Below are 72,089 nucleotides of genomic sequence, written 5' to 3' on the forward strand. Positions count from 1 at the left end.
TCCTACTGATGTGAAATCTTAGCTTTGTGACACTCACTGGGTGAAACTGGTTGGTTCAAGCTTATGTTGGTGCATGTGACATTTAGTTTTATAGGAAAACATGACTGGATTTCGCATAAAAACATGAGGGTTAAAAATCAATCAATCAATCAATCAATCAATCAATCAATCAATCTATCTATCTATCTATCTATCTATCTATCTATCTATCTATCTATCTATCTATCTATCTATCTATCTATCTATCTATCTATCATTACTCATCAAATCATCCCTGTGTCATGGCAGGTTTACAGTGCGGGAGTGTTGAGCGGTTTTGTAATCGCTGCGTCATTTACAACATTATTAATCTGATTGAATCACCGGCTCACATGTTCCTCTGACTTCTCCGCATTGTGCCGCGTCCAAAACTGCCTGATTTATCATGACACTGTCACTCAGGTATGTTGATAGATGGCATCAGTGACTATTTGTGTCAGAGGAGTTTTAATGGATGTTTTAAAGAGTAATTTATGGACACTTGTCATGACCAGTTTACACTTTCAAATGCCAAAGTTTCCCTCCCTCCTTCAAAACAGAAAAAAAAGAAAAGGTCTTCGGCTCCAATCATCGACTCATCCTGCTGCTAAAATACCTGTTATTATCCTCGACAGGTATGAAGACCTACAACCCAGTTTCCCTCCACTCACATGTTAGGCAACATACCACCGAGGGGTACCGCCTGTCTCTCTCCATCTGTCTGTACATTTACAACCCAGCTTCTTCTGTCTGCTGCTTAAATATATAATTATTTTCACATTTCCTTCCTGAAATGTTCTGAGCCACACTCTGAAGAATAAAGGTCCAACTGCTGCATGCCAACACATACAGTCTTGTTGTATAAGCTAATCATAGGCTATAAATGCATGTCGTGGAAATTGAGGTAAAAGACAAACAGTGGTCTGATGATAGTGGAAATGTTTCACCAGGAGAGTTTGGTTCAGGTTTGTGGTCTGGTAGAGTACAGATATGTGCAAATATTGAAGTTTCACAATACATTCAGTTATCTTGGCACAATAAACATCAATGATTATGACATCAACAGATCTCAGGAGGAAAGAAGAAGAAATCATCCACGCAAGAAGGACGAGCCAAACACTCAGACACTGCCAGAATTGATCGCTCGACTAACTGTAATACAAAACAAATGTGACAAGTGTTGATGTGATTGAATCCAGTTTGTACCTGCTGTTAAAAATCATCCGGACGTTACTGTCACTGCCTACATGTACATGTTTTCGCTCCTAAATGTCACATTTCAACGACACAGTTCATACAGAGAGTCTAAGTCAATTTCAGGTTCAGGTTTCCCTCATGGGACCTTATGCAGAAAAACTGGTAGTGTCTGGTAGTGACTGAAGAGAGACAAATTACTTATTGATCCTGTCTGAACTGTGTCATGAATCTAACACATGATGTTTGTCAGTTTGTTGTAATTAAAGTCAAACCTCATGTAGTTTTGTGTTAGAGCTCGTCGACTCACCAACACGTCACCAACACCAACATGGAGCCAACCGGGCTCAGAACAGGTCGTAAACAAGATGAACATCACAATAAATCTGCCCATATTGACACTTAATTGACTTCAAACATCATGTGACACAATTCATACAGGATCAATAAATTATTTGTCATTCACTACCAGACAAAGTTTACATTTAATATTCATTTTGTTTGGATTTTTTAACACAGAACACAAATATATAGACTTTAATTCATGCTATTGGTCTCGTTCAACACATGTACATCAGTCCTGACCTGTGTTTGTTTATCTTCTGTTCTCCTTGTTGCTGTAAGTCTATTACTGTGAGTTAATTAGCAATTAACAATGAGAAACTGGAGTCAAAGTCCTGGTATGTGTCCACATATTTGTCCATTAAAGACAATCCTTCAGGGATTCATCACATAAAGTTACAGGAAAAACACACTGTCTTCATAAAGGAGTTGGTCATGGATGCAGTCTAAACAGCGACAGTGACTCATGTCGTATCTCATGTCATCTCGTCCTGAACGTTCCTTCTGGCTGACCTCTGACCTTCAGTTGTAAGGCCTCGTCCACATCCATCAGTTGCCACTACCGACACTGAGATGGATCGTTTTTACAAGTTTCATCGTATTCTGATCAGTGATGTCAGCAAAGGAACAAATTAGAGGACAGATCACCTGAAGGTTCCTGAAGCTCTCTGACTGTTTCAGTGTATTGTGGAGGCGATGGGGGTCTGGAGAGTGGGAGGCGTGAAAAGGGGAGGAGGGTCGCTTCTTATCTGATCCAGACCACTTTAGGAAGACACCTGTGGTATCCGGGACGATATATTACCACCTAAGTAGCCGTAAACCCCCCTCAGGTTGAGTGTTGGAGGTGGGCAGAGCTGTCAGACAGCTGCAGGCAGGAAGTGAAGACGACAGGCGGGAACGCCTTTTATTTATGGAGCTGATTTAACGAGGAGGAGCATCAGACGGTGACGAAGATCAGGTTCAAAATCAAGAGAGAGAAGAAGAAAAGACGACAGGAAGCAAAAACAACTGACCAGATTTACTCAATTTAATTAAGTAGAATTGATCTGTTATAACGTCTTCCTGCTGATTCATCAATCACTTTATCAGTAATGGAAAGAAAAGGATGTTAAAGTAATGTTTTCCAGCTTTCTGCTCTGATGCTCAGCTGAATTCATCCACAACATATTCTCCCTGTTATGGATTAAATAAACATTTGGCTGCCTTCTCGTCACCTATAATGTCAAAGCTTCTTTAGTAATTAAAAAACATTTTAATCACCAGCAACAGTAGCAGTGTAGGAACAATCAAATAAAACAGCAAATACAGTCAGACTTGAGGTTGTAGGTAAGTCTAGTCAATTTCGATGCATCATGAGATTTTAAAGAGAACTACAACCTTGAATTACTTCAGGATGAGGTGAAGTCTAAAGACCAACACCATCCACACAGAGAGGAGGACAGGGTGGATGTGCTGTGAAACCAAAATTCAGTGGTGATCATTTTTATTAAACTCGTGACGTAGTTAAAGTGAAACTCTCGCCAAAAAGCAATTGAGGCTCGTAGTATCACCAGGGTCTCTACACATGAACACGAGCATTGAGAACATTGTCTGTGTACACAGAGTTTACAAAAAAGAAGGTTTTTGGACAACTCATGTTAGCTATAGTATCTCAAGCGCGCTGCAGTCATGTCAGCCAAAAAGTGTCGATCCCCGAGTGCGACCTGACAGGCAGGAGAGTAATGGACCGCTCCTCAAGCCTGCCTGTTAGGTCGCACTCGGGGTTCGACACTTTTTGTCTGCCATGATAGCGGCGCGCCAGAGATACAGCTACTAACGTGAGTTGTTCAAAAACCTTCTTTTTAGTAACTCTGTGTACACAAACAATGTTCTCATTGCTCATGTTCATGTTGTGTCGAGCCTTCTTAGTGTTTTAAAAATAGCGATTTTGATGCTAGCGTACGAGTGCCACCGCACTTCATTGAAAATTAGCTTGCCCGAAAGCAAAACTACGGTAAAACACTTTAATTTACTCACTGTTATTCCTGTTAACATGCAGGCATGTTTACTCTGATTAACACAATGCCGCTCGTCTTATTTAAGAGCTATGGAGGAACTGACTTCCTTTTTAAACTGCAGTCATGTGGCTCTCGTGGTGTCTCCTCATTGTCACCCTTCTGCATGTTCTGCAAAACTGTTCATGAAGAGGTGCAAACTGTCATAAATCCCCAATTAAGAGTGGTACCCATGTCCAGAGAATGCTCCTAAAACAATAATACTGACAACATATCCCACATGTCCTAATTATAAAGTGCTGCATGAGGAATAAGGTCTCATTATGAATATCCAATAAGATCTATCTGATCTATAAGTCAGTGTAAGCTCAGCTTTGGTCTCGTCCACTAGTTTCAGACATGGTCTATGATCTGTCAAGCACTGACCTTGTCCATTGTTTCAGTATCAGTGGACCTATTGATCGCTGTCATCATTTGTTCTGATCTTGTGGATCGTTTGCTCTGGTCTGGGAGCTGATCTGAGCTCCGTTCTGTCAGAGTGTCTCTTTGATCTGCAGATCTTACCTGCTGGACGAGCTCAGAGGATGTTTGTTCCACACCTAGAGTGTTGACAGGTGTCATGAAGAGGGGGGCTGCTCAGATGTGAGTGTGTATGTGTGTGTGTGTGCGTGTGTGTGTCTGTGTGTTGGTGATAGACACTCCCTTTGTCTCCAGGTGTGTGTGTCGCTGAGGGACACTCATGCATTTCTTCTCATTTATACGTGTGTGTGTTTGTGTTCTCAGTCAGGTTTGTGTGTCCAGGTCAAGGTGTGTGTGTGTGTGTTAGGGGTATGGATCCTCCTGTGTGCCCCTGGGCTCTTCCTGTAGCAGTGTATGTTTCCTCCCCCCAGGCCTGGGGACTTTACAGGATTTAACTGAGGCCATAACAGCTCCCCAGTGAAGACAATTAGCTGCTAAACGCCTCCCTGCTCGTCACTGTTTGTTTACCCGCCTGCTGGCCTGCCATGTTTTCTTTTTGTCCTCGTCTGTGTTTAACTGTGTAGTGCCGAGCTGTCAGGAAAGTCCAGAGAGTCAGTAAAGAAGTGAAGACCAACAAAAAAGAAAAACAAGTTTGTGGATGTGATGAGACACCAAACACTCACAGCAGGTTTATCTCATGAATCTGTGTCCACTGAACATCACTCTTGTTCCAGTAGTCACTATTTCTATGCTTTTCCTGTTCTAGTGAATTTCTAGGTTTAGTTTTCATATATTCATACATTTTAAAAATCACAGACCATCTTTTCATTTTAATTTAATTTTATAAGTCATCTATCATTTATGTTTATTAAAACTATTAAAAGTATTTTCTAATAAACCAATTCCCCAGACAGCTGATGTTTTAAATATCTGTGCATTTAATTTATACTATCTATATTTCTAGTTGTATAAAGTGTGGCACTTATGTAGGATACTAGTGTAAATCATTTACATTTAGTGCATTTAGCAGACGCTTTTTGCAACTTACAGTAATTCCAGTGTTTCCCACACATTCATATATTTGTGGCGGTCCACCACAGTATCAACATTGGCCGCCACATATTGCCTCTCTTTTTTTGGAGCTGCACGTCCAGTTCTCACTCACTCAAGACAGCGCACCTGTCAGTGAATATCATATGTGCCATTGTGTGGTGGTGTGGTTTTTAGTCTGCCGGTAAAACCGAGGAGGAGGACTATTTAAAGCAGATGACTTGACTGTAACTTCCTTTTCAAAGAAAACGGCTGGCCTTATCGTTGAGATCAAGCCCCCACAAAGAGCTCCAGGCTTTGAAGCATATTTGTCATGGCCAAGCTGTGTGATTACATCATCATGTGAGGCACTTTTTTCCCAAAAGCTAACAATGTGAAAAATGCACCGTCAGAATTTTAGCAATTCAGTCCAATAACATTTGGAGAGTCTAAAAGAGCTCTTTTATCCCCATCCAAGTTAGCCTGGTGTTAAACCGGAAGTTGGTCATGGAGGTCTCGAGTGCGCATGCTCTGTGGCACCCCAGCTTGATAGCCACCGCCACAACTGAAGTCTGATTCTGTGGGAAACACTGAATTCAAACATACATACATACAGGTGGCTGCCATGCAAGGTGCCGACCAGCACATCAGGAGCAGTTTGGGGTTCAGTATCTTGCCCAAGAATACTGCGACATGCAGACCAGGGGAATCAAGACACGTTTTCAATCAAATGACAAAACTTGATCCCCAGGATTATTCTCCAGGCATCAGTTAAAAAATGCAGATGACAGATTCCGACAAACGTGCTCAGATAAACACGAGTGTTTGTCATCCATCAGAAAACATTTGTGCAGGTTTACTTTGCTATTTACATCCCAGCCTGTCCTCATCAGAAAGACACCATCTGAAAGACCTGATATGTGAAGACGTTTAGGAGATCTGGATTCAGTTTGCTAGACAGGAGAGAACAAAAGAAAGTGCTTCAGTCCAGAAACCTCCTCTCAGACCATTTCACTGCATCTCATTTGGGACTTTGACTCTGTGACGTTCAGATGTCTGTGGACTTGTCTGTGACGATACCAACTACATATAGAAATGTTCACTTTTTGCACCGAGACGTGGAGGCCATTTACACGGAGAGGCGGGTGATGGTCGAGGTCGTGCTGAGACACATCGTCCATCAGTGTCCCCATAAAACACCCTGCTGAGCCTCCTTCACCGTGTCTCCGGCTGCTGGACATGTTTCACATGAATATACGAGGTGTTGTTTTTATAATCGAGTCATAGTTTTGATTTGAGTCCTGAGGAGGAGATGAAACCTGAAACAACTTTACACTCTGAGGAGGCAGCAGAGGAAAAACTTTACTGCAGTGCAACACAAGAAAAGTCCTCCAGTCGACGTTCATGACAGGAAAGAAGAGTCAAAGTCCTGAATGAGATCCAAAAATAATGTCTTAATTCTTCTTAATTTTGGATCGTTTTTAGAAAGAGAAAAGAGAGAAGTTCAGTTGGGAGGAGGAGGAAGAAGTAGAAAACAAAATATATCGATTTTTCATAAATTGCATTTACTGACACAGAGTGAAAGGTGGTTGGACGACATTCCCTCACACACTAGAAGACATGATGGACGGCGGTGCTCATTTAATCTAAGACGTCCTGACTCCAACTGTCAGGAGCTTTAAACAAATGTCATTGTGCTTCCTGTCACTGTCTGATGGAACACTGAGTTCGTCTCTGTGACACTGACACACAGTTTGTGATTCTTCACTGGACAGAAATGAAAGAAACATAAGTGAAGTGATGACAGCAACACAAAGTTCTGTCAGTGAGATAATAAGAAGAAGACGTATGTGTCAGAAGGAAATACTCACATTTTTACTTAAGTTAAAGTCATAATACCACAGTGAAGAAACACGTTTACAGTCAAAGGACTAAGTACCTTAAAGTAAAAATACAAGCTATGCTGATCGGCCCCTTTCAGAATAGTATTCATTATTGATCTGTGAACAGTAAAAAGTAAGTAAAGATGTGGTGTTCAATTATTTGTGACAGTCACACATGTGAGAGTTCTTCCCCTCTGCTCGTGAAATATTCCAACTTTATCCCTCCGATTCTTTTAGATTAAAAATGAATAACTCAGTTATCAGAATATTTACCTTTAAAGATAAAATTACGTTGTCTTCTAGTTTATTTATCACATTTTGAATGCAAAAACAAAACTTTTCTCATCAAAGTACTTTATTACCCAAATTTGACTTATATTTTTGTAAATGTATGACTTGTTGTTTAGTTTTTCTATTTTACCAGCCTCACAGTGGCTCCAACAATGTGAAGTACTAAAGTAATGTTTGTGTAAAGTAAGAATACTTTTTATATGCGCTGCTACTGATAAATGAAGTTTCCTGAATTCAGTCGTAAACACTTTACTGTGAAATGTCCTGTGAATCTTTCTGCTGATCCTCAGTGAAACTCTATAAACTAACAGACATGATGAGACGACTGTTTGACAGATTTGTGAGTGAAATCTAAAGACCATCTTCAGTCTGTAATTTTATGAATTCTTGTAAATCAAAGTTGAAATTTAAACGGGGACTCCCTTGAATCCCCTCGAGGACCCCGGGGAGTCTCCAGACCTCCGTTTTAGAACCGCCGCCGTACTCGCCCCAAACTGTCACTCAGCATTTGGGAGCGCTGGAGGCCCAGAGTCATCTCCTAAACGGTAATTTATGTGTTGTTGTGGAGGACAAATTGCTGCAGGAGGTGCACCATTAGCTAAACTGCATTTCACAGCGACGTGTTTTCACCTGCAGCCCAGCTATGCAAAAAATGTTATAACTCAGCGCCGGGCCGCCGCCGGGCCGAGACACAGGCTTTATAAGAGGGAGGAGAGGGAGAGGGGGTTTAATGATACACTGTCAGAGATTAAATATACACTGAGGAGGTTCTCACACTCATAAACACACAGTAATGCAAGTAAACACACTGAGGACACACACAAACACACACATGTGTGATAGGACAACTAATTATCATAGGTCCAGATATTAAACCGTCTTGGTGCACTCATGATGAATGTTGCTGGATATTCTGGATATTTTTTACAAACTCATTAAACGAGTGTTTTAGATAGTTTCTCTCTCTACAGTCATTAACACCTCCATCACCTGTCGACATTCACGTCGCAGAGGAACATCAGCTTCTCTGAAGGATAATTAACTGACGCAGGAGGTCTTTTAAAGACGCTCACCGTTGTTGTGAAGGTATTTACAGAATCTCCAGAGACTCTTCCAACCATCTGGAGGAAAAAGAAATATCAACTTCAACATTTGTAAGCATGAAACCACTGGATACTTCTAACAAGAGGTTGGGACATTTTCCAGCCATGTTTGTGTGAACAGAAGCAGGTATTTTAAGACAAAACATAATGTTTTCCAAACCCTAACAAAGTGTTTGCCTAGACCGAACCAGAGAACAGTGCCGAGCCAGAGTCCGCGGCGGAGCTTGTTAGCATGAAACCACTGGATATTTTTTTAAAAGACCTGCGGTCTGTTTTCAGCCAAGTTAGTGGTGACAGAAGCAGGTGTTTTGGCTTTTGTACCTCAGCCTAACAAGGCCATAAGCACAGCATCTTCATAACATAAAATTGAGAACTGAACCTAAAGAAACATCAGGTTAAGTTTATATTTGTGCTTTGCAAATGTGAATATTTTACATAGGCATACTTTTAATTACTTAGTCTTTAATTTTCTCTTTTTATTTTGTCGTTTTGCTGCTTTAGCTACAGAATTTTCCCTCCAGTGATCGCTGAAGGATTATCTGATCTTATTGTTCCTCAAAAGCTGAATATTAACTTCTGGATCACTGATTCCTTTATGTTCAGAAAATCCTCTGGAAATCAACAAGTGCTTGTAACCATCTCTTCTATTTGTTGGCTCTGACAAACTAAATACATGAGTACAGTATGTATATACCAAGTGTACAGTCTCAAGCTCTGTAATTACAAACAGTAATATTTTCCACGAAAAGTTTAATAAATATAAAGAAATTACAGGATGAATGACTTTATCTTTCATTTCAGTGACTAATTGTTCTTGATCGTTTTTCCTGTTGATGATAAATGAGTCTGAGTCAGTTCCAGTCTGTTAGTCAGGGGAACAGAGAACATGTGAAACCGTGTGAACTGTCTTCTGTTTAAATACACAGGAAACACTGATGGGACTCATCACAAACAGCACAGCGCCCTCCAGTGGTTGGACACTGAATCACACTCAGTCTGTATCAATAAAAGTGAGCTGTTGTGGTTTAACGTGCTGCAGAAGGAATGTCTTTTTACTTGTTTAATGACCTTATCTATTCTGCTTCTTATTGTTGTATTAATTGTTTCGTTGTTAAGTGATCAGTGGAGTCAAGAGTAATTTCAATATGTTTCATTGTGTTTTTTTGTTAAAATGTGTGTCAAGATGGACGCCTCGTCTTCTACTGCAAACCAAATCTACAAATGAAGTGACCTGAACCTGAAGTACTCAGACCCTTTACTGAAGTAAAAGCTAATATACTATTACTAACTCCTGTGTTTAAACATGTTTATTTACATGCTGTCAGGTAGTTTTTAACAATGATTAGGTTTTGAATTTAATTCTTAAATATCTAGAGTTACAAGAAACTGTCAGCTAAATGTAGTGAAGTAAAAAATACTCCAGTGGTCTACAAAGTGTTATGGAGCCAAAAATAAGGTATCCCAACTTAAATCACTTTTAAATCTAACTTCTGTGAGTTTGAACAAAGTTTTATGATGCTCATTTGAACTATGAGTGTTTGTGTAATACAAGGCGGTCACTTATAACTGAGTGGATTTTAAGAGGTGGGAAGTAATGAAGTACAAATACTCAGTTATTGTACTAGCATTTCTATTTTCTGACAGCTTTTGACTTTCCCTCTCTACATCTGAACACAAACCTCTGAACTTTCTCCTCCTCACATTTTCAAAACTGGCGCGTTACTGTAGTTTGATGCATTTGAGGTGAATTCTACCTTGTGATATTTCGTCTTGAGGTACGTTAGCGATACACTGGTGCCAAACATCGATATTTAAAAATGTAAAAAAATGTTGTTGTTTTTTGGCCCACCACCACCACCCCCTCTTCGGAGGACAGCTTTATCTTTATTCAAACATAGGTATACAACTAAATAAAATTAAAAAAATGGTTTAAGTAGCTCTGAAACCCACACATATAGATATTTAATGATAGTTGTAGTCAGTGTGTGTGTTAAGAAGAGTCACTGTGCAATATACTCTTTGTTTACTTGGCTGTCATTCATGCGACATTGATTGACAATGTTTTGTAATTCCTGTGAAATGGATTCAGTACAGTCAATAAATTCTGAATTTCTTCAGTGACACAGATATCGTGATGTATCATGGATGAAATTTCTTGCAATATATCGATTATCGCAGAATTGCTGTATCGTGATATTATCGTTATCGTGAGCAAAATATCGTGATAGTATCGTATCGCGAGGTACCTGGTGATACCCAGCCCTACTCATAACTGTCCTGACTGTTTACATTATTTCAGATTTGCACTTTATCATTATTATTATTATTATTATTATTGTTGTTGTTGTTGTTTTTACTGCTTTTTCTTATTTATCACATGTGCCGTGTAAAAGTGCTTTACTTTGTACATTGTATATTTCAGTTGTATATACTTCTTTATTACATTGTTGGCATTCTGTGGACAGCAAAGAAAGAATTTCACTGTACAGAGGAACATGTTTCTTTACTGTGCGTATGACAATTAACACTTTGAATGTTAAATCTTGAATTGAATTATTGAATTATTTTTATTTGGCGTCATTGCATGCCGCCTTCCCAACATCTCAAGACTGATGTCAACCTATCAGTGCCCATCACACATTTAATGCAAAGTGTTTCTGTCATGTTTAATCAATGTGTATAAATTATTACAGGTATTTGAAAATGCATTACCTTTATGTATAATCCTTAAATAATAAACATGTGAAAAACAAATTAAATCTAAAAATTAAAAATTATTAATTACCATAATTAAACAGTTATTTCATGTGTATCTGTGTGTTTACAATGACGAACAGATCTCCTGCGTTTATGTTATGTGTTTTATTATTGCTTTACTGTCTTTCCACTATATGCCATATAGTCTGTGTGTGTGTGTGTGTCTGTGTGTGTGTGTGTGTGTGTGTGTATTAGTGCATGTGTTGTCCTGTGAAGTGTCTGTCAGGTTTGGTTCAGAAGCTTCCAGCAGCAACAGTGAAGCAGCCAATCAGAGTGTGACAGACAAGTGAGAGTCCGACCATCTGTAGGTGGACTGATGCCGACACGATGGCAACACACACACACACACACACACACACACACACACACACACACACACACACACACACTGCAACACCACTCTCATCCATAAGATAGATAATTCAAATGTGGGAGTAACTGATTACATTTGGTTCTGTAACTGTAACTGTAGTCTCTACATTGTCTGCATACTTTTGGCCACACAGTGTTCTTTAAAGGTTTCTAGTTCAGTGTTTTCATCAACATGTTAACATTCAGTATGCATCGTTGAGGATTATTTTGAATCAACACATCAGTAAATAATAATTTATTGTTAAACCTTCTTTGTTAACATCAGCTCAGAACATCGCTGTCTTGGCACATTACTGCCACCTACTGTCAGACAGCTGACCAGAACCAAGCTGATCATCTGTGTGTGTTCGTGTCTGTGACTTGGACTCGAGTCGATTCGAGTTACTTTTTTGATGATGTGACAGAAAATAAACAACCAAACGATCAATAATTTTACTGCCTTTTGTTTTGTCTTTATTGAAGGATGATTACTGCAGGTAAAGCTTTAGTATCTGGAGGGATAACAGTGACTTAAATTAGACTCGCCTGAGACTTGGATTAAATGACTTGAGTCTGCAGTACTGACTAACGGCAATTTTAGGTTTTATGTAATTATTTCACTAGACTACATTTAATTCAAGTAGATGTATTTGATGTGTATACAAGGATCACGCTTTTATTCTCTTACATTTTAAAACATCTGTAAGTTATTCGAGATCTGGAGAAAAACATTTTGAACGTGAAGCTGAAGTATTTAGATCCTTCAGTAAAAGTACTAATACCTCATTTTGAAAATACTCATCTACAAGTAAAAATCCTACATTTACACTTCTATTTATTTAAATAAATGTATGTGAATATTCTCAGCACAAAGTCTTTTACGTATGCAAAGTAAAAGCAGTCATTGTGCTGTAAAATATTCCATGTCAGTGTTTTACTATTACATCCAGTGCTGGGGGTAAAAGTACTGCAGTACTGGTAAGTGTAATATAATCCAACAGGATGTCAGTGATGATATTAAAGTTATGTTGTACAGAAATCATTAACACCTGAAAGTAATGAAACTTAACTTTAACTTAATTCCTACCAGACGGCACCAGAAAGAATATCCCCAGAGGATGATGGTGTTGGTGAAATATCTGCACAGTCAGACTCTGAGAATACTCTGATTACTTTGAATCTATCAGAGAAAAGGAAGGTAACAGTCGAGTGCCGCGGGAACTCCCTACAGTGACAGATAAAAGTTTTCAAGTACTGATAATCGATCAGACTTTGAGTCTTTGTCTGCTGCTCATCCCTGCGTCAAAGAACAATACCGCCCCCCGCTGGATTCATGATGAACTGCAGTAATCTTGAGCTTTGATTTAAGATTAAACAATATTTCCTGCTCCTGTAATCAGTGACACAATACTCTTCACAGACAGAAATATTGTAACTTTTCATGTTACTTTTAAATAAAAGTAACTAGATATATATGTATATTTTTTTACGTTTGTGGATTAATATTCCTGAAGCATTACTGTGTTTGGGTCGTTTTGCTGCTGTAGATGCAAGTTGAGCTCATTATAACTCCTTTATATTCAGTTGGCTTGTTTAATCTACAGCAGAGCATCATTTTCTGTACCATCAGCATGTTTATTGTTTTTTTTTTATTTATTTTTTTTTATCTACGATGGTTGTACCTACAATTAAACTGAATTTAAGTTTTATTTTAACAACCAAGTCTCCAGAATATATATTAGGTGCACGTTTCTTCAAAACCACAGATAAGTTCAAACTGAACGTTTCTTTATGTTGCAGCTGAACGTTTGTTACAACGCTGTGCTTATGTTCTGTTAAGGTTTAGGCACTAAAAACATCCAGTGGTCTGACCAAACTGCGGTTGACGATTTTGTAGCCTCAACGGCTGGAATAACTCCACCACCGTCCCCTCCACCTCCTGATGAGAACGTCAGCTGACATAGTAACATCTGAGATACTCCTGAGAACAAAACACAGACTCAAACACTCACTAAATCTTTGAAATGTGACAATTTTCAGTGGATGAAAACTGTTTTCTAATTATCTTTTTGAGGATTGTTGACGAAACGTTGATGATTAATAAGTCTGCAGTCATTTACATGAGTTGAAGTGCTTAATAATTTGAAACACAGTTAATTTTAGATTCAAACGTACTGCAAAGGAAACAAAAAATCTGTTTAAATCAACAGAACCGTCCTGATGCTGCAGCTGTGTATAAAATCTGTTTCTTCCAACATTAAACCCACCAGATGAGACATTTGCTTGTGTTCTCGCTCCGTCTGCTCTTCAGTGTTTTATTATCTGTGCAGTGAATATGATTACATCCTCTCATCGCTCCAGTTTCTTTTATTTTTTGCTAATTGCTGCATAATGGAAGCATAATCCCCCACATTCATTAACAAAGGCTGAAAATGAAGTGTTGGCACCACATCTGCTCCTGAAACCCTCTGCGTCTGTAAATACGTGTGAACCGAGCCGTGTCGCTCGACTCTCTGACTTATTACTTCACTATTTCCATTATCTTATATTACTGCTGAGAAAAACCTTTATAATCACTGAGCTGGGAATTAAAGAATTAGCACAACGCGGCGGCTCAGGAGTGCTGCTCGGGTCTATTTGTGGCAGCAGAGAGGTGTTTTTTTCCCGTCGCAGTCACCTCCAAGGAAAGGTGAAAATTGAACCTGTAAGGGGGGTGGAGGGGATGAAGGGGGGGGTGAACATCCACCCCGTCCTCTTTGTCTCTGTCGCCGTCGTTGGCTCGTCCCCAAAAATCCACATCAGAGCTGGTTTGTGTCTGCAGGAAACGACAGAGCAGCGAGGCCTCGAGGGAAACGCTGATTGAAGTTGCTGATTTAAAATCTACTTGTTCAACACATGTTCAGATGGCGAGCAAAGGCAGAACACTGACAGTAAACAGGAAGAAGTACCTGTCACCACCACGTGAGAAAAGAGCAAATGTGTCGGTGAAAAACACTCAGGACGGAAATGTTGGTCAGACTGAAGCTTCCAGCAGAACGTCTGCGCGACTACAGGACAGATTATCAGGAAATTCAGCTCAATGATATTCTTCTTCATATTGGTAACCGTCTGAAGTTTCCTTCTACTCTGTTATTCAATGTATCTGTAGCTTTCACACGATGATGGAATGTAACCGAGTACATTAATCAACTACTGTACATGTTGCACTACTAACTCTGACCTTTTACCTGAGTATTTCCATTTCTGCTTCTTTATACTTCCGTTCCACTTGTCTGGAGAAGGATTTTCAGATTTATTTGTGAACTCACTGGTTTGTAGAAGATCAGCATTAAGTAAAGATTCTGATGACATTTTTTTGACACGAAGAGGATTAAACCCTTCTGATTTTAAAACCTTGAGAGGAGAGGTCAGGAGCCAACTTCTCCTTTACTTCTGTTTGACTCAACAGACATTTGTGTTTTACTCAACACTTGTCACGTTCACATTCTGCACTGATAGTCGAGGCTGCTGTGGTTCAGTATCTTGCTCAAGGGTACTCTGACAAGCAGCCGCTAGAGCCAGGAAATCAAACAGGGCGACCCGCTCTACCTCCTGACACAAACACTTCACACCCTTAGTATTGGTGGACGATCACTGGATCGTCTTGCGTATCCGGTTGTCATGACCTGTGCCAAGACAGATGGCTGCTGAGTTTTTAAAATGAACATTTTGGCACCAATGAGAGCTCTTCACCTCACATCATAGATTTGATTTAGCAGCAAGTGTCACCTCTAATAAACGACGAGTTTTTCTGTTACCACTGCAAACATGAAAATCATCAGAATCATCAGAGGCCTAAACTCTCCTGCGGCCCTAAAATCACTAAATCAGCAGGTCAGGCTTTTGTAACCAAACTCTGGTCACAGATGATGTTGCAACACCGGCAGGAGGCTGATTACACGACAACAAAATACACAAACTGAGATTTGATGAAGGATTCTGATTTGAAAAGTAGATTCAGATCAAGGCTGAGTATAAAGTCCTGTTGACTGTGTGTGTCCTGTCTCAGTGACTGTGAATATTAAAGTCTGAGAGCTTTCATCAGCAGATCCACAGCAGCTCATTAGAAGGAGCAGGATGACAGGCTGTCGGTAAACGCCTGCTATCTGGAACCTGCTAATGGCTCCGTTAACCTCTGATCCTTCACTCAGGTACCTGCACAAATTCAATTATCTACATGCACCTGCATTTACCTGCATTCCTCCTGCTGAAGTCTCCTGTGGCTGTGTTAAAAGTCACACCGGCGACAGAGAGACATGCAAACGAGGAGAGAAAAGGAGGTGAAATGTAATGATTACACACACACACACACACACACAAAAGAAAAAAAACATCCAGATATTTTTCTTAGACTCAGATTTATATAAATACTGAATATCATACAAATACATTAGGGTACCGTCGTCTCTGTAAAATAAAAATCAGTTTGACATCAGAGCCTGCAAATTAACAGACGGCGTCAGAGCGCCCCCTGGAGGCTGACCAGCTGATAACAACAGCAGATATCAGGACAGTGTGAGCCGGCCTGTGAATGTCAAATCAAATCTTTTAAGGACTTTTCAATGACTCAAGGAGCCAAACTTTGCATTTTAGAGGTAAAATACTGCCTATTTATATAAAACCTGCTCCAGCTTTTCCTCAGGACGTCCACGTGTCTGCTCAGAGAGCTGAAACATCACAAATCTGAGTGTGACAAGAACGAGATCCCTCTGCAGTTTTTCCATCAGCAAACACAAGTAACTATTACCCCTGAACTATTTGAACATCACATTTTTAAAAACTTTTAAAAAGTCCTTTTGGTTAAAATGTAAGGACCTAACATGGGAAGTCTGAGCCCTGAGTTCTGGCTGCAGAAGAAAGGGGCCCCTTTCTTTTGTAAATGAAAATGTTAAATGACCTTTTCAATAAAATGTTCAAATACAGGACTGATGTTTTTATACAGATATAATCCAAAGCAGAACAAAAAGATGAAATGTTCTTTGTTTGTCAGGAGTTTGAATTCTCTGCACAGCTTTGTGCATTTTTCTGACATGATTGGATAATAATGTGTTTTCTATTTTGGATGATTATTTGATTTAGAGTCAAAAATGTGAAACCCATAGTAACTTTGAAATTTTAAAATGTGGGATAAAAACCAATGACTGAAAAGGAACCAACAACCCTACTAGAGGTTATAAAAGAACACTTTAACACTTTAAAACAAACTCATCCCCAGAGTCCATTCATTAGGAGCTGTGCTGGAACTTTTTCCATGTTGGCTTTAAAAGCTTAGCCTGCAAAGTCAATTAATTAATGTCTGTTAAGTTGGATATTATCAACTATTTTCATTTAGAGGTGAAACCATTCACCAGTCTGTCCAGGAAGTTGTGACACTGTGATTACAAGAATTATTTACCTTTCTGCAAATTTGACCAATAACTGTAGTTTCTTGTGAGTTCTACCAATTTGCTAAATGTGCAGAATGTTGAGTCACACATGGACGCCAACAAACTCACTCCCTTGTTTCTGGTTGTCAAGATGCAGACGTGACTCAAACCTTTACCAGCCAAAAAACTATTAAAAGATACTAAAGATTGTGAAAGGCAACTCTGTTTGTTGTGTATGTTCTGCAAAAGAATGAAGAGTGAACGTTTGTGTTGTGGAGAAACAAAAAATGAAAGTCATCAACTGACCGCAAAACAAAGGCAGAGAATTGTGTGTGTGTGATAAAGAAAAAAGTGGGGGAACAGAAATAAAATGTGCAAACATGATATGACAGAATTATTCAAAATGTCAAGTATGGTGTGTGATGAACTCAGAGATGTAGGTATGTCTGCAGTTATACTACAAAGATTAGATTATTTGATAACAATAGATAATCTTTAGTTTCAGTGTGTAATCCTGCAGACTGTTGATCTACTCATCACTTTGGTCCCTTCTCAGTCAAAACGGAACATTATCAAAGTTGAAACCAATCCATTACAGAGATATTAGATTCAAATGTTAATGTATTATCTGGTCATTGAAATGCTTCTCCAAAAATGAAATGTTTAGTTTCTTTCTAATGGTGCAGGTGAAGGAGAAGTTCCTGTCACAAACAAACCGTCTCTTCGTTGTTATAATCTGCTACAGTTCAGCTCTGCCTGGTTTGGCTCAGTTTACTTTATACAGAACAGAAACGCATCACGTTCACCAAAGAAAACTCATCTGGAGTCGTAATGTTGAGGAAAAGGATGTTGTCATAATTATAAATAGAAAATAGAGTCCTGATTTGTTTTTCTTTGGTGAATTTAAAGTGTCTGTTCCAGAGGGACACACTAAAAAAATAAAAGGTAAAATAAATGTAATTCCAGCTCGACCTCATTCAGCAGGAAAATAAAAATATCATGACTTTCCAAGCTACTCTCGTTTGTGAGGAATTTTGAAACGGATCACTTTCTCCAACATGAACAAAAAGCTGCAGTCAGCTGTCTGACGTCACAGTATGATGCATGTTTGGATTTCAGATCAGGAGCTGTGTCGTTCTAACACCTCTGCTCCGTTTGCACAATCCCAGAATAAAAAAAATAGACTTTAACTTTGTTTTCACACCAGCAGGAACCAGAAACAACAAAACAAGAGCCAATGAAAACAGCTCCGGTTCAGTTTGGTGTAACAGATCGACTCCATCTGCTGCTCTGAGGTTTGAGGTCAGACACCAAAAAGGTCCGTTTTCCGGGTGAATTTCACTTGTAAAAAAAACATCATCAGGAGGTTTTAATCCACTCGTAAATCAGCAGTACGACTGTTGAGCTGTACGTAATCATATCAAATGTCTGTCTGATCCTCAGGGATAATAAGCTCCTGGTTGGGAATCACTAAGTCACTGTTCAATATGTCTGTTTGTACTGTTATTACTGCAATCACATGTGCCACTGCAGCAGCTCCAATCGGTTAAAACAACCCCTTAAACATTTCAGCGACAGAAGAGTCAACGGGAAAAAACTCGGACCACGTCCACCGTCTCCGTTAAGGATCCGTGCAGCTTTGCCACATAGTAAAACATTAAAGCCTCCAGGAGGACGAATCGAACCGAACCGACTGCTGTCCTGCATTTGTCCTCTATCCCAGCAGACACCAGGGTGTCTCGTTCTGGTCACACTCCAGTTTGGTGTTGATGACGGTGCACGGGGCGCCGCTGATGGTCAGCTCCTGTCTGGACTCCACCTGGTAACGGAGGTTAGTCAGTCCCCCGTCCGGATCCACCTTAAACTGCTCCTTCAGGGAGAGGACAGGGGGTTTGAAGAGGTTGATGCATTAACATTCAGTTTAATATCATTTTCAATGGGCTTTTTATTGCTTCTTGGACTTTCTTCAAATGCTTCATATCCCTAAAATATGTACAACAAAAACTAAAAGGTTATTTATGTCATTGAACAATAGCAAATGATAAAAGTGATGAAATTGTTTCAATCCAATGTTGTTTTTGATCTCATTTTAGTCAATGAAAATACACAGAACACACTGATCCAAAAGATTCCTTCATGTGGAAACATGAACAGAATATGTCTCGACAACTTATTGGAAATCATGAACATATTCAAGATTTTGAGATGTTCTTATGTTTCTGAGCCGAGTGAAGACGTGATGATAGTTTCATCAGCAGGAGAAATAGTTCCCCAGTGGCTTCTTTGGTACTTTCTCTTATCATGATGTTATTTTCCTGTCTGGTAAATGTGCAATGATTCATTTCTTCTGAATTGCTCTAGGAGTTTGCAAACATTAGTCCTACGTAGCGTTGCTTTAATTCTCCACCTTAATTCAGGCACACTGGCTGCCTGTCCTTTCTGTTTCCATCTATCAGCAATGTTATCTGTTCTCTTTTTCAGCAGTAAGTTTTATAAAGTGGACCACAAAAACCTCACGTTTAGGATTTTTTTCTTCTGTTAACAGCATGTGAGTCATGTGTGGAGGAAGCTTGTTGTTAATTATGTAGCCAATCGAATCCAAACAGGCAATGAACGACATCGCAACAACTTATGGGTCTGCTCACAGGTTTGTACAAAATAACCGCATAAGTAGGCCTCCATTAAAAGCAGAGGATGCATCTCAGTGAGTTTATTGGAGGGATGTTAACACCAGAGCGCTCTCTCTGCAGAGCATGTGTGATTGATGGCAGACCAGAAAGCGAGGGCAGAATGTCAGTTAATCATTTCTGGATGGCTTCACTCTAGTGGACAGATCATTCTCTCCTCCTTGTGTAAATATTTTGTATTTGTGAATTTAGAGTGTATGATGTGGTACCTGTTTCTGAGATGCGACTCTCTTCTGGTCTCTCTTCCTCCAGGCTGGGTCATGGATGTGCATAAAGGTTTTATATCCCGTTGTGATTCCACTCGGTCTGAACAGCTGCACAGAAGACAACGACAGACATACATCAAACTGATCGAGTCATGAACATTAAAACATTTTCTGTAGAAAAACTCCTAACATGAGCTGTAGATGGTCCTGGTTAGTTTTGTGGCTGCCGATGAAACTATCTTTTGTCATGAAGTCCAAAATAAAAAACAAGGTCAGACTACCTTGTTCCTTCTTTTCTTGAGACTTTTACCTGTAACTCAGCTTTCCTCAGTCGTCTGTAGAACTCATCGTCCTCTCGGCCCCAACCCCAGAACCGGTTTGACATCCCGTTACACTGAAGGTAAAAATTATAAAAACAAACCATTTTATTTTCCGTTTCAGATCCAGAAAGTCACTTCTGTCAAAAAATACAAATACTCTGATGTTTTGAGAGAATATCTATCCAGGTTAAAACAGCACCGTCTGGTGGACAATTCAGATCATTACAGTTGGAGAAAACTTAAGGAATGTCACTTCACAGATTGAACTATGTATTAGTTCTAGGCTGGTGTGGGCTCTGGTTTGCTGTTCCACGGGCATGAGAGCCATCATAGAGTCACATCATTCAGTCACAGTGTGCGTCTCCTATTCTCCAGCATTGTTAGGAACAGTTGTGGCAGACTACGCCAGCTCCAGGCATTGCATGCTAACATGACTGGTCCACGAACGACTTTTGTTTCAAATTTGGCTTCCATAGTTACAGTGTTTTGTTTATTCCTCCACGGATGAGTCAGAACACGCTGCACCAGCTCAGGTTTTTAAATATTGTGCTGATAGGCGTTTTAAATTGGTCCTTGGCCATGATAATCCCACTCCCAGGCCTGATTAAAGTGGTTCTTTGTTCTAGACCAGCAAACCCAGTTTTCCTGGCCAGGAGCACAGTCCTTTGGATGTCAAAGGAACTGGTTCACGAGTAGGCACAGGCACCAAATCAGCACCTGAACCCCATTGGACAAAAGGGGCAACTGAGACTTTTTTATGGAACTTAATGAGACGATATCTGTGAATTCAATTTTAATAATCCAGCTTTGCCCTATTTTTACTTCAATAAATTTAAGGTTTATGTTATCACCCTGTATTTATCCTGTGTGTTGTCAACCAGCTTGTTCCAGCACTCAGTGAAGCTTCAGGATGTTTCCACTGAGAGAAACATTTAAACTGGACTCTATAAGTGTTCACTGACTGACAAAGTGGAAGTTCAGTGGAACACATTTTAACCAACAGCTGTTGGGAGATGAGAAGTCATCCAAACTGTTGATGAACAACATTAACAACCCTGACAGACCCTTTACAGACACAATGTGGTGCAGCTCAGTACCATGTTGTAATGCTTCTTGGTGAGCAGCAGGATTCCTCCCACGTATGTCTTGTAGTGGTACAGCGGGTGCAGCTCAGGCGAGGCCACGTGGAACGGCCCGCCCTCAGGGAAACCATAGTCCAGAGCGTCGTTCAGAGGCAGCAGGTCCACGTCGTGCATCGCCAGGTAGTCTGTGTCGTTCCCGCTCTCCAGGTGACCCACATTGATCAGAGACGCCCGGTTAAATCTAAGAAACATAAGAAATAGTGTCTGGTGTCTGCTGCTTTTCGTTGTAATTTCTGACAGTAAATGAGGAGTCTTGGGGTTTTGGAGTGTTGGCTGGACAAAAGAAGTCATTTGAAGACGTCACTTTGGGCTCTGGGAACTTTTTAAGACACACAGGGCGGTAGTTTTAAGATGACACGCAGAGGACTTTTTAGGTACAGGGACGATGGTGGCTGTCTTGAGGTCTCATGGAATGACATTTTGGCACAAACGTGTCGTCTTTCCCATCAGGATGTGGAGGAAATGGAGGTGGAGTTATCAAAGCCAATAAACCTGCCTAATGACCGACTGCTGTTTGAGTCACATCACTGGATATCTTTAAGGACACCTGGAGACAGTCATTTTTTTTGCCGACTAAAACAGGCTATTTTTCCCGGGAAGACTGGACTGATCATGGTGACCAATACAAGTATTTTTGGCCAAACCATGATGTTTTTCTAACCCTAACAAAGTGGTTTTAGTGCCTAAACCCAATCAGAGCATAAACACAGCATTCTGATGAGAGGCAAAAAAGAACAACAAAAACAAACACTAAAAGTTGTCAGTGGCCTGTGCGTCCTGTAGACTGGATGTGGGTTTGTTAAAACAATAAAAGTATAAATGTAATAAAGTGAACATAGTCACAAATGTCTCCGTGGGCCTTCCTCACCTGTAGTGATCCACCTGGTTGATGACGATGATCTTGTGGCGGATCTTCTTCTTGTTGAGAAATGTGTGCATGAAGGGAACGAACACCAGCAGCTCCTCGAAGCGTTCTCTGAACGGGATGATGAGGGCCAGTTTGTGAGGACCCCAGGAGGGGTCGTCCGCTGCAGACGCCTGAGTGTCAGCGGGACAGGGCGGAGGTGGCGGCGGCTGCTTCTGCTGGAGGCGTCTGTCTTCGTGAAGAGTGGCCGACATGTCGCCTGAACAGCTAAGCTGCAGCCAGAGCAGAGAGACGAGCAGCAGCACCATGCAGAGGCCAAACAGCTTGTAGATGGTACATTTACCAGACAGGAACCTAAAAACACACAGGACAGAGACAGAATTAGTGACGTCTCAATCTTCAGCAGAAACAAACAGGCAACAAGACTCTGACCAAGACTGTTAGTTTAGACACTAACAAACAGGAACCCTTCAATTTGTTTAATAATTATGATGACAGATATGTACCAGTGTTCAACAGATACAGTTGGATAGAATCTTTTTTTTTTAAAAGAATGTTTACTGGTTAAATTGAATGTATTAAATAATCAGATATATCAGAATGCAGCTTGATAAGCAGATGTTTGATGAACTGTGCTGAACTATAATAAACATTAAAGGCAGTCATGTGTTCACAGCTGTATTAGAAACATTCAATATTTAAAATCAGCGAGAAATTATGATTACCTCTTTTATTTATTCTACTATTATTCATGTCAACTGATTAAACTAAAACTCAAAATGCATTTTTAAAACATCTGTAAAATGTAATTCAGAGAAAAATAGATAAACATCTGTAATAAATTCAAAACTGGCTTTGAATTTAGAGTATACTTGAATACTACACGTGAAAATACTTATAATTTTAGTTTTAAAAGTTTTAATCATTGGTTTTTATATAATTTTATCTATTTATTTTTTAACTTTTATTTATTGATTATCTTTTCAAACATTTTATCATCGTAATGTTTAGTCCTGTAGATTCTTATCTGAGCTGGCAGTTGTAGGCGAATGGGCAAAAAGGCACGTTTCTGATGCGTAACTGACAAAATGTTATAATGTAAGATCTCCTGAAGGTTTCATTTCTCTGATTTATTCAACATGGATGATTCTTTGGAAGCAAGACGTGCAGAAGAAAACTTGCATAGTGTTTTAAAGTCACACACACACACACACACACACACACACACACACACACACACACACACACACACACAGAGGGACATAGACTAAACTAGATAAATTGAACTCTGTTTTAGAATTTTATATTCTAATGTCACATCTACAGTTTTGTATTTTAGTGATCATACATTATCATTTAAGTTTAAGTGAAATACCATCTATTAAGATTGTTTGCTTTGTCTTAAAATCAAACTACAATGAATATTTTTTTGGATTATTGGTCGGACAAATCAACACATTTAAAGACATCATTTTAAAATGAAACGTGTGAAATCTGTGTCACTATTTTCTGTCTTTTTTAAACTTAACAGCTGATAAAAAGAGAAGGTCTAAGGATTCACTGATAATGAAAATAAACATCAGATTACAATCCTCATAAAACAGTGATTCACATATTTTCATTGTATAGATTATATATATTATATATTAATTTTTTTATTTTTTTCTTTCTTCACATTCACACAAAGAGCGGCCGTCTCCAAAGAGATAAATAAAGTTTGATCAGTCTGTTGTGATCGTGTTAGTTCACAGATGCAGAGGAGTCAGTACCAGCTCCAGTTAGTGTCTCATGTGATCAATGTTTATACACACTGTACATATTAAAGACTTCTACTTCAAATTCTGCTTCACTGTTCAGCTGCCGGCATTTGTTAAGCATCTATGCGCTCATAGTTCTGGTTCATAGAGCGTGCAACATTTCTATTAGAAAACAACCCAAAGTAAACAACCTGCTGAGCAGCAAGCAGACAGAGTTAGAGACCAGCTGGTGAACAAAGTGGAGCATTCAGCAGCTAAAGAGACCGATATTAAATCTGATGGTAAATCAGGAATTTATCTAAACTTTAATTAAAGCTCTAAGTTTATTTGATTTATTGTAATGTTCAAGACAGAAATGTCCAATAACACTTCAGTGATGACATGAGAGACACAAACAGAGAACACTCCTGCATTCATGCCAAAAAAGGCAGGATGGAAGAACAGAAAAACCTCCTGCTGTTGTGACTTTATTCCAAAAACACTGCTGTACTCACACCAGAAAAATCGATAAATTAGCTTTTTATTCATGTTAGCAATTCATTAACATATGAAAAACTGATCACATTAATCACACCTGCAGCAGTCAAATTCTGTTTCAGTCAGTGTTCGATGAAACAAACCAGCCAACAAGGTGACCAAACAAGCAGTCAATAAAAGAGGTTCCCAAACTGAGTTTCATAAAAACCGATTTGTAAAAAAAAAAAAGCAACATACACCAGTTCGGTCTAGTTTTTGGTACCAGCTGTCTGCAGCACCGGGGAATCTTTTCTTATATCTTAAGACAAAGTTTTTGTGCGAGTCTTGTGTTCAGAAAACATTCAAAATCTTTGGCTGTTTTTGTTGAGGTTTATAGAAAAGACACATTTTTATGTTCTCAAAGTAATTTCATAAGTTTTAGTTCATGAGACAACCCCGTAACTCAAATATTTAGACAACAACCAGTTCCACTAGCTTTCACTTCTAGACCTGGAGGACTGACAGTAAAACCTGATCTTTCCTATATTATTTACACACTTTTCTTTAAGCTGAATTATCCCCTGTAGCTGCTGGGAGAAATGTATTAACATGCACAGGCTCAACTGCACATCGAGGACGTAAATAATGACTTTTTAAATCAGCTATCCACACGAAGAACCAAACTGAAATGTTAATATAAGGTGTCTCAGACAGATCTTTAACTTGTTGCTTTCTAAATATAAATAAATATCTATCATGACTTTTGCATCATTTCAGACTCCTGAAGTTCATCTGGGCAGATTAGATTTTTGATAACTTTGTAGTTCTCACTAGATTTTAAATAAAGTCTAAATAAACCCATCGGCACTAGAAACTATAACAGAATGTTCTCTACTATTATAGCTTAAGATGCAGCATCCACATCACTTTGGGCCCCACAGCACCAAAATGAAATGACTTTTCTCAGACCTGATGGTTGTAATAGGTCCTCAGGTCCTCAATACTGCTGTAACAAAATAATTTCCCTGTCTGGGATCATTAAGGTAATTCTATCTATCTATCTATCTATCTATCTATCTATCTATCTATCTATCTATCTATCAGTGGACTTATTTAGTATTTAGTATACTTATTTATACTCTTGGGTGTTGATCATCTATTATATGCTCTAGCTTTTTTAACTTTTAGTACAGACAAACATGAGGAAAACAATGTTTTAATTAATAACCCGCGAATGTCTCTTGACCACAGCTTGGGAACCACTGTAGAAACATGAAGTCACATCAGTCTTTACTCACTTCTGTTCTTGATGAGGAACTTTAGAGAGCTCATTTCTTAAAAGGCCAAGAAACAGTGTTACTTCAACAGTCTGAGACAATACTTTACTTTTTTGTATTTACCATTACTGTGAATGAACATGAACAAAGTGAACATCAACAGCTGGATGTAACTAGCTTTCATATCGACAGAAAAAACAATGAATCATCCATCTTACTTTCGCTCTTCTTTGAAGTAGAGGACTGGCTTTCTCCTCGATGAATACATCATATTTACGATCTTTGATTTCAGTCCTGTTCAGTTAAAATTGACAACAGATGCTCCGGCTTCTCACAGAAACAGAAAACGACAGAATGAGTCGTGTTGTCTCAGGGACACGTTGATGTTCACTCCTCCATCCTCTCTCACTTGTAAGTGTTGACTGAGAGCAAACTGTCCTCCATGCTAATTATTTGCCAACTCCTTCTGCACTCAAAAAACCCTTCGCCGCTTTAACAGCTTATCAATACTTGTTTAGTAAAGTATAAAATTAAAATTCATGTTTTTAACCGGTTTGTTCTGGCTCCATGTCTACCTGTCCTCCTGTCTGTCCGTCTGGTAGCTAACTGTTACTGTACACGTAGCATGTAGCGGTTCAAACACACCGCCGCTCCGGGTTCAACATTTTCAGCTTTTACTTTAATTTAATTTTCGTCACCGACCGACAGCGACCATCTCCGAACATCTGTTAACGTTTGGATTTGGAGAAGAAGAAAAAATAACATAACAAGAATCGACAGGCGAAATATTTCAGGATAATTTCATATCGAAAAACATCAGACAGAACCCGATTGTAAAGCTGTCCGACCGCTGTACGAGTCCGACAGGAAATGGCAGCAAGTAGTCGGAAAGGTTCCTACGCTCACTTGAAATACGCACTACACCAGCAGGGTAAACAACAAATATCACCAACAAATATCACCATGATACTTTCCCGGTTAATTACTTACACTTTAGGATAAATCTGAACACTGGATGAAGCTATATCAAAAATGATTGTTTCACGTTGTTGATACATCAAAGTCAAAGGTTTTTAGGAAGAAATCACCATGTTGTCAGGTATAAAATGTTTCATGAGACTGTGAATGAAATATAAACAAATCCCTCAAACCTGTTTTAGTGTAAGATACTGCAGTGGAGAAATGAGAACCGTCCATTTTAAAGATATGCATTGTAAAAACTATAACTGATAATAACTACTAAACTTCCCCAGTTTTTGATAGTTCTAAATTTAAATCTGCAAAAAGGGCTATATTAAATATGCGCTCAATGTCCAGAGCAGAAACCTGAACTTATAAACACATTTTCTCTCCACTAGTCTGAAAGAAGATAAATGTTATTTGATTGGTCAAATTTGGCTAAAACCTGAAAAAAATGAATGAATCCTGTTTCAACCATGTAAAGCACTTTATAACTTTCTTTTGTACCAGCAGTGTATTATTAAACTTTATAATTAATGTTATTATCTGTCTGTTTGCTATTTTCAAGTCTTCTCCACACTGCAAGAATTTAATTTCAGAGGGAGAAATATACTTATACCATTACTTAACAATTTGTTTGGCTTAAATGTGGTCAGATTCAAATATGTAAGTTCAATAGGCTACTTATAATAAATACATAAAAGAGACATGGAGACATGACCTCAGTGGTAGCTATCACCCTAAAATTAAAATATTAAAATGTTGCATTTACTGTTAAGTCAGAAAATAAAATCTAAACAAAATAAAAATGTTGAAAGTTCTCCTGCTTACGTTTACTCTTGTCATCATCATCAGCTGTATGTGCTTTTTAAAATGTATGTAATCAACTTTAACTTGTAATAACTGAGTAATTTTACATTGTAGCTAAATATTGTTAAAAGTAGTTTCACTACTGAAGAAATGCTTCAGAGAACAATAATGCAGAATGTGTACAAATAGCACAGATCATTTATTTTGAACTAATGTTGTGGTCACTTTTCTTAATTTAAATGTTTTCTCGTCACAATTGAATTCAGTTCCTGACTTTAAAAAGCTCATAAAATTGATTTTGTACTCTGGGTTTTGGGGGAGGAAATTCCAAAATGAAAGAAACAGTCACTTGCTCCGTCCTTTAAACCAAATGTGACAAAACTTTATTGTGAATGCAATTTTAGACAGATTTCACATTGACAGAATCTCTCTAAAAATAAAATAAATTCAAGCCCCTCGTCCAGCTGAAACCAAGTGATTTAGTTCTAACTCAGGAAAATGTTTCTGAAATCTACCAGCAACAGAAGACAGCCCAACACAAACCACCAGAAAGAAAGGAAGGAATAGAAATAATAAAAAGGAACAAAATCTTAATATCCAAAGCTCAACATCTGCATCTGCCATCTTTCTCTAAAATCTGACAGTTGATTTAACTCCTCAGATTGAGATTTATTCCACAGGTTTCTCTTAATGGAGGACTTAAGCCATCTAACTGCTCATGTCTCATTCAACAAACTCATGTGGAAGATGAATGTTTAGAGATTCAGGACTGTTCTGGTTCTGTCCGAGTCTGAAGACAAAACTGAGCTCACACTGGTGAAAATAGAAAGAAACAGAAACCTTAAGGTAAAGATCATCCAGCCAGGAGCTGAAGGTGACACAGTGCTCAGACATTTTTACATTTAAATGTTTTTCTTCACCAGATCACTCAGTGCGGCTTTTAAACTTTTTGACATGTCATCGGTTTTTGAGTTTAGTTAGAATTTTCAGGACAGAGATCCAAACAGGGAGGCGTCTCTGGCAGTGTCGAAGCAAAAAAGATGCAATTAATTAAAAACTATCATCTATTAAGATTAATGGATGCCTCAAAAGTGAAGCTCCTGTTTGATCAAAATGTTCCAGGAACTAAAAGTCTCCTCCTGAACGTTTTCGTTTCCACCAAATCTGAAGATCTGTGAAGATCAGGCGGATTGGTGGTTTAAAAATACAATGAGCCAAACGACCAGACTATGTTTTCTATGCCTCCGCCAAGAAAACAGCACTGAGCCCGAATCAGACCAACAGAAACATACATTCAGTTTGGACAAAGTCTAGATTCACTCACGCAGTAACAAACAGAAAACATTTGGTTGATTCCACAACTTCGGTCTCACAAATACCAAAATTCTCAGCCTTGATAGGTCAATATTTCACCTCACAATGATGAATATTTTTACCCAGCTATATTCGTGTGGCTGCAAGTGTTCATATCACTTGAATTTCATTATGTGAGCACATTTGCAAGAGCTCAAAGTTTATGGTGTGTGCTGTAAAACAAACATTTCCATGTGCGCAGACACCCAACACAGACTAACAGAGCTTCTTTTTCTGGCCCTACAGGTCTGAACGCGTTTCTTATTGTTTAAATCGTGGCAGCTTCCAATTCTTCAGGTGATTAAATCATTGTTGGTATCGAAGCCAAAATATTGAGGTGAAAAAAACAAAACGATTCAAAAGCTTCACAGGTCAGAAATCGGTTGGATGCTACAGCTCTGCTTCAGTATTTCATGGCTACAAGGACAAATAGCGATCCGATATACTTTTAACTACAAGTTCTGTAGTTAATATACACATGATGGATGCCAGATAAATCCTCTGATCCTTGTAGCATCACATTCTGCATCCTCAGACATGTAGTTAACCCCATTAACACTGGGGGCAGAATATCAGAAAATAGTTTTTCTGCCACCATCACAACATTAAAGGTTTAGTATCGTCCTCAAGTGTCAGAATTTACAGATTAAATTTTTCCTTCAAGAGGCACAAAATGGATCACAACACAGTCATTTTACAGAAGAATCCAGATTATAATTTCAGAAATGAACTTGTTTACTTCAAATCAAATTGTTTTTCTTCATGCACAACTTTGACGAACATCTCTAAAGGCCAGTAACACATCATGTTCTCATCACAGTGAGCAACAGGGAAGAAAAGGGGCTGAAAAAATCCAATACGAAGAATTTAGTTCTGTGGTTACACCAGAGAAGAAAACCTGTGTAATAAATAAAGATGTCACATTCTCCCTGATAGTCTGCTGCACACATGAGGGTTTCGTGACAAACAGGGCTGGTCAAACAATGACAACATTCAAAAAAAAAATAATCTAAGATGTTTTCAAGCCGAATCTTGCAGCTGCTTTTCTCTGCGTCCTGTCTCTTCTGACAGCAGCGACTGCCGCCACTCAGTACTGCATCAAACACACACTCACACAAACACACACACAGACTTGCACTCTCCCCTCGGAGAACAATTACACCAGTTTCTTTGCCTCAAAGAAGCTCTTGAGGTGTCTCATCTGCCAAATACCGATGGCCACCAGAATGAGGGTCTGCACGATGGACCACCAGAGGACCCGCTGGTTGGTGCTCTCACTGGTCTGACGGAAACGCTCCTCGCGGTACTGAGAGAGGACAGACAAGGAGCAATTAATAACTGTGGATATTTTACAGAACTAAAAATAATACTAATACAAAAACACAAGGTTAAATTCTTTAACATATACAAGGATGTCTTCTGTAAATAAAAGTGTCAAAAATATCAAACAGCACAGCAAGAGTTTAACTGAACAATCCTTCATTACTTCAGTCAGCCGCCATCAACAAGCTTCAGAATTCAGGTTTTTGGCAGAACTGACTGAGTTCCACTAAATCTATGGCTTTTCAAAATGTAATTATGATTTCAGAGTAGTCCAGGAGTTTAGCAGGGTCTTCATCCTAGCTTAAAACTCCTCCTTTTGTGGTTGGTCGGTCAGGTATTGTTCGAGGCTAAAAAAGTCAGCAATTTAGAATAATTCAAATAGCTCATTCAACTATGGTTTTGACTAAAAAAATCTTTGTTCCATTGCTTTTCCCCTTGTTAAAACTCCTAATCAATCTTTTTGTGTTTATGGTCATTGTCACGTTGGATAACCTGTCTTATTGCTTCAATATTCTCAGAGGATTGACAACAAATATATAAAAGACAATTATGAAATGATTGATTACGAAATCCCCAAACTGCCCCAATTGAATGTTTATCCTCGACTGACCCTCTGGTAGTTCTGCTCCTTCTGGATCTGGTCCACCTGCTCCACCAGCTGTCGGACTCTCAACTGCAGCTCTGACAGTTTGTCTTTGGCGGCAATCTCGGCATAGTTGTTGGCGTGTTCGCCCACCTGGATGTCCAAGTGAACCCTCTGCAACACAAGTTTAACATGAAGTCATAAAGAAGAAGAACCCTCTTTATTAGACAGATGTTATGATCAAAATCCTTCACTAACTTTAACATTATTAAAACAACATTTAAAACAGAGCTGCAACAACAAGCTAAATGATCAATTAGTTGATTATTTCTTTCAGTCGATGTCAAACATCTTCTGGTTCCAGCTTTTTAAATGTGAACATTTGCTGCTTTACTTTTCAGTCTTTTTGGACTCTTTGTTTGACAAAAGAGGACATGTGAAGACAGCACTTTGTACGTGTGATGAGCATTTTTTTCGCATTTATTTTTCTACATTTTATAGACTGTATGATAAATTCTGAAAACAATCGTCAGTTGCAGCCCATTATTTATATGGTAAAAATTTAAACATAGTCAAACAAAAGCATACTGGCTTCAGGCAAATTCGGTTTCTGTTAAAAATATTTAAATGTGAGTAAATAACTGGAGGAAAAAGTGTTAAGTCTGTGTGCTGTGTGAAGCGACTCCTCACCAACATGCCTCCGGCGAACAGAGAGAACTTGGATGAGTTGGAGTGCAGACAGATCTGATGCTCTCCAGGTGTGTGTGACGTGAAGGTGAATCTTCCCTCTGAGCCGTACTGACGTGACAGAATCACCTGAAGGACACACACACACACACACACACACACACACACACACACACACAGGTCAATCAGGAGAAAATGATGAGCTGATGATACATTCTGCTTGTCCATGTTGAATCTTGTTGTTCACCTTGTCATCTGGATCTTTGACCTCCACAAACATCCCCAGACCCTGAGTGGCAGGCAGGTATTCTTCTCTCTGTTTATCATACAGCTGAGTCCGGTAGTTTCCTGCAGAGTAAGGCAACATGTGTCAGGGTTATATGTTTCATTTGTAAATTTGCTAATCAGTTATGAAGATGTGGGACAAAATTGCCACTTCATAGCTTTCCTGAGGGACTGTCTAGTTCAAATGATGACACCATTTTGTGGTTGGTCGGTCAGGTATTGTTCGAGGCTAAAAAAAAAATAGTCAGCAATTTAGAATAATTCAAATAGCTCATTCAACTATGGTTTTGACTAAAAAAAAATCTTTGTTCCATTGCTTTTCCCCTTGTTTTTACCAGCACAATCTATAACAGAAGTTGGTATAATGACATTATTATTACTAGGCTCTGGTGAAACATGTGTAACACTGGCTTCTCTTCACTGAGTCAGTCTAAGCCTGTGCAACTATATGCTACAGTACACACAAACAGCAGATCTTTGAATAATCGTGGAATAGTTCCCAGTGACTGAGGTGCCCAGCCCTGAATGTGACCTCGATCAGACTCTGACAAAGGTTTGTTTTCTTGTGTGATTTCTTTTTATTACTGCAGCAACCACAGCAAAACATAACATGGGAAAACGCTGCTGCTGAGGCTTTGTCCTCGCTGCAGCGGCCCAGGGTTCGAGTCCCGGCCTGCGGCTCTCTGCTGCGTGTCACTTCCCCCTCTCTCAACCTGTTTCCTGTCATCTCTTAAGCTGTTCTGAGAATAAAGCCATATAAAAGGCAAAAAAAAAATAAAAAATACTTAAAAAGAAAGAACAAAGTCGTGAGGGCATGTTTACAAGTAGCACTGGAGCTCCTAATTGTAAAATTTTGTCACAGACGCCAATAATGATTACAGTCTGCAGGCCTGCTCATATTAGATCAGTGGCTGTGTGCAGGTAATTTAAGAAACACAATGTAATTGTTAAAATACCACGAAGAGTTTGAATTATTTGCATTGAGATGCAGTGATTGTTGTAGTTCATAATGAAAGCATAAAGCATAGCTGTCCGTCTTATCCGTCTGTAACAATGAGACAAACCTGTTCAGAGAAAAACTTTTTTCCCCCCGAAATTATGAAATTGTGGAGGAAACAAATGTAGTGACTCACATCTGGTACACAATTAAACATGATCTTCCATCCTGGCTGATATTAATCAGGCTGTGATCCTTTTTGTAACACAGGTAAACGTGTTAGCCAGGGGTCAGTGCAGGAGGAAGTCATCACAAGAACTAACCACACTACAAGATAATGTCAGAGTCTTTCACTGTGTGCTTCTCTTCTGTCCATCAGCAGCTCTGACACAGATGTTTGATAAGATATTAGAGCAACTTCCTGTCAGCGACACTCTCTTGTTCATTCTAACAGGTCGAGCTGTATTTGAACAAACAGGTGAACAGTCCGGTATATGAACAGCTTGCATTCGGCCAGAAGGGCTGACGTAAACCTTAAAGAACATGACCGTGGATCTTCAACATGTGAAGCACTTGTTTTTGTACATCTGTCGGATGTTTCTTTACCTGCAATTAAACATTATGTTACTGATGACAAGAGTTGGGTAACGCCACATGATTTTAACGACGTGCTTCGTGTTTCTCTACATAGAAAAGCACCATTGTGAATTATTTCAGTCATTTGAGAAAACCACAAATGTCGCTGCATATGTGACCAAAGGTATTGCAGATTTAAGATCTGAGACACAAGAAAACATAAAAAAAGAGGTTTTTACGTAGTTTGTGACAAGCTAACATTACTCTGTACTGAGCTCTTAATCAACACATGAGCAGAACAGAACCGTCTGTGTGAACTGTGTGGACAAGAAAGACAACTTGAGCTCAGTTAGCCGATTAGCTAACTAGCTAAAGTTGGAGAGCTAGCAGTTAGCATTAGCCGGTGACTTCCTCTCGCTGAAGACACTCACCGATAATCATCGTCTCGTCCGGGATTTCCTCTATGAAACACTTTTTCTCGGTCTCTCCGATGTGAAAGTACAAAGAGGACACGAAACTGTAGAAAACGTTCAGGAGTAAAACTGACAACACACACGACTGCATCCTGACAGACGCCATCTTCCTGCCGGGACAGAACGCGACTGAGCATGCGCGGGTACAGCAATGCCACGTAAACCCTCACTCGAGTCTGGCCAATCAGCACGCCGTAAGAGGACGCTGGGAGTTGTTGTCCTGAACACGTTATGTACTATTATTCTTTATAAAGATGTTTGGTTTGTTTGGCTTTTTTTCCACTTTTTTGTCCAAAATGTTAAATCACAAAAATAATGAAAAAAAAGGAAGACAGAAATTATATGAAAAATAAATGCAATATATTATATTAAAGGATGTGCGTGCGCCTCATAATTTATATCAACATATATATATATATATATATATATATATATATATATATATATATATATATATATATATATATATATTAGATTTTAAATTGGTAGTTTTCTTTAATTCCAGGTCATGTGTGCCGCTGACTCAAAATCAGCTGAAATTTCTTCCAGCACTGATTGAGAGGAGACACACATTTATATTGAACTCAACTGGTTATTCAATTCTGATCAATATTTTTTTGGATTTCAGCATGCCTCATATTCTATATTAATTATTTAAATGAATAATCATCAGTTTATTTTAATAGTGTCCAGGTCATGTGAACCATCGACTCAAAATCAGTGCAGAAATGTCCTTCTATACTGGTTGAATGAGACACACCTCTTTTTATTGGATTTTTAGCATCTTCTAATTAATACAGTATTACTATACCATTAATAAAGTGATGAATTATTATAGCATTCAGCATTTTATCAAAAAAAAAACAAAAAAAAAACAGGCATACAGACTCGTATTAATTGTCTGAGCTGTTAAAGTTTAATTTAATAGTATTAATACTTTGTGATTATTTTAACACAAAGCCCCACATTATTGTGGTGTGTTACTGAAAAAATGAAAACAAAATATACACTACATAGAAATGAATTTACTTTAACAGACTTGATTTTGTCGAACAGAAATGTCGGGGACTCATCGGGGAGACCTACTTAGTCATTGTATGTATATCTACCCAGTCACTGCTTTTACATCAAAAATAATTAAATTGTAATTGAAATTGTATTTTATCTGCTTTTACAGTAGAAACATCTACTTTCAGTACAAAATAAAAACAGATGTTGATGCACCTTGAAGATGAATATCAGTTGTTAAATGTTGTTTAACTACTTTTCAAAGGGAGCAATTTTAAAATAATTTCACAGAAATAAATTAGTTTAATTTGTTTAAGAGAGGACAGTGCAAATTCACATAGTGATACATAGTAAAAATAACTGAATTAGCCAAGAAGCTGTTTTCAATTATATTATTCTTATTCGTATTCTTGTTATACGTAGTAGTGGCACTAATAGTAGTACTAGGAGTAGTAGTAGGTAGTAGTAGGAGTGATTTTGTTTTAGTAGTCGAAGTAGTTTTACAAGAAGAAGCAGTAGTAGTAGTCGTAGTAGTAGTAGTAGTGGTAACAGCCTGTAGGAGGCAGCCGGTAAAAGAAGCTCCGCTTTTAACTCAACACGAAGAAGCGGCACGTCCTCCCAAGCTGTTTCCATAGTAATCAGACATGGCGCCCGGTGAGTCTCATTCTTTGTGTCAAATAAAAATTTAGGAACATAACTCACTAACAAACTGTGTTCATTAAAGTATTCACATCTGAGGGGGTTCACAGAAAGCTGCGACAGAAACGGATAGAAACAGAATGTCCGGTTGTGAGGTCAGAGCCTCCGTCAGCTTCTGAAGTTAGCAAACGTTAGCTGCAGTATTATCAGACTGAGGTGAGGATTTAACGTACAGAAGTTTACCGTCAGTTTAAACCGCAGGCAGCCAGCACAGGTTTTTATCACAAGTCTGTTATCGTCCGGATGTTGAAGCCCCGAAATATGTCGTTTTTATCATCATGGGACATTTAAACTTAACCACATATCAACGTTACTGTTACAAATACTAACTTAGCTAATAACAAATCCACCGTTTAACACGTTTCCTATTCTCCTGCATCTACTGCTATATGGCGCTAGGATGTAACTAGTACACCTGCATGTAGTAGTTTTGTCATCCATGCTTCTCTGCACTTGCACTCCACTACATCTCAGAGGGAAATGTCGTGTACTTCACTACATTTATTTGATATTGAATGTTGTTGTTAAGCGTCACAAAGAGAAGGCGAGTCCTCCCCTCAAGAAGGGGACGCCATTTAAACAAAATCAAGCTAATCAGGTTCTTATTCCTTTTAGTTGTAGCCACTTACTCAAGTACTGTACTGCAGTTACACATTTGATGTACTTTACTTTTTTTTTGCTACATGACATCTTAGAGGAAAACATTATTACTTTTCACTTCACTTTAATTCTTGGACAGCTTTAGTTACAAATTCCAGACACAATGGATCTGAGTACTTCCTCCTCCACAGTTACTAATGTTATTGCTAACATATCATTATCACTATTACTGTGGTCACAAAACACCTGCATATTTCTTATGAATGTTTCTGCTGTCAGATGATGCTGACAAAATCAGCTCCTTTATGTCATAAAATATATTATTTTGCTTTGTCATGTTTCTTTGATTTGTTTCATTACAACTTTTGCAAATAAATGAAACTCTAAAACACAATAATTGGTTGCAGCGATTCACTTGAGACAAAAATAACAGCTGTGTTTTTTCTTTTTGTCTGCAGGGAGCCAACCAATCGTATCCTTCACATGAAACACAGCAGCTCTCTCTCTCTGTATGTGTGTGTGTGTGTGTGTGTGTGTTTTGTCCTTGACTCTTCCTCTCCCTCAGCTCTCGTCCACTCCCCTGCAGGTGCTCTTCTACCTGAACAGCTGGTACTTCGCTGCCTTCTGTCTGGCAGAGATCCTCATGTTCATCTATAAAGGTCTGAGGGAGGCTCAACTCCTCTGAAACACATCTACTTTCTTTGAAGCAACTGTCCTGAGAGAGTTAATTGTTTCACATCAGTACTGGGCCACGTGCTGGACAAATCCTGATATTACATTTGTCTGGGAACACAGATCTCATGATGAATCTTAATTGTTAATTGTTTTTCAGGATGTGATAAACACTCGCAACATGCTTTTGAACACTGTCATATAGAGAGGTTGGTCCTGCATTTAAAACATTAATGCAGCTGTCTCTAGGTTTGTCGATAACTTTGGTGCACTTCAGTATTAAGCGTCAGATTTAGGAGTCCTCTCCCAAGCGGATATTTTACGTTTTCCAATGAAATAAATCCATAGTTTCCAGTTAATTTGGACCAATATTATTATCATATCTGTGTCCACGCATGAAACGCAAATAATACACCCAAAATTTTCATGATAAAGCTTGATAAATAAATCCACTGAGGACTGAATACAACCATTTTTGAGAGACTAGCCTTCTAACAGTAGGAAAACCCTGGTTCATCATGGTCATGTGAGATGTTGAGTACTCTATTACTCTAATGCGGAAAATGTCAAATTTTAACCAGAAATTTTATCTGCAGTTAACTGAAGTTTAAGATGTTCTGATTGAACCTTTTCAGAAAACTTTTGATCAAAGTCCACATTTTAAACCACAACCACACACTCCCCCCCCTTCACCTTACGCCCAAAATGTCTTTATCCCCGGTGTAAATCTGACACTCTGAAAGCTGTAGAATCAACTTCAGTTTCTGGTTCACTGGCAGGATTTTACTGGTGTACTGACAAGGATTAACGTAAAAACATCACATAAATGTGAATAATGATGCCTGCAACAAAAACAAGTTTGAAGCATCAGGAAAGATTTCAGTTTTTACTCATTAAAGTGAATATACAGGAGGCACGCATGCTAGAAAACAGATCAGATCAGGTACTCGGTACATTCAGATAAATCTTTGGCACATTAGACACAATGCAGTGTTAACAGAATAAAACAATTAAAATGATTAAAAATAAAACTTTTCTGCTTTGGTGGCGGCTGAAGGAAGGAGGTCAAAGGTCACAGTGGTACAGTGTCCTGATAAGCTGAGATGATTTTGTGACAAATTTACAAGTTAAAACATGTTTTAACTTTTTGTTCTGTTTCCTGTGTGCAGGGATTTTACTGCCCTACCCATCTGATAATCTGGTTCTGGATGTGGTTCTGCTGCTGCTCTTCCTCGGTCTGGAGACTCTCCGGATCTTTTACGGTGAGAACCCAAACAGAAATACTTGGGCGGACAGAAAACAGCTCACGTCTGACTGATCAGTTACTGAACTGCAAAAGTCAGTACTCATGAGGTACAATAGTTATTGTACAAAGAATGCAGCAGCTTCTGTCAGTAAACATGGCAGCTGCTGTCATGTGACACATAAAAAAAAACTTGTGGTGACATCATTGATGACTCGTGATGGTGTGTGGTTGTTCAGGTTGGAAGGGGAACTTGTGTGAGCGTTCTCTGGCCTCCTGCGTCTCGCTTTTCATCCTGATCCCCTGTGTGGCGCTGGCTGTTTACTACCTGCTGCTGCAGACCTTTGTTCTGCGGCTGGAGTTCCTCCTCAGCGCCGTCCTGCTCTGCTTCTACAGCCTCGAGTTCCTGCTTGGACTTCTCTCCGTGTCCGCATTCTCCAGGTGACCTGATTATCTGATGCGTGTGGGCGGGTCTCAGTTTGTTAAAAATCTTTATTTATTGTAATACATGTGGAAGATCATTCTTTGTGTGTCCCTTTTTATGTTTTCCTGGTAGGTCCAAAGTTTACTGAAACATCCTGACTTCACCTGAAACAGAGCAGCAGGGCCGATCAACACAGGATGGAAAATGTACAGATGCCACGTTGTAAATAAAACATTGTCTATTTTGGTATTGAAATATTTTCTACTTTTGTTTTTATACAAAATGTTTGTAAGAATGTACCAACCCTGAGATCACGACATTTTTAGAATTTTGTTTTTTAATTATGATGATGGTCAAAGTTCTGTGGATAAGACCCAAAGTGAAATAAACCACAAGTTTTCCACAATGGAACAGCATCATGAGGCCATGTGATTTTGCAACTAGGGTTAGGGTTAGTCAAAAGTCTTTAAAAAAGATCCCAAAATCTACAAAACATAGAGGACGAATTCTTACCTCAAAAGGTATAATAAAGTCCACAGCTGGGTGGCACCAGCAAGGGTTCATTGTAACTTTAAATGATTTTGCTCCCTATCTTAAAATTGTTTCTCTGTTTTAAATCAAGTCTCCAGCTGCTTCAGTTGTTTAGCAGAATGCTGCAACTCTGTTTTACTGTGAAGCTCCAGAAAGGTTCTGTGGACTACAACACTTCACCTGACTATATATCATCAGGAGAGGAGCACTTTATATCATCAGGAGGAGGAGAGGAGGACTTTATATCATCAGGAGGAGGAGAGGAGGACTTTATATCATCAGGAGGAGGAGAGGAGGACTTTATATCATCAGGAGGGAGGAGAGGAGGACTTTATATCATCAGGAGGAGAGGAGGACTTTATATCATCAGGAGGAGAGGAGGACTTTATATCATCAGGAGGAGGAGAGGAGGACTTTATATCATCAGGAGGAGGAGAGGAGGACTTTATATCATCAGGAGGAGGAGAGGAGGACTTTATATCATCAGGAGGAGGAGAGGAGGACTTTATATCATCAGGAGGGAGGAGAGGAGGACTTTATATCATCAGGAGGAGGACTGAGTTTTACTGTTTGGGTGAACTATTCCTTTAATAATAAATAATTTTAGTTCCCCCTTGTTCTCCATCATACTTTGGTGGCTATTAAACCGCTTTCTATGTGGTTATAAAATGATCAGCAGCAGCAGAAGTCAGTGGAGCTATAATAATATGAAGGACAGTGTGTAAACGTCGACCATCCATCCTCCAGGTAAAGCTGGTAGTTGAGGATGTTTTGAAGGATGTAGTGGACTGCATGTGAGTAATACAAGTCAACAGAAGAAGAGTAGTTGTTACCAGGAGTTGGTGCTCGCAGTGATGACAGCGACCACGAAGAGCGAGCGGATGACGGGCCACCAGAAGACCCACATGTTGGTGTTGTGGTCGACCTCACGGAAATGTTTCTCTCTGAGCTGTCAATCAAGCAGACAGACTTCAACACAAACACCAGCTGATCACTCTGCTTCATTCTGTCCTTTACAGCTTTGCTACTTTTTGCCTTTCTTATTTTTCACACTTTTCTCAGCAGGACTCTTCCTCTGTTGCTTTTACAGTTGCACGTTAAAGCAGATCTTAGCAAAACTGTGTGATGCTGCTGAAAACTCCAGCATAAATCTAGTAAGTGGGCCTTGACAGACACACACACACAGACACACACACACACACACTGACCCTGTGGTAGTCCTGCTCTCTCTGGATCTGTCGGACCTGCTCCGTCAGCTGTCGGACTCTCAGCTGCAGCTCTGACAGTTTGTCTGTGGCTGCGATCTTGGTGTAGTTGTTTGTGCATTCGCCTGCTTTGATGTCCAAGTGAACCATCTGCAGTGACGCAACAGGAAACAGCAAGCTCATTTTTAAAGGAAGAGGCTCACAACACATCATTTAAATATCTGCATTAAAGGTAAATGCAACGACGTACTGCGGCCAGGTTGGACTGAACTCACCAGCATGCCTCCAGCAGGCAGGGGGCACCGTGAGGAGCTGGACTGCAGACAGATCAGGTGTCTTCCTGCTTTAAGCGATGTGAATCTGAACGTTCCCTCGGAGGCAAATTGTTTTGATAAAACCAGCTGGAAGGAAGAGAAAATAAAATTCAATAATGTAAACAAAATAAAAAAGAACACACACAGCTGTAAAGCAGATACATCCGTTGTGTTTTGTTCCAACAACAATAAAACCACAGATCAATATGAGGTCAGCAGTGAGACACTGATGTTTTACAAAAGACCAGGCTTCAGGTGTAGAAAATGGTGGCTCAGTGTGGAGGACTTTCCAAACCGGAGAGAAAAAAAAATGAACATGCTCTGTGGAGAAAGAATATTCTGCAGCATCCAGGACAAACCTCGTCATCAGGATCTTTAGCTTCTATTAACACCCAGAGGTTGTGATTGTCCTGCAGGTCCGTGCCGATGTGTTCATGAGACAGGTGAGTCTGAAAGTTTACTGCAGAGAGACAAAGACAGAATGAGATGTAAACATTAGTGACATACAGTCCATACACACAAGAGAATATGTATCATAGAGTAAATAAGGACACTCAATGGGGTTTCTGCGAACACTATCAGGGTTATGGGCTGTAATAAAGTTCTGAAAACATGTAATACACAGACCACAGAGAGTTCACAAAACTGAAAATACAGCTGTCACAAGTGCCACACAGAATCTGTGACCACTAAAAAACACTCAAGACTTGAATGTCACTTTCTATTTATTCTTAGTCTCAATTTATTTCTATGATGTTGAATTTTTTTGTAGGCTATTCATGTCTGTTGCTGTATTTCCTATCTGAAGCACTTTGTCACATTAAGCTTTTTTAAAAAAAAAAAAACTTTCTTTCTCTGAATGATTTCTAAAGCAGCAAAATTGAATTTCAGACCACTATGGTGACATAAACAGCGGGAACACGTGATTAAACACAAATAAATCAGCTGTGACACTGTGACACCATGAGAGGTTACTTTTCTCATCAAGTTTAGTTTCTCAGGGTAGAAATGTGTGAATATTTTACAGGAGCTGTAACACCTTATCCATGAGTTGTCAACTATTAAATTAATCGCAAACTATTTTGATAATCAATTAATGAGTTTGAGTGATTTTTTAAGAAATAGAAAGTCTCCATTCTGTGATGTCAGCTTGATAAATGTGAGATATTTTCTGGTTTCTGTCCTCCTCTAAGACCTGAAAATATATTTGGGTTGTGGACAAAACAAAATGTAATTGTTGTAGTTTGTCCATAAAAGATATTGACAGATTTATAATGAAGTGTTGACTTTTAAAAATTATTAACACAGAATATCTCTGAACCCCTTCACAAATCATGTATTATTATTTTAATAAACAATCATTTTGAGTAATTTTGGAGAAAAAAACCCTCAACAGTCTCTGATTCCAGCTTGTTGAGCTGGTTTCCTGGTTTCTTTCCTCCAGTAAACTGAATATGTTCGGGTTGTGGACAAAACAAGACATCTGAGGACGTCATCTTTGTCATTTTTCACCATTTTCAGACATTAAATAGACTAACCAACTGCTTGTTGATTAGCCTGTCAATAATCAATGACATAATCCTTTATTCATTTAACTGTCACATTCCAGCTGGTAAAGATGGAGCTCATTTGTGATGGTTTACACAGTGCTGGGCAGCGTTTGTATTTCCCCACAGGGATCAATAAAGTTGTATTATTATCTATTATCATAATTGCTTTGTTTAACAGAAGCACTGCACAGTGATAAACTGCTGTAAATCAATTATCTGTGGATACATAACAGCTATCTTAATAATCACATTATCATCTGTTTAATATATATATAATCATTAATCAGGATCTCAAAAATAACCTAACTTTATAAAACTAATGTAAACTTAAAGAAACCGAGACTATTTCCCTGTGGATTTCTTGTGCAGTGAAAATACTCAAGTAAAGACTGTATTTCAGTTAAGAACTTGACTTCGTTACTGTCCACTGGTTACTATCGTTCAGACATGAAGGCTGTTCATAAAGTTTAATGTTTGTTGTCACAACAGGTTAACTGGTTAGCTAAAGCTAACTGACTATGCTAACCGAAAGCAGAAACTGACCGATAATCATCGTGTCGTCCGGGATTTCCTGTATGAAACATTTCTTCTCGGTGTCTCCGATGTGAAAGTACAAAGAAGAGACGAAACTGCAAAAAACGTTTAAAAATAAAACTGACAACAGACAAGATCTCATCCTGACAGACATCTTCCTGCTGCTACTGAGTCTGCGCAGGAGCAGAGGCTGCTGGGAGTTGTAGTTCTTACCATACCTTACCAGAGCAGAGGGCTGTAGTGGCTAAATAAAAGGTGGGTTAACTATCCAATGTTAATAAATGGTATCTTAGTGACTGAATGTAACAAAGTACCTTTACTCAAGTACTGTAACTAAGTGTATTTCTGTGGTATTTATACTTGCAGCACAGAGAACAGAGGAATAAAACTGTGGTTCTGCTCGTGAAAACACTAAGAGAGAATGACAGGGGACACGGCAGGGGAGCAGATCTGCACTGTGACTGGTGTGATAGTTCTGGGTGAGAGTCACTGATTCAGGACACTGTTGACTTTTTGACACTGGGATGATGGAGGTGGTCTTGGTGCATTAAGGACAACCACTTGATCGGGGAGATGTTGTAGATGTGGGGGAGCTCATCTGCCAGCTGGTCTATTGCCAGGTCCAACAGCCTTGGGCAGGTTGTCTTTGGCTAGGGTTCGCCTGAAGTCTGGTGAAGGAGGGGGGTTCAGTCGTCCTGTCTGATGTTTCATTGGCTTCAAATCATAGGCTACATGAAAGTTGTTCACTGTCTCTGGGAGTGAAGGCCCTTTTTTAGACACAACATGACAACAGCACCACTGTGTTCTGAAACAAGTATTTCCAAGGACCTGTGCTGCTTCACGATGGGTTTTGCGGCGCACTGCTCGGCAATGTGACTGCACTGAACTCAGCAAACGCAGCTCAAATTGCATTGTGTCTGATTGGCCCATGAGGCATCACTGTTACAGATGTGGTAGTCAGTGAAGTCCGTGAGATCGCTTTGGATTTTTTTTTGCGTATACGTTCGCTTTGCTAGTGCTATTGTGATGGCCGGGACAGGGTCAGAGTCAGGACCTGTCAGATCTGAGGGCTGGATTTAAAGACAGAATCTCAGTTTTCCAGCAGCACATATTGTGAGCTACTCAAGTGACGAAACCCCATAATTACATTTAAAAGTGTATTCAGTTGCTGTTTTCCTCCTTGTGTTAACAATAATTGTCTTTTGGAAAAACAAATCCAACCATCACCATTGGCAAAAAGTCTCGGGACACGGTCGGCCGTGAAGGATGTTAGATCTTCACGATGTGGGAAAGGAAGGCTGCATGTAAAGGAGCCTTTGAAATGAGACAACCTCGTTAAAGCGCTTTGAATCATTCAGACTCCAAATGTAGCCTTCGAAGGATGCGGCCCTCTAATTGAGACAGCTTTTGTGCAAAGCTAAGCTAACGACTCCAGCTCCTTACTTAAAGTTTTTCATCCAAATCGCAAAAGGTTGAAATCATAAACATATAGACACATGTTCTCACTGATGAAATGAAATCAGCATTTGACTAAAAGTAACAAACTGAACCACTGCAGTTATTTTAAGTTGTGAAAAGAGACTTTCCCCACATTTTGTTTTTGCATATGTTCAGTATACATAAAGTTGAGGAGCTTTATCAACTTTTTGAGGGAAACTTTTCTTCTTAAGCCGTCTCTAATCTCAGATGACTAATTTAACAGTAAGCGAACAAGCAGAATGTGACTGCCGGCGTTGAAAAGCGGATAAAGAAAGTTGAATTCTGCCTCGGCCATCAGCGCCGCTCCTCCTGACCTGCGCGTGTTTGTGCTCGCAGGGCATTTGTTCTGCTTGTCAAAGTCGGCGTCCAATTGGGTGAAGCCCGTATTAAAGAGATCAGTGTATTTGCATGTCTCCACAATGGCTGCCTCGCTCGTTTCCCTTTGTGAATATAAAGTAGACAGAACTTAAAGCTGAGAGGTTTCATTACTGAGTCTATCGCAGCCGTGCAGTTCCTGCCACACAAATTAAATTGTGCCACTTTGTTGAACACCGACCTCCGTTCATAACTGCCGATACATCTGCACGCTGTGTCCACGGCCGTCAACCCGCAAAAGTCCCTGTGTCATTTATATTTTTACATATTTTCCTTCAGTTTTCATCAGATCGTACTTCAGCTCTCGAGAATGTTTCAGGTCACGTTTTAGGAGCAAAAAGAACAAAAGATAGACGGCAAAATCTGAATAAGCCAAAGTCAAGCTGCACTTAAAAATATACTTTATACTGCTGAAGTTAAATAGATCAACTTTATAAATAAAATATTGTCATCCTTAAAGGGAACTTCCATTATTAAACATATTCTATACAACATACTTGGTTATAATATTATATTCTATATAATATACTTCAGTTATTAAACATATTCTATAGCCTACATTATAATTCAGTTATTAAATGTATTCTATACATTATAATTCAGCCATTTGAACCAGATCACATATAAACCATAGAGATGAGATGAAATCTCTTCAAAATGTAGTTTTCTCTTGTTAAAAGCACTTTGAGATGTATTTCTCAACAGAGCTAAAACTAAAAAAATGTTCATATCCTACTGTTAAGACATAAATATTAACCTTAACCCTAAATTAAAAAAATGATAACATATTTACCAGTCATTCCCTCCAGAATGATAATCTAGCAGTGAGGGGATGCCTTTAAAGCATTTAAGGAGACAAATTAACTAAAAATGCACTTGAACACTTACATTAAGCAAAAAATAATCAAACTCCAGTAGTCTATTTGGAGGAAGTGGTACACGGCACAGATGACAGCTCTGTTTCTTAAATCTGGAAATGTATAAGAATGTTGTATTTCTCTGGTATTTTCCGACACAGACAGCCGGCCGTGTGAGAATATTTGAGAGAACATAAAACTGTGATGCTGTGATTGTAATGTATTGGTTATTTATATAATATAATTTTTCACGTGTGTTTGAGTTGTCTTATTTAATTGCACTAATGCACTTTAACGTTAAGTGTAAATTCAGGCTCTTCAGTATGAAGACCTGAAAATACATTCAGCTTGACTTTCTGTGTCACCACCAGTCAATCAGAATTCAGATACTTTATGAAATAGAGAGATGATTTTCTGCATCACTTGGTCAGACACATCAGTTACATGAACACAGCTTTTTAAAGAGCTGCTGATCAGAGGCCATCTACAGGACGATGAACAAATCCTTCAGAAAATAAATGTGATGAATGTACAAAGGTGAACTTATCATTCTTCGAATAATCACATTCATCTAATCAGAACAGTAATGTCTCATGTAAAACACCTCAATCTGCAGAGACTGATCCCATCCGACCACATGTTCAGTGGATATAGAGGGCCGGTGTAAACCTTTGATAATCCCTTCAATAGGAGAATATTATGCAGAACAACCATGTGAACCTTTCATTGGATCGTTTCTCTCGGGTTGAATAAAAAAGAAATGATTTCTGTGTATGTTCGCCTCGTGTAGATGGCGTTGCTTCCTGGACAGACACATGTGTGATAATGCTGATATTCACATTTCTGTTTCTGCTGTCGATGAGTTATAAACCAACTACAATTATTCAAATTAAACTTAAACTAAACTGAGACTGAATCACCAAGATGTGTCTCGGACTTAACTTGTGTCTCGGGCCATAACTTCATAATTGATTTATAATTACATTTCACCTGTGCAATGAAGACCATAATCAAACACACAGAGCCCCAAGGCAGTTATCCCACTGTGCATTCCTCTGGTTTATAATGCTAATTAATATTACAGTATTACTCAGCATTAAAGTCTAGTTGTTTGGTTTACTTGTTTTTTTCTACAGTGTACATATAGATGGAGTTATCATTCATGTACATTTTTATTTTTTCATACTTTACATAGAAACTGTATTGAACCCAATTTCCCAACTCGGGATCAATAAAGTGTTCTGATTCTGACGTCAAGAGTCGATCCAACTTGTAGCTTGTAGGCGGTGTGTGGGGGCCTTTAGCCCTGATTTCATTTTTGTCTTTAAACAAGCAGCCAGACGACGTTCAGAGGCACAGATGAAGTGAAAACAGAAACACGAATGACTTCAAATCTAGCGTTGTGTTCACTTGATGTGTCAAGACAGTTAAGGTCATCATAAGTATCGTTGTTGAAGTAAAAATTCTGTTTTCAGCTGCCTCTACAAACGACCTTCCTGAATCTGTCTTCATGTCAAGTTCTGTTGCAGTTCTGACATTTAACCACTAGATGTCAGTGAAGCTCCATCAGTCGGAGCCGACAGCGCTGCTCCGTCAGCAGCAGCTGTTCACGCCTCAGACCAGAGAGATGACAGAGGAGAAGAAGAAGAAGAAGAAGAAGAAGCTGAGGATGGGTGAGGAGGAGGAGATGTAGAGGAAGAGGAGAAGGATTTGTGTTTGGGTGAGAGGAAAAGAAAAGGAGGGAGTGAAGATGAAAAGATGGTGACAAAAGATGAGGATGAGGCAAAAAGGATGGACAGAAAGCGCGGAGGAAGAAAGGGAGGAAGAGGAGAAGGAATCTGCAGTAATGTGTATTTCCTGTCAAGACGTTTGATGTTCAATTACAGACAGAATAATTAAATAGAATCATTAATCGGCACATTTAATAACTTTTATGTCCCCGTCATTTAAAGGCAAATTGAATTTTTAATGTCATAAATCATTTTAAAGTCAGTTATTATAATGAATGAGATATATTGACTATAATACTTGAACCTACATACCTAACGAGTTTGGAGGCGTCCTAACGAGCAGCAGGGGGCGGGGCTCCCACAGAAGGATGGATGGATGTGTGTGTCTCTCCTCGCTCAGCTGTGTTGACAGAAAGCAGAAAATGATGATTTACTAGGTGAGTTTTTATTCACGCCGTGTCCCGGATGAATAAAGATCAAATTAGAGGTTTATGAGCTCCGCTGTCTATTCTGACATTTATATGAGCTCTGGGCTCGGCTCGCTCTGATTTATGTTTACAGCAGCGCAGGAAGAGGGAAAAAAACAAATGAAGTAGCCTGAAATCATATTCTAATGCTCTGTCAACAACAGCACACACACACAGAGGCATGATGGGAGACCGAGAAGAGTCACAGGTGAAGAAGACGGAAGAAGTTCTGCGATTACATATGATAGCTAATGATAACATTTATCGAAACATTTATTATTTTAATCCATCCAATTGAAGACAGGGAGTGCTGCAGTCCAGGACTGGACATGAGATTGTTGGGCCAAAAATCAAATGGGCTGCTCAATTCTGTAAAATTACAGATACCAGCAGCAGGGGACGTGTCAGAGATAAGAACACACTAACAGGGTTGCTATTAGTTCATCACATCACAAAAGCTCACATTTCCTGAGTTGACCCTTTGTTTTAGGAAACTTAATCATGCATTGTAGGAAAAGATGCATTTAAATGTAAATCTGGTGGAAGAGACAGTAAACTCTTTTACCTCCAGTCAGAGCTGTGAGGAATATAATCTATAGAATAGATGATGCATGACACGCAGCAACATATAGGGGGGGAGAGAAGACAACCAGCTTCAGAACATACACATGCGAATACCTTTAACAGTTCAGTTAAAGAAGATAGAAGAAGAAGAAAGAAGAAAGAAGAAGAAGAAACATTTAGAAAATACCCTTCCACCTCATAGGGTTCATGAACAGGACTTATTCTCCATTACGTTTATCTTTTACTCAGTACGTTTACATGCACATCTTAGTCAGATTACAGCCATAGTTCGACGATGCTACTCAATCGTCTGTAATTGTCCGAGTATACATGCCGGTGAGAAACTCGGATTATTGGCCGGAGCATGTGATACCCCGGTACGATAGGTGGCGCTGTACCCATTTCAACTAGTGGTAATAGAGCCATCTCTGGCTGACCTCTTTACGTCACCAGCAACAACAAACTGCATCAGCGTTCGAGAAAGATGGCGTAGGAAGAGCGAGACGAAGCTACATCTTTGTACATTTCATATATGGTGTACATGATAATTACACAAACTAGATGCACAATTGCGCTCTTGCCTGCAGTTATTTCGGAGGAAAGCCGCCGCTGCCGCCACCGCTGTCGCCGCCGCTGTCGCCACCGCTGTCCTTCTACTTACGGCTCACAGGAAAAAAAATCTTGCGCCTGCGCAGAACACAAAATCTGATCTGATCTGATGGAACGTATACATGCAGGAGTAATGCAACTATCAATCAAATAATCTAGGTGTCTTAATCCGACTATGAGAAATCCGATCCGGTCCGATTTTAGTCAGACTAAGGTGTATACATGCATCTTAAAAATCCGATCATAGTCGGACTAACACAGTAATTCGGTGTTCTTGAGTGTCATGTAAACGCACTGGTTACTCCCCAGATCAGGAAGCTGCTCTTCATACATGACTTTTTGCCGTTTATAAGCTTCATTTAAGGTCGGTTTTCAAACGGATTAAACAAATGTCTACAAGCAGGTGTTTTATGGTCGGGCCTTGTTTTTCACCATGGAAATTTCGTGACACATCCACAGAGACTTTCTTTTGATTCACTTGGACCTTCAGACACAATAGGCACACATGTAATTTACTCAGTGACATCATAACGAACCTGTGATGAGGTGTTTGCCACAGATGGACGTGTATTGACTGGTTTAGCTGAAGCCATAGATCCGTTTGTTTTCTTTGGCGATGTACAGAAAATCATAAACAGTGGCGCTTTTTAATGATTAAATGTACAAAATGCAACACAGCAGCTTAAGGTGCTACTAGTCTTTCGCCCAGAAATGGAGCGACGCCTGCGAGCCAGTTCAGGCAGACACAGGACCACCTCACTCTCTACACTCATCTACCAAACACAACCTGTCAAACTGAAGAAATCTCCCATCTCTCCCTCTGCCTGCCAATGCCACCATTGCTCTGTGTCAGTACTGCTGCATATTCTTTATTTTGCTCATCACTCCCCAATATCTCTATGTAAACGGATCTGCGGCGAGTGATGAGGTCGGAGACTTGACGCCAAATTCGTACTATTTTTTGCTGCTTTCCAAATGTAAGTTGTCCAACTAAAGTACTTTTACTGTTTATACTTTGTAAAACATCTGCTCTTTAATTGAGGCAAGATGTTTAAACCAGGACTTTTACTGTAGTTGGCATGGAGTCACTTTTTATTTTTAATGTTGCAGCTGTTACTGAGAAGGGTATTACAGAAACTACAGGATCTGAGCATCCAACAGAGCTTAAAGAGGTGAAGAATCAGAATCAGATGTAAGCGCAAAATTAGCTTCATCAGAGGGTCTAAAATCTGCAGACACTTGGTGGCAGTGAAACACCGTGATACGATTGAGAGGGGAAACAAGAGAAAAAAAACCTGCATTCATCATAAAAGGTAGTGAAAGAGAGGAGGAGGAGGAGGAGGAGGAGGAGGAGGAGGAGAGGCCCGTAGAGCATCCATAATGTATGTGATCAGTCAGAGAGAAACACTGGAGGAAGATGCATATTTACAGGGGTTATGATACTAATGATGACACAGATGCTGAGGCCCACATGAACCGACAGAAAAAGAGGGCAAGAGACAGAGACAGACACAGAGAGAGAGAGAGAGAGAGAGAGAGAGAGAGAGAGAGAGAGAGAGAGAGAGAGAGAGAGACAGAGAGAGCTTCCTGTCCGTCACTCTAAGACAAAAAAAAAAAACAGCTAGCTGCTGAAAAATCTCCATTATTGAGTCGTAAAGTCTGATGTTCTTAAAACAAGAGAAGAAGAAGAAGAATCAGCCAGCGAGGGTGAGGTCATCTCACCTGATTCTGCTGCTTGAAAAGGAATTTAAAAGAAGCTGCTCGGCATGTGTGGCTTTCATCTCGATAACACATCCAGGTATCATCACGGCACATCCGACAGGTGGGTCTGGTTTCAGAGCCGGTGGAGACAGAAGTTTGAGGTGGAGGCAGGAAGATCTGAAGTCATTGTATTTACTGTGAGATAAAAAAGAATCATATATGTCCAAAAATACATAGACAACAGTTCAGTGCTCATGATAGGAATTTTAGAAAACATTAAGATTACATTAATATGGCGCGCAGGTGGTCGAGTGGTTAGAGCGCATGCCATATAAAGCAGCCGACCCCGGTTCGATTCCGGCCGGAGGTCCTTTGCTGCATGTCACATCCCCCGCTCTCTCCCATATTTCCTATCTGTCTGCTGCTTAATAAAGGTGTCTATGCCATTAAAAAGCTTAATAAATAGTGATTATTGTAACTGATAAAATTGAGGCTGTTTTAAGTGATAAAAATACATTTGTCATTTATTTTTGGATTATATTTTGTATTATCTGTAGGTAAAAAATAAATGCATTTCAATATTTGCAAGCATGACTGAAACCTCTAGACATTACATCTACTTTGCTAAATTTAATACAAATTTCAGTTTGTCCTGGTTATTAGTTTACTGAGGATGGAACTATCTTTTTTTACTTTCCAAAAAATGAACAGATAATGACTACTTTGTTCCTGAAGGAAGGACAAATATGTAATTATTTGATTCAAAGAAAGGCTCACTATTTCTAAATGTCCTTAAAATAAAGTGCAACTGATTTTTTTAAGGAGACATCAGGACTTTTTCCAGCTGTGTTTGTGATGACAGAACCAGGTATTTTTAAGGCAAAACATGATGTTTTCCTCAGCTTAACCAAGTGGTTTCATTATTTGTAAGTGTCACACCATTGGATATATTTATGTCGGGAGATTTTCCAGCCATGTTCGTGGCAACAAAAAGGATATCTTTGACGGGACAACTGAACGCTGCCAGAACGGGAAAGTGAGATGTTGGGGCATTTTCTACTTGTGTTTGTGGAGACAGAATTAAGTACTGTGAGCTACAGCATGATGTTTTCCTCATACTAACCAAGTGGTTTTGTGCCTAAACCTGACCAGACCATATATGTTTTGTGATTTCCTCTTTTATGGTGAAAGTTTATCCTCATGTGATGTTTTACTTTCTACTTCCTGTCTTTGTCTGTTTTCAACTAGGGCTGGGCGATATGGACCAATAGTCATATCCCGATATATTTTGGCTGAATATCGATATACAATATATCCCAATATTTTTATTGCAAATTGAGAGCAAATGTTCAGTCAAAGTCAAAGCCAAACATGACATGTGGGTGGGAATTTCTTCATTTTAGGGGCAAGTCCATTTGGCCTTCACTTTTTTTTTTTCAGGGGCACCAAGGTCACATGACAGGGCACAAAGACCACTGAGGAAAATTTGTTGATTTACCTTTCAGACTGATACCATAACATCCTAATTTATAATAAGACATGGATTATGTATTAAAACATTTTTTAAATACCAATATCAAGTTGATGTTACATTAGAAAACAGTTTGTTTTTTAAGTAGGGTTAGGGAGAGGTGAGTTTTGTGACACTATACTGAATATTAATGTTATTGAATAGTTCTCCCAATAGAAATTCCCCAAAATTATGGCAAAGCACATTTTTTTTTCAAACAAAAAATTGTAGAATAACCAGCAGGAGACCACTGATGTGTGGAGTGATTTTGGTGACACTGCACTCTGAATAATAGTGAAGTTATTGAATATTTTTTGTAGTTTCTCTTTTCGGTGTCGCACTTTGTAGACGGTCCCTGCGCCCTCGTCTCACAGCTGGCTGACCATACAGACCATTGTAATGTCCAGACGCTCGTTTTGATTAACATACGGTTGTAGCTCGTTGTCTTCCTCACTACGGTCGGAAAGAGCCGTCAGTTGTGTTTTAACAAGGTTTCACTTATGAGTTATTGATCCGGGAAGTTCGAATCTGTGAATATATTTCCAACTTTACCGGACTAAATCCTACCACATAAGTCAGTTACGTATCATGTCAAAACCGGCTGCGCTCGCTCGCTGTGCTGTAAGTTTCGTTCTTCTGTTTTGAGATGCTGCTGCTGTTTGAGAGGCTTTCACGTGAGATCATCGTGATGATGAGACTCCACCTGCGCGAACCGCGGACTCACTGAAGTTACTGTGAGTGACTACTGTGCACTCAGGTGACTGTAATTAAAGGCAAGCTCGCTACGCTGACCGGGCCAGGGGCACAGAGGCCACTGTGGCCGTACGATGAGTTTTTTTCATGGGGCATCAAGGCCGAAGTGCGGGGCAACAATAGTCTGTTGAAGAGTACCGGAGTGTCTGTTCCAGCCCCTCCCCTCTCTGTGCATCAAGGAGGAGGGGCGCGGGGAGCAGTGCAGAGAGCTCCGGGTCAGCGGCTTGCCTGGAGCAAGGATCACAGCGCAAATTTGAACTATATCGATATACGCGATAGGGTCTAATTCCATATCACATTTAAAAAATATATCGATATATGTTTTATATCGATATATCGCCCAGCCCTATTTTCAACCCTTGTCTCATCTGTTTCTGATCCTGTCTTCCCAGCATGTTTTACGCTGGACTCATACTGGTTTGGACTTTGATTTTGGGTAGTAATTTTCTTTTTTTTTTTGCTTGTGTATTATTCCTGTTTTGCTGTTGGCCTTTTGCATTTTGAACTTTGGTTTTTATGGACAGCATAAAACTAAAAGTTTCAAAATATCCCTACTGGACGTCTTGTAGAAATGTTAATATCACACATTCGAAACAGACACATTTAACATGTCCATAATTTGCAGGAATGTACAATGCCAACATTTATTCTGGCCTGAAAATGAATAAGGTCCTGCTGAACACAAAGTCACACAAATTATTGGAGAAAGTGGTTTGTTTCTTATTTGCCAAGAGCTAAGAAGCAAGCTAGCACAGGAACACGGGTCTCAAAATCAACGTTGAAACCTTTTGCTACAAGGTTTTATGGGGCTTTAACATCAAGGCCTTTTCTGTTTTCTAGAGTCCAATGATATTTTCTTGATCATAGTACAACCTTATAACTCTAGATTCTGAAAATTACTGCTCAATTTAAGAAACCAGCTGAAATAAGAAAAATGTCACCTCTTCACTACTGTGAACACTTGAGTAATGTCACCCTGTTGGCTCCTCTTCTTTGGTATTTATATGAAGAATCAGCTCTTTGTCCATCATCTCAATTCACTCTGCTGAATCCACAACCTGGTGAATACTTTACCATCGTAGACGTAACTTCTATTTCAACTATAAGAAAAGAAATATGGACTCTGTGAAGGCGACATGATGAAGGCATCTTACTCTGACCTCGCTTCCCTGCACACATTTCCTTGACATGAAAAGCTGTCTGAAGCTGCTGCTGCCGCACAACGAAGTGATGCTCCAGAGCTGGAAACAGCCACATGTTAAATGCACACGTTGAATTTGTGCATATAAACTAAATGGAGACCGCAGACGTGTCGTATTCATAAACATGTATTCAGCCTGGTGAGTCAGATTCATTCATTTTGTGGTCAGTAAACCTGTTTGTTCTCCTGAAGTTGTCATTTATGCCCTTAAGTAATTTACCTCAAATGAACAATATGTGCAATGAAAACCAAAGCCTTTAAATGTATAGTTTAATGAACTGGATAATTATAGTTACATTCTGTAACTTACAAAATACAACCCTGCCGTATATTTTGCTGCAAACAGCTTCGCACCACTCATATGTAATATGAGGTAGCAACCTCCGCCCCAGCGTGAGCACTTCGCTCTACTATATCCAGTAGGCGATTTGACAGGGATGAGGGGGGATGCCGTCCCCCTTGCTAGCAAAATCCCCCCTTATAAACCTGCCATCACTCTCCATCCGCTTGTAGCAGATAGTGTGTTACAAATCACAGGCGGCCGCGGTCAGCTCCGGCACACAGTGGTGTCAAGCCGGGCACGGCTGCTTTGTGTTCTGGCTGCCTGGTCTATTTTTTACGGTTGTTTTATAGTTTAACCATTAGTGAGGTAGATTCCTGACACCAGCTGTTTTATCCACCATCGAAGTGCACTCAGCTCATGTCATTACACCAATTTTAAATTACCCCAAGCGTGTTTTTCTGTGTTATAGTTGTTAAATATACCGTTTTCATATCGGTGCATATTGGACAATATATATGCTGATACCGATATATCGGTGATAAGCTAATATCGGCCGATAAAATCAGCCTACCGAGTAATCAGTCAGGCTCTACTTTTTTGCACAATGTTCATTGTGAGTCCTATTAGATGGTTACAAAATTCCAAGGAGTCATGTAACTTAAAATGACCTTGCTTGTTGTGTATTGTGAGAAACATGAGAAAACCCTGCCTGAATAAACTCAGTCCACTGCATACAATGTATAGATGTATTTACTCATTACTGTAATACAGTTATTAAAAAAAAAATATAGTAGGGAGAGAGGGAAGATAACTGTATAAAATGGAATTGTAGAATTATAAATGTCACAGTTATGGTGAAGGCGTCCTGCAACTATGTCCTTTGGGAGGTGTACATAGGTGTGTTGGGGCAGGGTGGTGCTCCCATTGGGCCAAAAATTAACAGATCACCTACTAGTTACACTTTTGTAATATGCTTATAAACAGCACGCTCATGCGCACTGCACGCACGCACACACACACGCTTAGACACACACACACAGCCACTCAAGAGAAATGCTATTGCAGGGGTGGGCTGGCCATCGGGACTACCGGGAATTTTCCCAGTGGGCCAATCAACAGTGTTGCCAGATCGGATTGACAGTTTCCAGCCCAATCAGATCTTAGAACCCGCCCAATCCACTAAAAACCAGCCCAAATCACGAAGTTGCCAGACATCCTTGTGTGTGAGTGTGTGTGTGGGCGGGGGGGGGGGGGGGGGGGGGGGGGGGGGGGGGGGGGGGAGAGAGAGAGAGAGAGAGAGTTATGCTCCTCGCCGTTAGCCGTTAGCCGGGGGGTGGGGTTGCTTTTCTGTTCTATTTAACTTGCTCCTCTGGCGCTCCTGATGGGCTCCCGCAGTTCAGAGTGCTGTTTTCACAATATTAAAAACTCGCCAAATGTGGACAAAAGCAGCCCAAATTTTATTCACCCGCCCAATGTATTTTTTTCCCGCATGGCATCAACAAAAGTAGCCCAATTGGGCGGAAAACCGCCCAATCTGGCAATGCTGCCAATCAATAATGGGATGATGGACAGCTGTCTTTTATTTTATTTCTATTTCTATTTTTTTTTTTTTCTGCTGTGCCTTGCCTTGGTAACTATGATAACTCTCCCGACCCGGGGAGAGAGATATGCATCGGCTCGGCCCACAGTGCTCAGCTGCAGACACAGCAGAGAGGTGACGATTGGCCCAGTGGCTTGTCTGTCTAAAGAATACCTGGCCCAATGGCCCTATGAGAGGCTACAGAGGCCCAGGAGTCCCACCCACGCATGTTCTAGACCCCCTCATCCAGTCACCTTTAATGATGAGCAGTCGATGATGAGAGAGATAGAGAGAGAGAGAGAGAGATACAACAACACATGGCAATTCTGGACAGCTGTTTTTTTTTTTTTGTTTTTTTTTCTTCCTTCATGGGCCCCTGACGGTGTCTGGGCCCCAGTGCAGCTGCACCAGTTGTACCGCCGATACTTATGCCACTGGCCATCACTGAGAGCAAACAAAGGTTGCTCAGCGAAGTCGCAACTCTTCTCTGTTCCGGCACCTCAGTGGTGGAGTGAACTCCTGACCAATGTCAGGACAGGGGAATCACTCGCCATCTTCCGCAAAAGACTCCACACTCATTTGTTCAGACTTCACCTCAATCATGCATGGCACGATGATTTTTTTTGTGTGTTCAAACTCCCAGAGATCATTGCTGGAAGCATTTAAAGCATTTACTCCAAATGGTTCAGCAAGGGCTTTGAATCTACTTTGGGCTTTACTGGGATAAACACAACACAAACACAAATTATGTGTTTCACATTTATTGTTCCTCCTGGTAACATCTAGTATACTTGTATCAAGTAACATCTTCACACAGCTTCAAGACATGTACTACAATAAGGCCCATCAGAACATAATTCTCCTGAGGAGGTTCAAATGTTTTACAGGACATTTCAACAGCACTATACTGGCAATTAGTCATCAAGTCAGCCCTCACACCCAACACCCTGCTACACCTTCAACCAAAAAGCTTGCAAGAATCATCAAGGACGAACCCAAAAATCACTGACACCACTCCAACCCAACTCTCAGACCTTCACAGTCACACAGAAAAAGAAAGTCAGACTCTCTGAGGACCCTTCACAGATACTCCCATCAGACGGACACTTCACAGCAGCTCGGCTTAAAAAGAGAACTGACAAAAACTCTTTCATCTCCACTAAAATATCCATTTTAAACAAGGCCAAACATGCTGTCGCTGCTTCTGAAGACAGCTCCGCACACCTGCTCTCCTTCATTTATGGAACTGTTGTGTTTTCATTTATTTTCAGGGTTTCATGTGTTTTCATGTTGTTAATGAGACTCACACCTCAGACTACTTCAATAGATAAAAAAGACACATCACTGAAAATGACATTTTGTCTCAGGAACAATACCGTATTTGCCTTGACAAAAATCCAAAATATCACTACTGAAAGCGTCTCTCGAATGGATTAATCAGAGATTACTGACCAACACAACACAACACCATGAAATAAAAAAAAATATGAAAGACGCTAACAACTCAACACGCTGCAGCGCTCTAATTTGTGTCCTAATACAAGTTTCATGTGTCTGTGGACGAACAGTATCTCTGGGAGGCTTCCACTGCAGCAGCCTTCAGAAACATGTGTAGGAAAACAGTTGGTCATCAGTCAGGAGCGTCTAATATGCAATACTGCAAAAAGCTCAGTTTATGTTCAAGTACAAACTTTTTAAAGCTCTGAACTGAAGTGTTTGAAACTCTTGCTGTCTGTTGTGACTGCAGATGGCGACCAGAGTCCGTTTACAGTTCTAAAAAGATCTAAGAGCCTCATTACAGAAACTTTCTGAGTCTGAAATACAAATTTATCTCAATTCAATCGGTCTATGCTGGTCTATGCTGGTTAGGTGCTGGTTTAGCTGGTGGACCAGCATGATGAAGCTGGTCCCATTAATTATGCCAGCATAGTCTTGCTGGTGAAGCTGCTGATAAAGCTGGTCACCAGCATGGGTGCCTCAATCCTGTTCAGTCAGCATATTAATTTACCAAACCTGTCAGGTGGATGGCTTATCTTATTGGATTTTAACAAATGTGTGCTCAAAATCTGAAAGAAGTAATTATTTTGTGTACATAAAAAAGAAAACCATTATAAAATAGTTTACTTCAACTTGTGAGAGAGTGTTACACTCAAGTGTTACATTTATATTGTTGTATATTTAGTGCAGTATTTACAGTTTGTTTCAGGTGCCCTCAAATGACCCCAAAATCTTACAGGTTTTGAAGCTTGTGTTCAATAAACTTGTACTGTGACAAACTTACTGACTCTGTTTTCACAGCCAACTTCACTCCTCCTCATACTCTGCAATATGAAATAAGTTGTAGACACATCCCATGCTGGTCACCAGCATACCAGCACCAAAACACAACATATGCTGGTAAATGCTGGCTTTTCCAGCAGGAATGTCTGTCTGTTTGAGAAGCTAACACTGCTGTGAGCCTGTAGACAAAGCTAACACTGATGTTAGAAAGCTAATGCGGATGTTTGTCTGTTGAAGAAGCTCATATACTGATGTTAGCCTGTTGAAGAAGCTAACACTGATGTTAGCCTGCTGAGGAAGCTAACACTGATGTTAGCCTACTGGAGAAGCTAACGCTGATGTTAGCCTGCTGGAGCAGTGTTGCCAACTCTTTTCCAATCAAGGTAGCTAGCACTGGCTTCAAAAGTTGCTAAAAGTCACCAGGTGACTTAATACGTTAATTTACATATCGATGACGTAATCACGTACTCATTTGTATAATGCTTACTGGCTGTGTTTGTTGCAGTGAAGGGGAGATTTAAGCCACATATACAAAAGGTTGACAGAGAAATCTTTACCAAATAATCACAAACTTATGGAGCCCCAGACATGACATGGTGAAAAAATGTTTAAATTGTGGCCACATTATAGCTATAGCGTGCGCACGAAATACTACTTCGTGGCCACGAAGTAGGTATAATGTGCACACAAAATACTAATTAATGATATTAATATAATTCCTGAACAACTGGGTAAGCAAATCGAGCACACCTTCTCTAGAAACCGCAATAGCCTACATGATAGATAGATAGATAGATAGATGGATACTTTATTTATCCTGAGGGAAATTCAAGTGTCCAGTAGCATACAAAATACAAAACATACATTAGACATACATTAAACATACATTAAACTAAAATGAAAAATCCTAACCTTAAGAATAGAATTAAAAATAGAATAAAAAGATAGAAAATAAATTATATATGTATATATATATAATATATAAAATGAACAATAGCTGCAGTAAACAGTGCAAAATGGTTGACAGTGCAAATGAAAGTGAAACAGTGCGAATGGATGTGCAAATAGAGGTAGGTCCATTGTCTATTATCTATTATACAACACGTAGTTCCGACCAAGCAATCGGATTGGTCAACAAGACATTTTGACCGTGCTCAGGAGGACAGCAACAGGGCCAGGCTGCCTACTGGAGGCAGGAAGAAGGTGAGCGAGGAGCTGGAGATAAACATGCAGGAATTAGTTATCGGCAAACGGGCACGCCACGAGAGAGTGACCTGCAAAATGATCAGGGCGATGGCGAAACAAGCGGTGAAAACGTTTTATAAAAAATCTGAAAGAAAAAAAAAATCAACACCTTTGTTATAACTTGGGCGATAAAAATAAGCATTTTCTGTTCATCTGTGCAGTATTGATTTAGTTTTCCGAGACCGCGATAAAACATTAACCTTTCTGTTGCTAGGTCGTTACTAAGGTTTGGATTATTTGCTGGAGGGGTAAACTATGTTCCATTACACATATGAGTCTACTGACGTGACTGATTTTGTTTCAGTTATTAGTCAGACCCCATGTGTTTCCATGGAAACGCGACGCACACTTGCAAAAACCTTTAAAATTTGAGAGCAAATGTCCATCAACATGAATATATTTTGATTATACAATTTAATTTTGTTGGTATTAGTTGTATAATTGCAATATTACCCTTGAGGTAATATCTGCTGCTTGCATCGCTGTCGTGCTCAAATGACGTTAAAGCACACCCTCTCGGGTAATATTGCTTAATTGTCCTCCCTGCCTTTACTGAGAGCTGTTGTACAGTCTGATGGCCAGGGGGACGAAAGAGTTTTTGAGTCTGTTGGTGGAGCTGGACTGACACAAAAACTCTTTCGTCCTTAAGGTGAGTGTCTTTTCTTATTCTGTTCTAGTCAATATCTTTTTATCCCGCATTTAGGCAGTTATTTAAGTAGGCCTATAATATAGTGAACTTTTAATCGTCTGTGATTTTATTGAAGGACAAATGTCCAGAGAACACTACAGACTCCTTCAGTAGTTCAGTCAGAGCAACAACAACCTGCAAATCAATATAAACTAGATTCTGATCACTGATAGGCTATAGCAGCGGTCCTTAATAGGTGGCCCCCGGGCCGCATCCGGCCCGCCGGCCTCCTGTTTGTGACCCCCGAACTGTTATTCCTTCACCATGTGTTTTGGATGGGTCAGCACGTGTATACCGGGACTTGTCTCCATGCCAACGATACACAGACAGCTGGGTCACTCACTGCTGCCAGCGTAATTTTTTACTTTCACTTTCGTTTTCGGAGCAGTTCGCGTATTCACATTTTGCCGGTTGTAAGAGATGAAAATGGCGTGCTCCAAATAAACTGCTTAAAAAAAAGGACACAGTGAAAACTGGCAACTCAAAGTAGTAAGGACTTTTGCATTCATTCTCCCTCCAACTAGGACAAGATCCCTGTATTTCAAACGGCAGCGATAATGATGAGATAGCCATTTAAAGTTTAATAAGTTCTAGTCAAAGACTTATCACGTATTTTCGCACATATGCGATTGATGCGTTTCCATGGCGGCGCATCCAGACGCAGCGGCTTAGAGCTCCCTGTTATTTTGCATCTTTTTTGTGTTATATATGTCTTTTTTTTGTTCTTCTGGCACACACATGCCACAGCGTCCCATCTACAGTCGCCAAGACCTGATAAGAATTGGCTTTCAGGCAAAAATAGAAATCACAGGTGCCTTTGCACGGACCCACGGCATCCCACCGGAGATAGCGAGACTGCCGGGCACCCCATGGATTGTTATCAGGTCCAGCAAGCATTGGAGGCAGCGCAGGGAGAGGAGGCAGAAACGAGGATGCCGGGCAGGACTACTAAATCAGCTGAGGAAACAACCACACAGACCTCTGCTACCATCTATCTTCCTCACAAACGCAAGATCCCTTGCGAACAAGATAGATGAGCTGCAGTCACAGATCGCCTACAACCGCCACATCCGTGACTGTTGTCTTTTGATTGTTAGCGAATCCTGGCTGCGCCCGCATATCCCCAATGCTACCGTGGAGCTTGCAGGACGCACCGTTCACCGCTGCGACCGGACTGAAGCCTCCGGTAAGAGCATGAGAGGGGGACTCTGTGTTTATGTGCTTGAGGACAGGTGCTCGGACAGCAGAGTGATAGACACCCACTGCTCACCGGACTTAGAGGCCATGTCTGTTCAATGCCGACCCTTCTATCTGCCACGGGAGCTAACGGTTGCCATAGTAACCGTTGTTTACATCCCTCCCCATGCTAACGTTAGCACAGCACTCAGCCAGCTTGAGCTCATGGTATGTAAACAACAGAGGGCTCATCCGGATGGCGTGCACATCATTGCTGGGGACTTTAACAAAGCATGCCTCAAGACTGTTCTCCCCAAATTTCCCCAGCACGTCAAGTGTGCAACCAGGGGAAAAAACACACTTGATCACGTTTATTCTAACATCAAGCATGCCTACAGAGCAACCCCCTCCCCCACCTTGGACAATCAGACCACCTCTCTCTGCTACTCTTCCCTGCCTACACCCCCCTCAGAAGGCAAACAAAACCAGCCACCCAGACCATCAAAGCCTGGCCTGAAAATCTCAACCAGCTGCAGGACTGCTTTGCCTGCACAGACTGGAGCATTTTCGAAGATCAGGACCTGGACACACACACCGAGTCTGTCCTCTTCTACATCAGGTGCTGTGTAGATAACGTCACCGAGGATAGACGCATCCGGATCTTTCCAAACAGAAAGCCCTGGATGAGAAAGGAAGTCCAGACCCGGATCAGAGCTCGTAACTCGGCCTTCAGGACGGGAGACAGAGCTCCCTACAGCACTGCCAGAGCTGACCTGAGGAGGGGCATCAAACAGGCCAAGGTCTCCTACAAGAACAAAATAGAAGGATACCTGACGGACAATAACCCGTGTCAGATGTGGAGGGGCATCCAGGCCCTAACCAACTACAAAGGCAACCCCCCTCCCACATCCTCCAACAGCAGCAGCACACTGGCAGAGGAGCTAAACAGCTTCTTTGCCCGGTTTGAGACCACCACCACACACCTGCAGTCACTGCCTCCCCCTGGTTCCAGCACCCCACCTCTCTCTCTCCAGGAGCACGAGGTGAGAAAAAACTTAAGAGCAGTGAACCCCAGGAAAGCTGCTGGTCCTGACGGTATTCCAGAGTACAATTTCATTGTACTCTCCTGTACAATGACAATAAAGACTATTCTATTCTATTCTATTCTATACCGATAGCTTTACAGATGGGGACTTTCACCTGGCAAACACCCTTTCACTCACGGTGTCAAAATTGGTATCATCCTTGTTAAAACTCAACACCATTTAACCACAGAACAAACAACGTGAATTAACCCACAACCATATTACATATCATCTTATTCACAAAATTACACCAACACCAACAGAATACCCAAGAGTCATTGCGCCACAGTCCACAAGTGGTGTAAATATGCCAGGAGAAGCTGTGATGAAGATTTCCAATTTGAAACGGCATTATGAGACGATAGGAATTTTGAAGAGACATTTCCTCAAAATTCAGAGGTAAGCACAACATAAATAAATGCACTGAAATCGTCATATCAAGCTGCAAGCAGGATTCTTGTCACATCTATGACACAACAACAAAAAGCAACTGAGTGCTCACTTAGAGTGGTGTGGATTTTGGGTAAGCACAAGAAGCCGTTCTCAGATGCAGAAATGATAAAATAATGCATGACTGAAGTGATGGACACAATGTTTGAAGGCAAACAAAAAGGAAATATTCAACTTTGTATTCTGATTTATGTTAAAATGGAAATGACATTTTATTTTAGTTTGTATTTTTCTTGTTGTTTTGAATGAAAAGGACATTTTATTATAAATATTACAGTATTATTGCATGTGGCCTGACCCAGCTGTCCAGGAATGATATTAATATTATTAATTTGTATTTCGTGCACACATTATAACGACTTCGTGGACACAAATTAGTATTTCGTGGCCACGAATGAGTATTTCGTGCACACGTTATACCTATATTGTGGCCACAATTTATTAATTTTTTTGACCATGTCATTTCTGGGGCTCCGTACCAAACTCACTACAGATATATTTGAAATAAAATCAGTAAAGGGAGGGAGAAGATCAAACAAACTATGTACATTTTTACAAGATAGAGGAACATCCTAATCTGGAGAAAGGGAGAGAGAGAAGATCCAACGTGATCTCGACTCAGCAGCTTAAAGGCAGGAACACACCAGCCCAACCGTTGGACGTCTGAAGCGTTTGGAGAGGCTCGGACGAGGTTGGGAACACATATGTTTGGTGTGTTCAGCTGCGTTGGAAGCTTTCGGAGCCGCGCGGACGTTGACGGATCCGACTGAGCATGCGAAGTCTGAGGAGGAGGGCTGTCGGACGTCTGAGCCATTTGATCCTCTGATTGGTTGTGTGCCAGCTGAATGGCCGTTCTGATTGGCGGTGTGCTGGCGAATCAGCGCGGTGTGTGGGAGGGACAGAATACTGTGTGCTCTTTGTTTTTCTATGCACTCTGTTCCGTCATTCCCTGTTTTCATGTTTTGCAGTAGTGGCACCAGACTAGTTGTTATGTCCGTTCAGGACGAATTAATTTGTGTAAGTTTGGTAATGCCTCGCTGCATGTTTAGTATGCAGCTGTTTTTTATCGGAAATAGTTAAGTTTCGTTTTGATCGAAAGTAAAGAGAGTTGCGTGCATAAGGTTCTCGTTTACAACTCACAACACAAGCGCCACCCGCTTATTGCATCTCGCGCAAGCGCAGAACGTACACGCTACTGTGGAGTAGGCAGCACGTCGAAGCGGTGTGTTCAATGCAACTTTTCTGCCGAACGGGTCAGACAAGAGGCAACGGAGTGGTCGGATAAAGGCAGTTGGACGTCTGGGCGGTGTGTGGGGGCCTTTAGGTTATCACCAGCAAAATAGCAGTGGAACCGCGAAAGAAGTCAGAGAATTAACCGATCAAAACAGAGTAAACGGCAGCTATCCGGTCTCAAATCCACAGAGTGAGCGGTCGCGGCGTCCGCTCCTGCCTGCCCCAGCCGGCCCACATACACACACACTGGCCTGCCGCCTGCTCAGCCGCACGGAAGGGGGGCGGCCCTGGTGCTGCTGCAGAGGAGCAGTGGACTGCGATGACTCTGAGCAGCATGTGAATTACAATATAATATATTTCTCGCCTTTCCCCCGATGATCTGAATAAGTCACCAAGAGGGTCTGAAAAGTTGCTAAATCTAGCGAGAAAGTTGCCAAGTTGGCAACACTGTGCTGGAGAAGCTAACGCTGATGTTAGCCTGCTGGAGAAGCTAATGCTGATGTTAGCCTGCTGGAGAAGTTAACACAAATGTTAGCCGGGCACTAACATTAATACAAACCTGTTGGTGTAGATAACTGATGTTAGCCTAACCTACCATCGATGACTGATGACAGAAACACCTTTAATGACAGAGGGAAGAGGGTTTTTTTCATTTCTCTTTCCTCTCTTTTGTCCTTCATTCAGAAACATTTGTTTCATTTTGGTCTCTCTGAGATGAAGTTTTTCTGTTTCCAGCTCAGCCGGAGCCTCGCGGAGAAAGATGGACATCTCTGTGTCAGTCATTGTGGACTGTGGAGATACTGTGGTGTTAATGCTCAGCCTTATTAGACCGGACACTGCTCATAACTCTCGGTCTCTCACAGATGTTTAATTCATGTTCCTCTCCATCTGACACATTCAGCTTCATTTCAGCTCCGACAAAGAGCGGCTGCTAATGGTCTTTTATTCGGAGAGGAGGATTAAAATAAAACACACCGCTGGACAGGACGAGGAGGGAGGACCAGAAGAAGAAGAGAGTGTCGCATAAATATGAACCCTGTCAGAGGAACATTAACCCTTTCAGTGTGTTAAAGTCTGACATTTTAGCCAGGAGCGTCTTAAATGGAGCAAATAGACTCTGAACACAGGCTGTGTGGTTAGTCTTGTCTATATTTGGTTTTCACCACAGTTCAGTTAGTTCAAGCAGAGATGTAAAAAGCCCAATTAAAAATGAAAAACTCTGCAGTACTTGCTGTGTGATTTGTTTCTGCTCATGCTGTCACTGGCCTTACACATCTGACTCATTTGATTCAAATTATTAACTATAGAAGCTTACAATCTAGTTTTCCTTTTATTTTAGGACGGGTCTTCAGTTTACAGTTAAAACATGCATTAATTGTGAACTGTGAGCAGCTTGTTACTGTTATTCAACAAACAACAAATCAGTCACTTCTGGGCAGATATAAGTTATTAATCAAAGTCTTCATCCGTAAATGTTGGCATGATTTGCATTACAGTTAAAGAGGCGTACCTTAACAATCCCATCTCGGCCTTGGTCACATTTTTGACAGGTACTATTTTATGGCACTTCATACTTTTACTCCACCGGTGATAGAAGAAGCCATACACTTCTGCATTTGGGGCTGTAGTTACCTTCTTTAGCATCATAGAGCGTCTAATTGTGGTTTCTGACGCCAGCTTCTTTTACGGCTTAATACAGAGCGTTGCGATGTGGCGCAGTGAGCTCACCCCACCACAGCACATGAACAAATTCGAGTTTAATGTCTAATGTTTGAAAACCTCACCTCTCTTGGTTATCACAGGCATTAGCTTGATATCCTCCTCTTAAATGCTTATTAGAAGTCCATCTGCAGCTGCAACAAATCAGATGAAACGGCTGTGAAACAATGCAATACAACATTTGCTGCTGAACAAACACTCAGTCTGTAGCATCTTAGCTCATAGTTTAAGTTTTCCTGCAAAGCTAACTAACGGTTATAAATGTTATGGATCAGTCCATCAGGTTCTCTTACAATTAAAGTTAAAGGCAGCTGTTTCAGGATAACAATTAGAGACTAGCAGGTGAACATAGTGAAGCATGTAGCAGCTAAAGAGAAAGTTATTATCCTCAGGAGCTGCTGGAGACAGTGAAGGATCATGCAGTGACTGTTAATGTTTCCACAAATGGCTAAATCCAACTTTACACCCAGTAATCAAAACATATAGAAACTTCCTGTCCTCATATGTCAGACTACACAGAATCAGAACACAGCAGTGACATTTGTAGTCAGGTCTTCCTCTTTCACCGATGTAGGAATTAAAGAAAAAAAAACAAAGAAAAGGAAGTTGAGAGCTTTGAGGAGTTGCATGTGTGATTGTGACTCCGTCTCTTTCATCCAGAATCAATGACTCTGAAGAATATTAAAGAGTCACAGAGCTGAAGCACGAGAGGCTGAACTGAAATAGCATCTGTCTGCAGAACGACACATTTATCCAACAATAATTAGTCAACAAACTGTCAGGTCGATTACTGAGTCCTGGAGTCTCAAACCGTTTGGTGTGTCAATCTGTTTTCCTCTCAGTGTGAGTTTGTTGTGTAATTGTCCAGGTCAGAGCAGCTCATCAGGTATTTTAACCACAGATAAATGCTTTACGTCTCATGGGACATGCTAACAACATAATTATAATATTTTCAGAGAAGAAAGTTGAAACCCAATTTATTTTTGAGTGTGCAGGAGCCACAGGAAACCAGCAGGTTTCAGATCAGATGCATTCAACTTTAATGACACCTGCAGCAGAAAGTGAATCACAGACTTGATATCATGAGCATGAAAACTGGAGAGAGACACAGAACCATATTCATACTTGAGGGGAACCCGAGGCTCCAAACTGACTTCACAATAAAGTTGTAATTTTATGAGACATATTCAAAGATAGATTGCATGGATATGATTATTTTGTGGTACTCAGCGTGGGCATTTTAATGTGCTCACAAAATTCAGACTCATCTGCGTCTATAAGTGTTCATGAGTGCTGATGTTAGCTAACGTCAACAAGATACAATCTGTTAGTCGCATAGGTACGTTTTTCTGAAGGCTGATGTTAGCTAACATTAACAATCTGTTATTTGCATTGGCAATTGTCTGTGAAGGCCAATAACAACTAACATTAGCCAGATACAATCTGTCATTTATACGTATATGTGACAGCTGATGTTAGCTAACATTAGCTAGCTACAATCTGTTATTTATAAGTGTCTGTGACGGCTGATGTTAGCTCAATAGCTAACAGCTTGATACCAAAAACCCCCACCCATCCATCCATCATCTGGAACCGCTTTATCCTTTTTATGGGGTTGCAGGGTTTTTTTTTGCTGGAGCCAATCCCAGCTGTCTCTGGGCGAGGGCAGGGTACTCCCTGGACAAGTCGCCAGCTCATCGGAGGACCCTCACTGATGGCAGAGGCCGCCATGAAAGGTGCCAACCGTACATCAGGAGCAATTTGGGGTTCAGCATCATACTCAAGGACACTTCAACATGCAGCTCAGCTCACCAATATTTCACAGTATAAAAATTAAGATGAAAGATGTAAAATAAAGTTAAATGGAATTAAAATACTTATACCTTGTCTTTTCTCTTTATGAAGACTGCTTACTGCAGGTGAGACCCCATGTACAGGTACAGACAAACATGCTGTAGACACAAAGAAAAGGAGGAAGCTAGAAGTATCTACAGGTAATGAAAGACAGGTGTGCAGGGAGGAGCAGGATGAAGTGACGCTGGTGGACTCGTGGAAAGTTTCATGATGATGCAGGAGCGATACTGTAATAGATAATCACACTGACAGCTGTGTGCTGGCCACATTTGCTAATGTGCCGACTCATCCTGCCAAATCTCCTCCATGTTGGGAACAATCAGAGAAATGCAGCGAGCATGTGTTCACTATCGTATCTGCAGATCTTCAGTTCTGGCTCGCCGCCCGCTGATAACAGACGAGCTTCCGTCAGTTCGATACGAGGAGGACGAGCCAGAGAGGGAGGCGTTCACACACAGCGATCATATTGTCTCACAGCATGCTGGGTCATGACGGCAAACACAAACATGTTCAGTAAAACAATAACCTCACTTTCACCCCTAAAATCTGATTTCATGAAAACATTAGAACCATTAGTATCAATATTTGAGTCATTAACAATTTTAATTAAACCTTTTAGATTTGCGATCTTCAAACTGCTGCAACAAGAGGAGGAAGTGTTCTTGCCCTCCCTGTCAAAGTTGAAATTCCTGAGGACACTTTAACCATCAAAACAAAGCTTCTGTTGTCTGGTGTGATTTAAAGAACATGTCATCCAGACATTATAACAGAATACTTCCTTTATGTAAATAGAATCTTCTGAAACATTTTCCTCTGAATGTTTAGAATAGTATCAGTATTTGACAGTTTTTGATGTGAGAGGTGAAGAGGTGGAGAAAGAAGACACAGAGGAAGTGAAAGAAATGAGGAGGAGAGAGGGAGATTTTAGAGCCGAGGAGGTTTTCAAACCCTTTCTTTCCACTCTCGGCAGCAGCGTTTTCCCCGAGGATCCTCCCTTGTCCTGTCGATCCACGCCGCCTCCCCCGTCACTCACAGGTGGACGTCAGTGCCTCACAAACCAACGCCGCCTCTCAGTCTCTCCAAAACTTTATGATATTTCCTCCACACGGCTGCCGTACACTCTCAGGCTGATGGACGGATCTCTCCTGGGAGCGTCGAGCTCAGAGGAGAGGATGGCATTCTGTGGACGAGTCTGATAGAAACTAAAAAATATGGAGAAAGGTTTTCAACTGTTTTAAAACTCCAGTAAGAACAACATTATATTTCTCACCTGGGTGAACGTGAAAGGACCATCAGACCACATACAATACAATACACAGAACATACAAGCTTATGCTTTTGAGATGGTGACCCATCATCATCTACAACCACACGTGTCACAGAGTAAGACACATACAGCAATCACTGATAACTGTTGAGAGCAATATGGAAAGTGAGTGAGTTAATGTTGACTGTGACAGACTGACTGATGGTGAGTTCAGATGAAAGGTGTGGTTCAGACAGTAAACGCAGCGGTATGCTCCTTTAATCAGCAGATGTCTCCTCTCAGGAACAAATGTTCACACACACACACGCACACACACACACACACACACACACACGCACACACACCACACACACACACGCGCGCCTACACACACACACACACACAAACACACATCGCTCTGTCAATAAGTGACATTTTCCATCACAGCGTTTCTCTTTTAACATTAAGTCATAAAATTCAGATGATGAATCCGAGCCTCAAAGCGGCAGGCGACTCCTTTCACTTGAATTTAGCTGACATCTCGCCGAGAGTCTCTGGTTTTAAAGTTTAAACACAGACGTGTGCGCTGCCTCGGTTCACTTTCTGAATATTTTAAAGAGGAACTTCACAGGAGACAGATGAAGGTGAGAGGCTGCTGCCACCCAGATTAAACAGAAAGCATTAAAACCGAGTTAACACCGACTCTCTGCCTCTGCGCTCAGGTGTGATGGTTTTAATCCGAGGGCCGGATTTCCAGATAGCTCTGCCTTTGTCAGTTCCACTCTGCTCTCTTTAAACATCGTGCACCTGTACTAAGAAAGTACACTGAAAAGAAAGTTTTAATTAGGCCAAAACTTCTCATCTTCTTCTGTTTCATAAAGGAAACAGGAAGAGAGAGCAGATCAAACTTTGCCCAAAGACAATAAGATAAAACGCAACGTTTCTTAAAGGCTGCGCCCTTCAAACAGGCTCCATTATGATAAATGAGCCTCAGAAGTAGTCTGACAGGGCCTCACTGAGCGTGTGCGGTGCAACCACATGACCATCCAAGATGATTATCTTCAGCCCGGGACGGAAGTTTCCACAAACAGTCTATTTGCACATCAGTTGAGTTTACACCTCTGTCTGTGCTCTGTGACTGTTTGTGGTGAAATCAGCTCATTAGATCGGATGTTATTGTTCTCGTGGTGGCGTTTTCCCACAAAGCAGCAGCGGTGGCGCCGGAGCAGAAACCGTCCTCGGGTGATTTCTGAAACAACTTCACCCTCTAATGAGTCTGTGTTTTCTCCTCGGCCCTCGTTAAGTAAAACTAGCGCGTCCTCAAACCGCCGGACCTTTCCGCTATGAGCCAATGAGGTGAGGGAACATGGACGCCACATGCTGCGGTCGGTCCAGGATCAGTAATGAGGACGATGTTTGTCTGCTTCTGGATTCAGAAAATGTGGATCAGTTGATCTCTGCTGGTTTCTGCTGCTCCAATCAGCTGAGCCTGTAATAACATCATGGCAGGGAGGTTTGACAGATCGCAGAAATAACTGTGGGAATTTGTTTAGCTGCTGTTTTTGTAGTTTTCCCTGTGCTCACACAGGATTTAATTCTGTAGAGAGAGCTGATTTGTTCCAGAATATGGAAAGTGCATCCCAGGAACATTTTTCCGAAGAATGATGAAAGAAGTTATATAGTTTCAGCAATGAATGTGCAGAATGTTCATTGTCAAAAAACAACTGGAATGTGTTTCTTCTGCCTGATACGAACACTAAACCTGCCTGTTTTCATTATCACCACTAATCTACAAGAGACGTAGTAAACATAATGAAGTCTGATTTAAGGATTCTTGGATATCTGGGAGTTTGTGAGTGACATGCAGGCTCTGTATGAACAGCGAACCACCAATCACAACCACTCTTCATTCGTTTATCAAACAAAGCAGAGCCTGCTTTGAAAAATAAAATGCGCACTTCCACGAAATTACTCACATCATTTTTCATCCATACATCTCCTTTCAAACACAGTTATTCTAGTTACCTGGAGAAAAGTCCTGCAGTATTTTCTAATATCGTGCAGCTCTCAAAGAAACGCTCAGTGACGGATTGTGTTCAGTTATGGAAGCTGGTGGAACAGACGGGAAGTGACATCATGAATCAGGAATTCATCTCAGACATGAAATCAGCCAAACACTTTTTTTTTTTACTAAATTACAACAATTTATGGATTTTAGGTGAACCACCAAGTTTCACTGTCTGTACAGACGGGCTTCAGCAGGTGAGACAAGGTGTGTTTAGTCAGTTGCAATCTGCAACCTTACCACTTGCTGTCACTAAATCCCACACACTCGACAGGAAACAACAGCATCAACCTCCACGTAGCAATGACAAGTTACTCCAACGCTAACCTGGTTGCTAACAGCTCGAATATAAAAAAGCTAACAGCTGTTTCCTTTTCTTAATATCAGGGCTCCTTGTGAAAGAAAACGTTCACCAAACACAAATACAAACAACAACAACTACAACAACAATTAGTGTTTTTACCCCCAAGGCCAGACAATATATTTCAACACTTCAAATAGTTTTGTGTTAAATTTTTTCTGACCAAAGAAAAGAGTTACATCATCTCACTCTCAGTGTCTGATACTACTTTTTCGCGTTAAATCAACATTCACATTCACACACACTGATGAGGCTGCCATGCAAGGTTCACCATTAACCAGGAGCAATTTGGGGTGCCAGGGTTTTCGCCCCAGCAACTTTTTGACTACTGGACGATCTGCTCTACCTCCTGAGCTACAGCTGCCCGTTTGATAGAGGTGATCGTGTCATTTTATCCAAGGTTACTGCTGTTATTTGATCTCTCCTGTTGCTGCATCACAGCTGGATTATAGTTCTGCTATGCTAATGCTAATGCTAATGCTAACATCTCCTCATGCTGCTTTACATTAAATTACGTCAAGTGGACAAACTACATGGTTTTCATTGTGAAGCAGCCACTGGAAACACAACTCAATGCATCTATGTTTCTAAATGAAACCCGGCCCCTTGCTGTGCATCTGGACGACTAAATCAAGTCTAAAAACGAACAGCGGTCTGCTCCTTTAAAGCAGCAGCAGCCCTTGAATCTCCAGCCAGGCCTCAGAGCTCGCTTGCTCTGCTCTTCTCTCACTCTCCCACTCATGAATAATAAAAATCGCAGCTGAATTATTAATGCAGATTTTTGCACACAATCTGCAGGGGCCATTATCCCGATCTGTGATGGATCTCATTTAATTCTGACAGATTAGATGGATCCACTCTCCTGCCTCTTATTGAAGGAGCGGACCTGCTGAGGTGATTACACACGGATAATCTGGAGTTGCCTTGATGAGCGCCAGCTGAAAGGTTAGAATACAATTTTCCATATGAATGAGGTTTGTTTTTGTCGGACGGTGGAAATGTCATCTCCCCTGGCGGCAGATTCGAGGGGGTCCGCCCCGAAGCCCCGCCCCCTCCATCTGTGAAAGGTCGGGGGTTGAGGCGGAGCGGCCGAATGAGCGCTCAGATATCCACTTATCTTCTGAAAGCCCACAAACGAGGTAATCCTCTTATTTGACACCTGGACCAGACGCTCATTACTCGCAGCACTTTCTGCAGCCGTCTGCTCCAAATTTCATGTCAGGATGAGTTTCCTTCTGTTTCATTTCTGCAAAATATGAAGCTGAGAGGAAGAAAA

At 40.4% G+C, this 72,089-nt stretch overlaps 4 protein-coding genes across 5 annotated transcripts; 1 reads left to right on the top strand and 3 right to left on the bottom strand.

Moving 5' to 3' along the window:
* Nucleotides 1-15,799: 15,799 nt before the first annotated feature.
* b4galt7 (xylosylprotein beta 1,4-galactosyltransferase, polypeptide 7 (galactosyltransferase I)) lies at nucleotides 15,800-26,413 on the bottom strand. The gene is made up of 6 exons (XM_030397205.1): nucleotides 25,755-26,413; nucleotides 22,050-22,400; nucleotides 21,137-21,362; nucleotides 20,030-20,113; nucleotides 19,723-19,827; nucleotides 15,800-18,696 (listed from the first exon to the last, which is right to left on the bottom strand). Exons 1-6 carry the CDS (start codon nucleotides 25,805-25,807, stop codon nucleotides 18,541-18,543), a joined length of 975 nt encoding a protein of 324 aa, XP_030253065.1. The 5' UTR covers nucleotides 25,808-26,413; the 3' UTR covers nucleotides 15,800-18,540.
* A 1,250-nt stretch (nucleotides 26,414-27,663) lies between these two features.
* Nucleotides 27,664-33,680, bottom strand: LOC115569012 (transmembrane emp24 domain-containing protein 9). The gene is made up of 5 exons (XM_030396860.1): nucleotides 33,482-33,680; nucleotides 31,500-31,600; nucleotides 31,256-31,381; nucleotides 30,593-30,739; nucleotides 27,664-29,965 (listed from the first exon to the last, which is right to left on the bottom strand). Exons 1-5 carry the CDS (start codon nucleotides 33,627-33,629, stop codon nucleotides 29,816-29,818), a joined length of 672 nt encoding a protein of 223 aa, XP_030252720.1. The 5' UTR covers nucleotides 33,630-33,680; the 3' UTR covers nucleotides 27,664-29,815.
* A 1,379-nt stretch (nucleotides 33,681-35,059) lies between these two features.
* tmem216 (transmembrane protein 216) lies at nucleotides 35,060-38,424 on the top strand. Of its 2 annotated transcripts, none has more exons than XM_030397382.1 (6): nucleotides 35,060-35,185; nucleotides 36,289-36,302; nucleotides 36,396-36,489; nucleotides 37,672-37,764; nucleotides 37,985-38,186; nucleotides 38,302-38,424. In XM_030397382.1, exons 1-6 carry the CDS (start codon nucleotides 35,176-35,178, stop codon nucleotides 38,315-38,317), a joined length of 429 nt encoding a protein of 142 aa, XP_030253242.1. In that variant the 5' UTR covers nucleotides 35,060-35,175; the 3' UTR covers nucleotides 38,318-38,424. The 2 variants fall into 2 exon arrangements, with proteins under 2 accessions (XP_030253242.1, XP_030253243.1); XM_030397383.1 differs by lacking the exon at nucleotides 35,060-35,185 and adding an exon at nucleotides 35,366-35,386.
* Nucleotides 37,374-42,486, bottom strand: LOC115569345 (transmembrane emp24 domain-containing protein 9-like). Its single transcript, XM_030397381.1, has 6 exons — nucleotides 42,313-42,486; nucleotides 40,579-40,679; nucleotides 40,181-40,306; nucleotides 39,909-40,055; nucleotides 39,534-39,649; nucleotides 37,374-38,333 (listed from the first exon to the last, which is right to left on the bottom strand). The coding sequence occupies exons 1-6, from the start codon at nucleotides 42,455-42,457 to the stop codon at nucleotides 38,330-38,332; spliced, it is 639 nt and encodes a 212-aa protein (XP_030253241.1). The 5' UTR covers nucleotides 42,458-42,486; the 3' UTR covers nucleotides 37,374-38,329.
* Between the last annotated feature and the right edge of the window lie 29,603 nt (nucleotides 42,487-72,089).

The sequence above is a fragment of the Sparus aurata genome, chromosome 18 (genome assembly GCF_900880675.1).
Source record: "Sparus aurata chromosome 18, fSpaAur1.1, whole genome shotgun sequence".
In the NCBI taxonomy this organism is placed as follows: Eukaryota; Metazoa; Chordata; class Actinopteri; order Spariformes; family Sparidae; genus Sparus; species Sparus aurata.

Bases quoted from the DNA above. Each gene is read 5' to 3' on its own strand.
- b4galt7 (XM_030397205.1), bottom strand. From the start codon at position 25,807: ATGATGTATTCATCGAGGAGAAAGCCAGTCCTCTACTTCAAAGAAGAG. The intron at 22,401-25,754 runs GTAAGATGGATG...GTGTGTTTTTAG, and splicing joins TACTTCAAAGAAGAGCGAAA to GTTCCTGTCTGGTAAATGTA. The intron at 20,114-21,136 runs GTACTGAGCTGC...TTTTACCTTCAG, and splicing joins CCAAGAAGCATTACAACATG to TGTAACGGGATGTCAAACCG.
- LOC115569012 (XM_030396860.1), bottom strand. From the start codon at position 33,629: ATGGCGTCTGTCAGGATGCAGTCGTGTGTGTTGTCAGTTTTACTCCTG. The intron at 31,601-33,481 runs GTGAGTGTCTTC...CTTACTCTGCAG, and splicing joins GGACGAGACGATGATTATCG to GAAACTACCGGACTCAGCTG. The intron at 29,966-30,592 runs GTCAGTCGAGGA...GTCCTCTCTCAG, and splicing joins AGGAGCAGAACTACCAGAGG to TACCGCGAGGAGCGTTTCCG.
- tmem216 (XM_030397382.1), top strand. The intron at 36,490-37,671 runs GTCTGAGGGAGG...TCCTGTGTGCAG, and splicing joins CCTCATGTTCATCTATAAAG to GGATTTTACTGCCCTACCCA. The intron at 37,765-37,984 runs GTGAGAACCCAA...GTGGTTGTTCAG, and splicing joins GACTCTCCGGATCTTTTACG to GTTGGAAGGGGAACTTGTGT.
- LOC115569345 (XM_030397381.1), bottom strand. From the start codon at position 42,457: ATGTCTGTCAGGATGAGATCTTGTCTGTTGTCAGTTTTATTTTTAAAC. The intron at 40,307-40,578 runs GTTTGTCCTGGA...TCTTCCTTCCAG, and splicing joins CTAAAGATCCTGATGACGAG to CTGGTTTTATCAAAACAATT. The intron at 39,650-39,908 runs GTCAGTGTGTGT...CTTGATTGACAG, and splicing joins GAGAGCAGGACTACCACAGG to CTCAGAGAGAAACATTTCCG.